The sequence below is a fragment of the Netta rufina genome (assembly GCF_964035555.1).
Source record: "Netta rufina genome assembly, chromosome: 13".
Lineage (NCBI taxonomy): Eukaryota > Metazoa > Chordata > Aves > Anseriformes > Anatidae > Netta > Netta rufina.
In genome coordinates, this window is record NC_140136.1 from 3,133,117 (window position 1) to 3,205,205 (window position 72,089).

A 72,089-nucleotide genomic window follows, 5' to 3' on the forward strand; every position below is an offset into this window, starting at 1 on the left:
ATCCCTGCCAGTTCCTAGGCTTAGGCTATGTCAGCACCTGGGGAGATATCTGAAGGAAACAGCTGATGCAAGGAACCTCCTGCACTTGTTTTCCACCCCTGCTCATGTCCATCTTCAGCTGCAGAAATGATTTCTCCATGGGGTAGCAGCTCGCTGATGGCTTGCCATGGGTCTGCATGTTGCAGACACCTTCAGTCAGTAGATACTGGCACCCCTATATGGTGACCCCCAGGATGCCATTCACACATATATATATTGCAGCTTTATGGAACGTGGAAGAGCAAAGTGAGCTACCAAACTAGTTGCTAGCAGCTCCAAGGACAGGGCTGCTGAGCTGAGTTCCAGGAGAATTTCAGGCAGCATTGCAAGGACTCAGCCAGTCTGACTGAATCTGTTGGCCATCACCAGCATGTTGCTGTTTTCTTACACATAATTTTTTTTATTAGTTCTCAAACAATGCTTCCTAAAGCACTTCAGAATCTATCATCTAAAGGCTTCCATCTAGTTGAAAAGTTTATTGTGAATATTATTTTTAGACCATTAATAAAGGAATCATCATGTCTTTGGGGAAAGCAAGGTGCCATAAAACAAGAAACTCAGTCAATGTCACCAAGAGACCCATTGTCAACACTGAGATTAAGCTTCCGAAGTTGAAGACAGCTTCCTTTTCCACAAGGTGAAGTAAGAAGATAGTAACAGACTTGAGCTGGAATTTGGTTGGTAAGCAGCAGCTGTACCTTTTCTTAGACATGTCCTTGGATCATCACAACTTTAGCAAAAGACCTCTGGAGAGCTAAACTTCAACAGCAGCAGTAGAAGGTTTGAGTGATCTGTGCATAATCAACCCAGACTCCAGCAGTAATACAGTTTACAGGATTACTCCCTGATTTTTTCAACCTTAGACAAAGTATGCTTCTGTCTCAGTCAAAGTCTCAGGCTAATTGATTAACATTATCAATTTAAACTTGAAAGGACTATTTTTTTCCCAGAAATTAGTGTGAAATTTGTTGCTTAAGACCCACAGAAGACCCACAGGCCTGCCTGATGTCTTTTTTAGCTACATCAACCAATTTAATATAAACAGATTTCTTCGTGCTAAAACTTTGCATGTTTTTTGTCTTTATCCCATCACAACGACAACAAAATGTCAAAATTTGGTGTATCACAAAATAAACTCCTAAACCAGCTCCTCCAGAGTTCTTTGTTTGACTAGATGGTTGAGCAGACACAAAAGCGACTGTTGATGTTCAGGTGTAGTGTATCCAATACATCCAGGTGTGTGGCCACAGAAAAAAATAACTGCAGAAATTGCCATTTTGTATGAACTTTCATAAGCAGAGAGGCTTTGCCAGTCTTTTATTTTTTTTTTCTTTTTTTTTTTTTTTTTCCCCACTTCCTTGGCCTGTAACTCACCCACAGCAAGGCAGGACATTCATCTTTGCCCACGAATGGCTTTGGAAACACTGCATGCACCTTTGCCATTGTGATACCTTTGTTTGGACACATTAAATTAATTCATTTGGATGAAAGCAGGGAAAGTCTTCCTGTGGCTAGGTCCAAAGACCCATTTGGGTTTTCTCAGTACCAAAGGCTTCACTGAACTCCCACAGAGTTGAGTACACTGTAGTGAAGGAATTTTTAGCAATGCTACATATAAAATTGGAGCAGGTGCTCTCAATAAAGAAAATTCTTAACCCTGCTCATATTTACTTCAGTTCCTCTCTGTCTGGGCATAAAGCCACCATTTCAGTTTCAAGCTTTCCTGGCTCACTGGAAAGGGTGAAGGATAACCTTTTTTTCATTTCTGTCCTGTCTTGTCCTCCCCCTTTCCTCCCCCCACCCCAAGGATATGTGGAAACAGATTTTAACATCAACCCTAGAAGTTTAGGTGATTTGCCAGTAATACTTCTGAAATGAACTGCTAGGCCACTTAATTAAATTCTTCCAATGTTTTATAAATGCACCTCTCACAGAGTGCACAGAAGATTGATTTGTCACTTTGTAGAGTGGCATGAGGAAGGGAAAGAGTGTGATCCTGCCTGTCTCCCAGATATGGTTTTATTTAAGAGATGAATAACACCTGCAGACATTACCCCTGGATCCAGACGCTCCATCTTTGAGCATATCCAAAAGTAGAGTTTGATCTGCTACTGACAGAGAGAGATCTTGCATTTAGGTTCTACTAGGAAATGCGTACATTCACTATTTAAATTTGGCCAATTATTTTTCCTGTTTATGCATGTGCAGCAGCCGGTGTTGTGTCCAGGAATACAAACATTTTCCTGTCCTCTAACTTTTCACAAAGATATTTTGCAGTAAAAATAGAACCCAACAAAGCACCAGCACTCAGAGTACAAGGCAGCCAAGCCATATTCACATTTCCATAATTCATGTGAGCTGCCATATCTGCTAAACTGCTCTGGGCCACTGGAGAAGTGTGGGGTGAAAAAGGAAGGAAAAAAAAAAAAAGGCTGCCAGAGGAGAGGGAGACAAACAGGCCATTCATAACGACATCACTGCAGTGCTTTATGGCATTTCACGCTTGCAGAGAGGAGTCACTGGGAACGCTGGAAGAAGGCTCCACAGTTAACCACGGAGCAGGTCTTGAACTCTCCTGCTCTTTAAAAATAGATGTCTGCCCCCAGCCTACAGATGGGCTCTTAAGGTGGACCCCTGAGAGATGTGCTGGGTGGACATCGAATGAGAAAGTTTTGCTTTTCCCACTTTGCTGAAGTCTCCAGGGCATGTTTGCAGTCAAATCATTTAGAAATAATTAAAAATAATAAAAAATGATTTGAGAAGAAAGAATTTTAGAGGCAAAACTAAAATGATGTCTATTGATCTGAGGCAGTGTATATGTACACTGAACTTTCCTAGTTTAGCTTTTCTTACAGTTTCAGCAGTCACCACACTGGGTGACTTAAAGGAAAATATTTCTTGCTTGAAATTATTATATTTGAAAGATTCCACAGAAACCTCTCCCCCCACGAATGGATGGGAAATTTACCAAAGCAGTACTATCAGCTGGGAAAGAGATGAATATCATTTTAGTCAAATCATTTAGTGAAGACACATTGTAAAATCTGCCAAAAGCATTGTCTGATGAATATATTCAACAGACTTCAATCACTGTTGGACCTGATGGCAATTAAAATACTGAAATGCCTTTCTCTGCCAATGAAGCAACTAATTTTTTTTAAAACAATAGTTTATATGCTACTGAAAATCAGAAACCGTGTATCTCTATATATCATACCCATCATCTGTAGTAGAATTAACTTATTGCTTTAAAAAATATCCAGGTTAATATTGCTTAAGAAATTAAATAGAAGGAAGGCTTAGTTGCTTGCTCCTGAACAAAAAGTGACAACCTGGCACAACTAGATTCAAGCTTGAAGCAGAATTAAAAGGATAGTCCACATCTCTGAAACATTTTGCATTCATCTCTGGGCATTATTCAGGTTTACAGATAAGCAGTTTTGTTTGTTTTTGTAACATCACTGAGATATAACTGAACATAGATCACTCCTTTATTTGTTTTCTTCGATCAGAAACCAATGAACTGTATCTATTTTATTTCTCCCTTTCATTTCCATTTCCTCCCCTTCCCTCCCCCCCCAAGTTCAGCCCCAGTAAGAATGAACATTGTCAAAGTGATAATTAATTTATTTCTTTCACATGAAGTACAGTTCAAAGATCTACCAATAGCCTCTGTCATAAGAGCTACACTTTCAAGGTATCAAATATTTTGCTATCACTTTCTGTATAGAAAAAGAATCAAACACTCAAAGCCATAATTGTGCAAATATCTGAATTGCAGTAGCTTTTTTTATTAAAAAAAAAAAAAAAAAAAAAAAAAAGGGAAGATTAATTCCCTAAATCTAACTACCAGCTTCTTAGTAATGGCACACCTCAATGGACTTCTTCATCACCCTTACTAGATGAATTCTACAGAATTCTGTCCTTTTGGATAGCATCTACATTTCTGCTCTTGAGAAAAATAAAGCCTGAAATTATTACCTATAATACCGAAAATTCGACATACCCTTTGAATTTCATGGTCTAGTTTTTAATAACAACCAAAACCCACCATTCCTGTTAAGTGCCATAGAACTTGTCTAATTTCAGGGTGGGGGCAGCCTGGTCATCTATTTATAGCATTGAGATGAACATTTGCTGGCATACACATGGAAACAATTGTGAATGCAAAGTGACTCATGCTGGGTCACAGGCTGACACACATTTGTTAATCCCCAGTTTTACCTTCACCTGAAATTGGAAAGAAATGGCGATCACACTTTAAGCTAAATATCTCCAGCAAGCATTTCAATTAGAGCTGATAAGACACTTGACGTGTTTCAGTTAAATAGTGAAGGCACTGTAAAAAAAAACTAATTAAGTTTAATTGTTGTGCAATGGCTTAATCAATGTGGTTGGTAATTAAGTGCAAATTATGCACATAATATACTACAGATGTGGAGCTCTACTCTTGAAAAATAGAGGCTATTATGGGATGTAGGAGAGGGGAAGACATTTGTTGTTAAAGTTGCAATAGAGATTTTTGTTGCCCAAGAGTAATGTTATATATCTCTATATTATGTATCTATAAATATTACAACAATTTTAATATTAGAGCTTATTTTACCAAAACTTTGTTGTTGTTTTTGTTAGGCTTTAAACCAGCAGAAAGTTGAATACTCATGCCCTAAAACATGGGATGCTGGTGAGATTTGTGATGGTTATTAGTTTCTTCAGAAACTGAGTAATATCGTAAATACGATAAACTCAAGCTGAAAGAGTAATTCCTTTCTAACCCATTGTTTTTATACCTTCCCATGTAATTTTCTCAAAAAAATCTATTCTGCTTACAACTTTTTGTGTTTAGTTTGAACTTAGAGGTGACTTTTATTTCCTTCAAAGCTGAAATAAAATTAGATTGTCTACCAGAAGGTGTAAGATATGAGGAAGAAGATGTGTGGAGTGGAATGTCTTGCTATTTATACGCTGCTGGTGTCGTAAGCAAATAAATGTTTTTGTTTTTTTAGAAAGAAAAAAAAAAAAGCAAAAAAAAAAAAAAAAGCTTATCTTTTCACTTTGAATTCAGCTTAGAACGCATCAAAAACTTTTTAGCAATGGGACAGCCTATAGGGAGGAGAAGTTTTTTAGATGCTCTGAAGAAATTTAATTGTTCTTAACTGGTTTTAGAAAATTGTTTTTGACTGTGCATTGAGCGATGTAGAAGAGAAGCATAGGACTGTGTAAACATGCACAGAGCTCACTCTCTTTGAATCAGTTACCTCTGATTTATTTTCAGCATTTATGACTGAAAATAGCATCATTCTTCACATTTCTATGTCAACAACTCTGAGAAGCACCAGGGTAATAAGATAAAAAGATAATTATTTTACCAAAGAGGACTGATTTTCACTGTATTTGAAGAAAAATGCACTCATTCCTTTTACAACCCATAACCTGAATTGTATAACTGACTATATGTTCACAACTCTTTGAGAAAGGAAAATATGATAAATCTGCTATTGTAGGTGGGGAAACTGAGGCACAGATAAAAATAATGTGTTGACTATGATTTCTCAATAAGATTATGATGCTGACAGTCTGACTCAGCAAACTTCTGCTAGCTGTTTACCCTCAACACCTTTTTTCTTCCTCTGTTTTTTCTCTCCCTTTTTACCTGAGCAAAGTCAATCAAGTAGTTTATGCATAATTTTAATTCCACCATTGGGCAGTCTCATGATTTTAAGCCTTCTGTCAAGCTCCATCACATTTTTTAGTTGGAATATGAGGTGTGAATAAAAAGAACTGTTAAAACAATTGGGGTCAGAACCTGCCCACTGGATACAAGAACTCCTGTGGACTTTAATGGGATTATTTGCGTCAATAAAAAGAGCAGGGATACCCTATGGCTTCCTCATTTATTTTCAGCAAATGGAAACCTGGTGTTATAAGACGAAAAGAAAATGAAAAAGAGGTGGTCAGAGTGTGGTAGTTTGGCAATAATTTTGTAAGCAACTGGAAAACCCTGAATTTCCACAGAAGTCATCTTGTTTACTGACAAAAAACCCAAACCTAACACTTTTCAAATTTTTTAACAACAGTTATTCAGTTACTTCTGGTTTCTGAAAAGTAAAACATCTTCAGCTGTATTCATATTTTCTCTCTTTTGGTCTTTAACCACTCTTTTCTTGCAGCATCCAATAACTAAATCATCTTAGCAGAAATATAAATTTTAGCCAAAAAATTCAGTTAGAAAAAAAAAAAAAAAAAAGGCCTTATTTTGTTCCAAAGAAATACTGGAAGGCAGTTCAACTTGTGATAATAATTGTAATATCAGACAAAGGTTCAAGACAAAATGTCACTGCAGCCCAGCCCAGGTAGAGTTGTGCAGATGCCATCACTAATGTGGATAAGTAACGTACCATGGGCTGTGTAGGGAAAAGTTCAGGGGGAAAGGTATTGCTGTGCCCTCTTGGCTCTATAGGACAATGAGGTACATATGTTGTGTGTGCTCCCAAGACCGTTGCAACTGGAAGAAGGTCAGCAATGCAGAATTACGGGGAGGAAAGTGAAAAAGCAAGAATAGGTTTACAAAGGCCAAAAAGCAAAGCTTTCATTTTATATTCAATTTATCTTTTCGCCTCTGAAAAGGGCACAGGGGTTGGAAATTATGATTGAGTTTTTTAATTTTATTAATGGCAGGCTTTGCGGTTGCTAGGGGAACTTGACCCAACCGGGGAAAAAATGGCCCAACGCAGTATTATCAGGATTAATCTGCTGCCTTGAAATAGTTGGATTTCTCTCCACTGGCCTCCCGAGTCCTTCCTGCTCTGCCGGTATCTCCACGACCACCTTGTTGACATGAGCCTACCACTTAATCCTTCGGTGGAAACCTAACCCTTGGCCTCAGAGAGATGTCCCCGAGAGAGGGTAACCAGAGTGCAGCCGTGCAGGAGGTGAACCCCACCGGAGATGGCCTCGGGGCGGCCAGTCCCGTCGGACAATAAAGCAGCGAGCACGAGCGAGACGCTAATTTAACAGGAGGCTTGATTACACTGTGATAGGGCCCTGCTGGTTGTTTCCAACAGACCCCTTTATAGTATTAGTATTTATTACACCCCATATTATAAGACGTGGGGATTTGCTTCTGTAGGGCAGTTTGGCTGAGCAATGAAACATAATGTTTCTTTTATTGCTCAATAAACACTGTTCTCTCTTTCACTGCCACTCCAACCTGGCTTTTTCAAGCCTGTTAAGCCTCTAACACAATAATCTTACAGCACAGAATGGAACAATCTCAGCTTCTAAGCTATTTGGGTTACTTCTGAGACCTTATAGAGTTGAGATTCATAGACAATTTCATATTTGGGACTTTTGTGATTGGTATCTGCTGATTTTTTAGAAGGAGTTTGGTGTTCTGGAGACAGAGGTTCAGTGGATTCTCCTCATCCCCCAGAAAAAGAGAAGAAACCTGCAGTAAAGCAGCGTTTGTCTGAAGGACACAGCTGTAGAGCATCTGGCATTTTGTTTGCCTGCTCATGTAAATCCACGTGTGGGTTTGCATCCCATGATTTAACGTGCCTGGTCTGCGCCAGGCTAAGTGCTGACAAGCAACCTACAGGCATCTTCCACACCTCTCTGCCAACAAACCTAAATCTTTTCCTGTAACATGCCCACCTCCGAGCTGCTCCCAACCTGGCCTTCTCCTCTGAGGAGACCAGTGTCTGTAGCAAATTAATTGATAGTGTTATGAAGTGTTCGGCTGTCCCACCACAGTCAAGAACAAGACTTTCCAATGTCGACTTCCCTTCTGCATTAGTTAATGTTTGGAAATTCATTACATTAACATGTTGGACTCCTACGCTAACCTCTCATCACCTTGTATGGCTCCTAATGTGCCCAGACCATTATCCCTCATTCTGGAAACAGCCTTCCTAAATACACCTTCTTGCAGTAATATTGCAGACTTCTAGCATTTATAGCAGTGAAATAGAACTGTTTTAGACTTTGGTTGCATAGGATAAATGATTAGGGACTTAAAAAAAAAAACATTAATCAGGCTTTGAGGGAATGGCCCAGCATTGCAGACAAGGATGACAGTGATTATTAGAAACATTTACAGATTGCTCAACTTAGAATTATAATTTTATCAAAATTTCATTATATTTTTCCCATGGAATTACAGATTTTTGGGTTAGATTGAGGCAAAATCTTGTGGAGGACTGGTGTTTAACCTGATTTATTATGAATGATGATGGCAGCGTGTACCAGTAGAAAGCCTGCTGCAAGCAAGTAGCTCTCACTCTGAAGTTCTCTGAAACATAACCTTTGTTTTTTCCCTCACACTGGACTCTTTTTCACCTATTTGTAGATCACTTTAATGTTCCTATAGGTCAATACCAAATACAACTCCAGTTAGCGGATTTTGTCTTTTCTCATGGGTTAGTGCATTTCACCCCATGTAGCTACCTCGGCAGGAATCTTATCCATATGACTGTGTTTTATGGTGCTGTCCTCCTTTTCTGTGAAATGATAGTGGTTTTCTTTTGTTGTTATTTTAATTAAATACCAAAACTATAAGACAGAATTACTGTGCCATCCTCAATGAACTTCATGGCAATTTTCATACCTGCAATGGAGATGGCAGTACTTTATTTCCCCAGAATCATAAGGATAATTGATTTCTCTTTAAATGCATGCACACCCACATTTATATAAAACTCTACTGCCGTATTTAGCTGTTCCCAGTGATTTCTATAGTTGTACATATCTTTTAAAAACTGTGCTGTGGAGAGGGGTGAGGGGTAGAGTATCAGTGTTAGTATAATTCAAGAAGAAGAGAGTAGACCTATATTTTCTGTTACTTGTTTTCTGCCAAAAGTAATGTGTTTTTAATTCTAAAAAATGTATAAATGAAATAAGAAGTGTCATGTACTTGCTATACCAGCATCTTCTCTGCTCCTTTCTAAGATGATTTTGTATTACGTAGACAATTTTGTCTTCGGATTTTGCAGGTAGCCCTGTCCCTTTGACTGCTAAATATTCAAATGTCTCTCTAAGGGATGTTTGCAGTCATTTGTTCCTCTCTGGAAGTAGAGGTAGTGGTGCAGCTGGTAGATATGCATTGACTTCCTAGGTTTTGAGGAAGCCTAGGTTACTCTGGAGTTCTTTTAGCTTACAGGCAGGTGATAGACCTTTGGTCAAAGCCCCCAACCACTTTTGTACACAAATGTGACCTCCGGGACTACAGAGCATCATCATAAATGGTCCTGCTCAGAGCTCTTCCCCTTGAAGAAGAAAACATCTCTACCGAATGCTGTGTCTGGCCATCAGAGGGTTAAAAAATTCACTTTTTCAGAATAATCCCTTTGAATCATGACATGAGAGGGAGACAGCTCAAATATTTTCTCAATGGAGAGTTAGTGGAATTTTCGATAGATCTGGGGTGAAAGAAAAGTCTTCAGAAAGTCTCAGAAGAAAGATCCTTTGAAATGGCCCGACTTGTGTTATGATAAGCAGTTCGATAAGCCCACCCATGGTAAAGTTATTAGGAATTCATATCATATGGATCCCATTAACCTAAACGTTTGCTTTTAAAGTAAACTTCTTGGTACACGACTACCACTAAGTCCAAGCACTTCAGGTTTGAGGATTGTGTTTTTACAAATGAATCTAGGGTTATCCAATCAATTAGCTGAATTCCCTCTGTAATTGTGCTTTAAATGAATCACCTGGTACTAATGAGACTGCTTGCCCATTAAAAAAAAAATAAAAAAAAAAATCACTACCTTTAAGGGAAACATTCTAAAATTTGTTTTAAAAGTATCACACAGTCTATAGTTAATCTTTGGCACTCACTGTCTTGGGATATAACCAAAGCAGGTAGATTTGAAAGATTAGGCAGAAGGATTTAGGTTATATGGAAGTCAAAATATCACTCAAGCTATTTTTAATTAATTATTACAAGACTATCTGAAATCTTTATTGAGATCAAGGCGGCAGTATTTAGGTGGTAATAAATATGTATGCTAAGAATAAGGTTGCAGCTTATTCTTTATATGCAGGAAGCACACCAGTGCCATCGAGATGACAGATAGAAGAGGAGGAAGGAACTGAGGCTCACTGAGACTGAATGACTGGTCCCGGTTACGCAAAAATTCAGCTTTAAAGCTTGGAAGAGAACCCAGTTATTTTAATCACCTTGCCTGCTACACTCTGTTGCACTTTGGAAGGGTTTAATGCATAAGCTTTTGCCATGAAATAATTTATCTCCATGCTATATTATTGCACAATTTAGACATATTATAAGCCTTATAGGAGCATAAAATATTCCAGACTAACTGGGCTATATGTCGGTCCCAGTCAGGCAATGCATAGCTATCAGTGGTTTAGTGAAGGATTTTATCGTTAACTTATATTGTGTTTCTAAATGAATTCAGTTGAGCAAAAAGAAAGAGAGAGAAAAAAAAAAAAAAAGCAATTAGGGCCATGCTATAAACAGTGGAGTCCGCAGGCAGGAGGCTGCAGTGAATTATACGGAGCATACTTCTCCCAACCGCAACTTGATTGAAACAATTTACTGGATGTGAGCATTGAACGACAGCGGCTGTGAATGACTGATGGAAGAGAAACGTCAGCCCTCTTTCCTCCAACCCAGCAAACACTTGATTCTCCCATTGGGAAAAGGTCGCCACTTTGTCCTGCTCCACTTTGTCTCACTGGCCCAAGTGAAGTGATGCAATGCATCAGATCCAAAGGGGAAAACCAGCCTCCAGATCAGATATTCAGCATATTGTTGAAATTATTGCATGGGCTACTTTTGGTTCATTCAGAGGTCAGTGCCCTTCCATGAACAGGGAGCTATTAGATATTCCCCTGGACAAACAAAGAGATAATTACACGGCAAAATAAAAGAAAACACTTGGAAGTTTGCAAACCAGAGAATATTTTTGTTCTAGTTTTGAAAAACCTCTGATACATATAGCTGGGATTTCTGGCATATAAAAAGAGCCTGATTGAATGTCTACCCAACTGTTTCCAGTGAAGTGGAAAAAAATGAGAAACATGCAAGAAGTACCTACTTTTGATCACCAAGGTGTTTTGATCTCATAAATTATGTCTGAAATTAGGCATGGACTGGAAAATGTGAGTGTGTTTTCTCTCGGTCTGAGAGCTTCTGGTTTTGAGAGAAGGAGCACTGTTCCTCTACCTTCATCAAATACCTTTATTTTTCCACCTCTGCTTTCTAACAACTAAGCTTCTCTTGCCATTTATCAGAGGTGTCATGAGTATAGGATGGAGAAGCACCACATACCTCCCTTTCTTTCTCCTCTGGGACTTCCCAAGTCTAAAACTCAAGCTTAGATGCAAAGAGACCTGAAAATGTTCCAGTCTAAAGTGCAGGTTGACCTGCAACCTAATCTCATCCCAACTGTCATAACACTCTGTTAGCCATGCACAGCTAATAAATCATAGTAATGCTCGCTTAATGGACCAAGCTTTGACAGTGCCAGGATTAGAAGGGCATACAATAAACAAAGAGTTTCTGAGTAAGGAGGTAGAGCAGTGCGGTGAAAACCACTAAATGATGCAACAAATCTTCTGCTGGTATTTCCATGGGCCTCCCCACATGTAGTGCTGTGGGGAGCTCAACTCCCTCCAGCTGTCCCTCTCCTTGTCTCCTTCTGCCAGGCCCTAAGACAAGGCAAGTGAAGAAGAGCTGTGGCGTAGGAGCTCAGCATGGGGTAACGTGCAAATGAAGAGGCAGGATGGGCTGCGTGGAATGGTGTGAGAAAAGGCTGGAGAGTTATCTTGTCTCAAGCAGCCATTCATTCTGCTCACAGGAGGATTGTTCATCAGCAACACTGAGAATTTGTAGTTCTGAAAGGGGCAGCACAATCCTTCAAGACAAGATAAAACACTGCCCTAAGCACACAGCTAGGTCTAGTTTAAATAAGGTAGAGATAACAAATAAGGAAGGAAAATCCCATCAGAATAAGATGTCCACTTGCTAAAGATTTCATTATGCGTTACTGGATAGATGTGTGCCCAAAGAGTTTCCCCTATAACATTTACAGATTCTGAAACAAATACAAGCATAGAGAGAAAAGCTGCAGAGAAAGATCCTATCTTATTTATTAGACTGTTTTGTGTGCATCTCTTGGATCCTGAAATATATTTTAATGTTGTTTTCTTAACCTTGTCATGGGAAAGAGGGTGGATTTTTCAACCTTTGCTAATGATGGACAAGCCTGAAGACTTTTGATAATTTACTTTACAATGGGTAAATAGCCAAAGTAACCTTATCTGAACTAGCCAGAATCATTTGTTCTGAATAAAGAAGCTGAAAGTCTCATGAGAACGGGATTTCTTACAAGATTTCCATTATTTCCTCCTTCCAGTAAGAAAAGTGACACAAAGAGGATATCCTATCTTGCTGTATTTCAGCACCTCTCCTTCTCCTTGGAGCTGGAACCAAGAAGTTGCAAAGTCATGTGAAACTGGAGATTGGGAATCGTTTAGCTGACCTTTTGGAAAAGTTTAAATGTGGCTGTAGGTTTATCTGCACAACCACAGTGGCAGAGAAGAAAATATTACTTTGATTTTTTTTTTCTGTTAATTTCAGTGGTGTCGTGTCTTCATTTACTTATTTTGTTAAGAGATGAATCAGATTCTCCTCTCTATTCTTTAAGCAAGGTTTTTGCTAGGAGAAAGGTTTTAGCAGAGGAGAAATCTTAATTCATCTTGGAGTCACCAGAGAGGTGAAAGAAGGATCTTAGGTTACAAGTTGAAAGAGTAAATTTTCAACTCAGAGGAACTAATCTTAAACCCTAGTGAGCAAAGTATGGTTTAGCTTTCAAACACGAACTTTTAGGATTGCTAGAAACATGTCTTTGCTGCAAATCCTTGGATTTCTAAGAGAAAAGTTAAAACAATCCAAGAGTTAAGTTCTGTCTGACCTGACTACTAATACTGAAACACACTATTTGTAAGAGGTCTGAACTGAAAGAATAGAGAACCTGACATTAGTAAAAGTGTGCACCTCTGGATAATAATGGGACCTTATGTTTTAGATTATGTGAATTCAATTAAAATTAAAAAAAAAAAAAAAAAAAGAGAAAAAGAAAAAAAAAGAGAGAGAGAACAAAAAAGGAAAAACACAGAAGAAAAAATAATAATTAAAGAAGGGCCATGATCCATGCTGATGCCTGCATTTCTGTTATTAGTAGTGGCCCTGTCCCAGCCAGGAATGTATCACGTGCAAATCAAAACTAACCATTGAGTAATACATGGGGTTATTTCATTTCGCTCCAAGATGAGCAGAATGGTGTGATCTGCATCCACCCACACTTCAGTAGCTCCAGTAAAGTCTGTTCACTGGGATTTTGCTTATGGTACTTGCTAATTTGACCCAAAGTTCTTTGAAATTAATGTCTTTCAGTGACTTCCTTGGTTGTCTTTGGATCTAGTAGCTGAGAATACATTTGACCTGAAATAATGTGGACTTCTCAATCAGTACATGCAAGGAATCACCATCAATGCAATGGCCGCAAAGATTTACATGTATAAACATCTCTAGTTAAGGGGAATTGGTAATTGCATTTCCTTAGCTAATACTTCATTTACTTTTTTTTTTTTTTTTTTTTTTTTTTTCATTGGGGGAATTGCTGGAGGTTGAACCCTTGGATTGTCTTAGGATGGTGGTGCTTCTGTAACATCTACCCCTTCCTAGGTCAAAACAGGCATACAAATCAACTCTTAGACATCAGAAGGTGCTCTGTTTTCTTGCATATTAACTTTAGTGTGGGTAAATTTATGTGTTAGCTCCATGCAGAGCCAGAGGGAATCCAGCTGTGGTTATTAGCCCAATACAAGTCTGCTTCTACTCGGAGACAGTGGCACGGGTAAACCCTGAAGGGTTGAGCCCCTGCAGATGGGTATTTGCACATTTCCCAGCAGTGCCCTCTGTCATCCATCCAATACCTGAGAACCTGGTGAGTTCATTGCCCATTTTATGAGCTACGGGGTGGATTGGACACATGAACTAACTGTAATTAAGTTTTTACTGCTAGAATAATACCTCTTTTCTATTCCAGTACACAGTTTACTGGTTTCTCAATTTTTTATCTTTTTCTTTTTTATGTGTGTGTGTCTGTGTATTTGCTATGATTGTGGGTCTGATAACTATGAAATAGCAGAGGGCACTATGAACTAGGAAGTGTAAAAGTGAAGAAACATAAATCAGTGATGTTCTGTCCTTACATAAATAAACATTTATATCTCCACCAATAGTTTATACTGCTTCAGCCTTGTTGATGTACTGTCTCAAGTGGACGCTGTCTTGATTTTAAGCAATCTGACTGTTTTTCTCAGATGCTTGGTCCTGATTCTTGTTGCCTGGAATGGGAGTTAATGAAACTCAGCTCCTCTTTGGTGCTTGACACTTTGGCACTTGAAATCCATGTCCATGTGCTTTCCAGGCAGTGGGGAAGCTCCTTTATGCAGATCCATTTACTTAATATCTTCTGAACTTCTGCGGCCCTAGTCTTTGACATTGCTGTCATGGAAAATTTATCTGGGCTATTAAATGAATCTCTGCAATGTCATTCAGAGCCTCAACACACATCTTTATTTAAGAAATCCCATCCCTTCAGGCTCTCCCTCACCTTTCCCTACGATGTTTCAGACCAAAGCGAAAGGAAGACTATCCTCCTGTTGACATTCTGATTTGGGTTGTGAAGAAGGATGTTTTTCTGTGAGAGCTGGCGTTTCCGCAGGCAGCTAGCTGAGCTTGTTTATTCCCCCAGCATTTCAAAGCCTGCACTGTCCCACAGCTCCACGTCATTAGGGCAGCTTTAGTGCCTGACAAAAGTGCAGAGGAAAACCCCCTTGAGCACTGGATGTTACAACCTTCTTCAGAGGAGTGGCCAACCACCTCTGCCTCCCAACACTCGCCTGCCAGACCACGCAGCACTAAGATGCTCAAATATGTTCTTTCCTGGCAGGGCTTGAGAACTGCCAATTTAGTGGGGGAAGGAAGCTGGCAGACCTCTGTCTGTAGAAGACTTTGAAATATTATGATTTTTATCAGAAATGATAACAACAAAAAGAGCATGAGCCAAGTGTGCTCTAAAAAGCTACGTTTTTCTGCCACTTCTCTCCACTCTAACCAACGTCATGGAGAGAATTTCCTTAGGTTTTCTCCAGGAGACAAGCGAGACTTTGTGTAGATGAGCTCTACTCGGTTAGTGCAAATGTCTTGGGTCCTTATGTTTCTAAGGGACAATACATGTTTTCAGTAAATTATCAACAAAGCAAAAGTGTGACTCTTCTGAGGTCGTTTAAGTGCATGAGGCTACATTCTTTCTTGCAGAGCTGGTGAAAGTAAACAACATTATTATAGATTTTGGTCATGCCCTGGCATCAGTAAGTATAGTTTCTGTGTTTGCCATATGCTCGCATTGAACTGGAACAGCAATGCGTACACAGGGAAATTGTTTAAAGAGCCAGTTCGACCTCAGTACTCGCTGTCAAAATTATGATGTACACGATTCATTCTGCTAACCACAAAAGACTTTTTGTTTGTCAAGTGAAATAATGTGTAATTTGGTATATCATTTAGGAAAGCTTTTTTTTTTTTTTTTTTTTTTTCTTTTCTTTCTTTTTTTTTTTTTTTCTCAATATCCGACCACAGGCCTGGAGACTGCAGCATCAGATTAGTGGATAGTATCCTGCAGCTCCCCAGGATGACAGCGACTCGACGTGAGATAGGAGACAGAAGACGCGTAAGCCAAGGCTTTAAACTGTGATTGCAGAAGGCGGCTTGCTGAGCCAAATAAAGGGAAGAGGGAAAATTGACACCCCACAAGACATGGACAATTGTTGCCACCGGCTGGGAGGCCTTAAATTACAAACCCATTTTGTATATCCAAAAGCTTACACTTTCTATTTATATTTCCCACTTCTTCTGTGCACCAAAAGTTGGATTTGGCAAATGCAGCAATTCCCTGCAGGCATATGGGTGAGGTTTTCTGCAGAGAAAATAAACTTGATTGTTGAAAACCTGTGTTTGCAATTACTCCAAGTTTCAATATTCTGAGGTCAAAATAGATCCTTTAAAAATCATAATGCTTTGAAACAGATTCTTTTTTCTTTCTGAAATGGTTATTGGATTAAAATGAAGTATTGGAACATTTTGGGTAAGCAAGTCATAACAACAGCTTTCAATAGAAATTATGAAAATATGGAAAGAAAATACACAAATCAAGAGTTTGGGATAAAGTTTTTTGGGATAAAGAAGAACATGTCTGTTAAAAATCATTAGTTCTAAAAATGAAAACCAGCTATGTTAATCAGTTCGTCTATATTGAACAGCTTATAGCAGGTTTCCAGTATGACTTCTGGGAGAACATTCTGAGAGTTCTTTGCTTTGCAAGGGAGCAGGTTTAGAGAATAAGAAATGTTTTCTTCAGTGACTTTGGTACTCTGGATGAGAATCTTAGTTCCTAAATATTGTCACAGAAAAGTCTGTGACTGTCTTTAGACACCCCTCGACATACCAGCACCCACCCGCCCAAAAGAAAAAAAAAGGAGTGTCTAATGTGCCTTAATTTCATTAGGATTGGGGAATACAGCCTGGCATTTAAAATTAAATGAGAGGTCCCAGCCAGGAGTGAGTCAGGGAGGTCTCAGAAGCTGGGAATAATTCTTCAAATCTGAAGGAATCATTCAAAGGGACAAACTAATTTTAATCACCTGTTTAGACTTCAATGACATCTCCAGAGCATATCACCACAGCTTCCACCTTGGACTACCAGCCCAGTGTGACTTTTCATCTTTCCAGCAATAAAGGATAAGAAATCAAAAACTGAGCAGCAGGAATAGTAAAAGTAATAGTAAAAATAAAAGTAACTGTAGTATGCAGGAAAAGCAAGCAAACAAACAAACAAACAAATCAACAAACAAAAACCTGTAAGTAATTATTTAGGTCCTTTAGGCACACCAGTGCAGTGCAAAAGAGCTTCAATAGCACTGCGAGCCTGAGCCTTTCTCCTCCACCTCGGACTAGAGCTACATCTGGCATTTCACCCCTGTAAGAAAACAGTGAGGGGCTTGTTCCAAGGAAGGTGCAAGGAGGGCAGCGAGAGCCCGCTCTGCATGCTCTTTCCCTTGAAATATTCCTTCACTGCATGCCCACTTGAAGGCCCCTTTATGCTAAGGAAACGTAGTGTAAATAAGAATCAGGCTCAAAGAGCCTGAAAGGCAATAGCACGAGAGTTCAAACCTTTTCACTTCAAACCCTTTCAGATCAGAGCAGCCCTAAACCTCCACCCAGATTCCACCCCATGGTAGAAAATTGCCGTATGCTCATTAGGGCTGGCTGATGAGAGCGCTGCTGATTACCTTCTGTTTGGGGCTGCTGTGTTATGGATGGCAAGAACACCATGGGCATGTTTTTGGAGGAAAGGAAGGGGGTGTCTTTGTTCTCTTCCATTTCTTTAAAAAGAAGAAAAAGGCTTTTTTTTTTTTTTTTTCTTACCTTAAAGTGTTACTTGTAAATGGAGGCCAGAATTTAATTTCATATAGTGTTACTCCACCTTGTGCAAGTGATTTCTCTTGACACTGCACTGACTACTCCTGCACAAAAAGCCCTTTATGACTTACACGCCAAAGAGCCTGAAGTATTTTTTGCCTCTCTGAAAATGACATTTCATTCCCCCCTTTTTTTTTATCACCTGAACACTGGTCTTAAAACCACAGCACGCAAAGGCCCCATGTGAAGTAGGGAAAGGCATTCAGCATCTGCTTATATCCCCAAACTGAAGCACCAGTGTGCCTAAAAAAGCTTGTATTTAAAGGCATTGCAGCTGCATCAGCTCATATTTCATCCAGCCACCAATTTCCTTTTCCCCCTGACAAACAGGCCTCAGAAAGAACGCAGGCCAGAAATTCTCCACGTTAGCGAAACATTTCCTCTTTCCCGTTCTCCCTTCCATTAACATTATTACGCCGCTCCTGGGAAAAGATGACTTTTCCAATCCAGGCAACATATTTCTCTCTTTCTTTTCTTTCTTTCTCTCTGTTTTCTTATGGGATAGAAGTAAGGAAGAACTGGGGATCAAGGTAGCAGGGGGAGAAGGAATATGGGGGTGAAAGGAAATATAACGTTTCTGCAGGACAAAGACCTTAAAATCTGCTTCTCTTTTGCTTGCAAACACAGAGGGACACCAACTCTCAGCTCTTCCCTCCAGTGGGGGATACAAAGAGGGAGAAAAGCACAGTGTTGGTGACAGCATCCATAGAGGTGCTTGCTCTGGGAACAACAGTGGTTTGAAGCCCTTCTAACTGCGCCAGGGGTTAAACTCATCACAGCCCCAACTGCAGCCAAATCTACCCACAGCTAGTTAATAACTCAATATTTGAAGCCCTTGGGATATTATGCCTTTATTTAGACATCCAGCAGCCCACAGAGAAAGCTTCATGACTTGTGCAATACCAGTTGTTTATGTCCCACCTAGACTGAAGGTCTCCATCCTCCCACCATGCAGGAGCTGCTACGGCAGCTTTAACTCTTGCATCTTTACTGCCTGACATGTATCACAACTGTAGCAAATGTGTTTGACCTATGCAAGACCAAAACCAGATCAGGTTAAAAAAAAAAAAAAAAGGTTGATTATACCGGGCATCAGGAAATTTGCATTCATATCAACTTTGATTTTGGCACATACCTATTTACTTCAGCCTGTTTCTACTTTGCTTCCTCTTGACAAACTAGAAAGTAAAGTCTCAGAAGATGAAAAGCCTCTCACTGAAATTAATGGCAAAGCATCTGTTCACTTAAAACAGCCTCTAGCACTATTTTAAAGTCCCTTTACCTTATTCTACCATAACTAGCTAAGAAAATCATTTCTTGAGATGGCTCAGTTCTTATGGAGGATTGCTTCTCCTTTATCATTTTGCAAAAAAGCCCTAAAGTATCTTGGGGTTCTTGCATTTGGTTTCTCAAGAAGTCAACCCAGATATCATGTACCTTTACTGAAAAAGTGAATTCAGTTGAAATCGAGGGACCAGTTCTTCACTGAAGCATAGGCTTGACAGAAAATTTCATGCAGATGCTAGTTGCTTAATCATGTAATAGTGACTGAATCAGGAGTTTTGGATCAATTAGCTTGTACACTGTGTTTTAGGGCAGCTCAGTCCTTGGCAATCGAGGATTGAAGGCAATGAAAACCTGGCTGCAGAAATGGGTGAAAAATCAAAGCTTAACAATTCCCAAAGGGTTCATTTTAAAAGCTCACATTGAGCAAATTTGAACTGTGTTATTTTGTTCCATTTTGACTTTGTAATTTTGTCTAAAATCATCATTTTTAAAGATATTTACAGTAAGAAAGGTAAGAATCATGTTGAGGGAACCTCACAGATGTTTTGGTCAAGGATTATTGGAAAGGGGCAGTTTCTCTGATTGCTCCCCCCCCCTTTTTTTTTTTTTTTTTTTTGTTTTGTTTTGTTTTGTTTTCCAGCTTGCTTTTCTGTTTTTGCTTTTTACTCTGACTTGGGAGCTTTGTTCAGACAGACCTTCCCTTGTGAAAGGTTTCAGTTTCAACAAATTGCCATTCTGTGACACCCGCCAAATGAGTACCTTGGAAAATTCCCAACCACCTCGAATATGTACGCTGGAGCATATTTCACTTCCAAATCCTCAGTTTGCTGTGGACCAAGCCATCCGGGGGTGTAGCTCCCTTGACACCAGGGCATCCCCTCTGCAAGGGAGTTTGACCTGGTATTATGGGGAGGTAAACTGTGTGGGAGAAGGGTGCAGTCAATTTGGAGGTGAGACACAGACTTGGTTTAAAGCTGGGGAGGGTGCTATTCAGCAGTTTTGACAAGAGCAGAGTAATAATATTGTGTCTGGTTTTGATTTAGAGCTAGTTGCAATGCCACATATTACGAATTAAAATAGTTCCTATTTTGCAAGGTTTGAAAAAGATGAATTTGCTATTTTTCAAGGTTAAATGGAGGTAATCCTCTTGGCTTTATGGGTTTATCATTTTCAAATAAAAATTCTGTTCTGTTTAACAGCATTTGCAGCAAATATGAAGTTACTTATTTATTTATTTTTTAAACAAAAATAAAAATGTTGGTAGTGTCACCTTCTTGTATAAAATGTCATTTTCCAGGAAGGAGTGTTCTTCAGTTATAAAATACTTGCAATAACAACAACAACAAAAATGAATTGATATCTCTTTTTCATTAAATGCAGAAAATAATTTATAATTAAAATGTAGAACAGAAGTAATAATAAAACAAACAAACAAAAAAAAAAAACAACAACAACAACAAAAAAAAGCATTAGATGCAGATAGACTGCTAGGTAACCCAGGTTAGTTGTTCAGTTGCGTGTTATTAACCTCCTGATGACTGATTCAACTCAAATCCCCTAAGCATGATCCTTGACTTAATTTTTTCTGTTTAAAATTACACTAGAGAAACTCAGAAAAAATCTGAACTCTGTTTTCCAAATATTTTTTTTTTTTTTGGGGGGGGGGAAGGTCTCTTACCTGGTTTCTATGTTCTTCAAATGAAATAAAAATAATAAAAATTAAAACGATGTTAAAACTATGCCTGGAAAAGTTTTGCTTCAGCGGTCCACCAGTGTCAAAATACCATTTTTAGCAGTCCTCATTCCCTGTCACATGGTTAAAGATTTTTGCTTCATGCCTTTCTGGTTAGAGATGTCTTGTTCGAGAATTTTATTTCATGCATGTCATAGAACAAGTATGTTTTTTATGACATTTATGAATGTGACCAGTCTGGGAACATGCTGTCTGTCTGGTCAGGATTAAGCCAAATTTTAAGTCACTGTAACTGGAATTTCCAATTTTGGTGATAGCTGATACATCAGCTAGGGTCAATAAACTGGCAAAATTCATCTTTTATATTATGAAAAGGTAACTTGTCTTCTGTCTTCTAAGAACTGTCAGGGCAAGGTTTTAATTAGGTGAGATATTAATCAGGAAGACTACTTCTACCTTCCCTGCCTTTCCTTTCCATGAAGACTTAATCTAGTCCTATAAAAATAACTAGTATAAAAAAAAAAGGCTTCTAGATTCTGAAAGCTTGTCATAGAAATCAGTTTTGTCCTGAAGTGTGAGAATCAAGCCTGGAGCATCAGAACATCAAAGAATTAGAGTTTTATATTGTATTAAACTTGCCTGTCTTATTTCAGCTATTCTAACACTCTGAAGTGCATGATTGAAAGCTGTTAACTCCCAAAGATACGCTCCTGGCAAGCAGATTTGAGGTTTTTTTAATATTTTATTTTAATTATTTTTAGTTTATAGCTCAGCAACTCAGCTGACCCAGGGGAACACTTAAACTAAATTTGATAGATGTCAAGTTAGAAAAAATAAAGACAGCAGTGTTCTTTCTCCCTGCAGTTACAAATGTTTGCTGGAGACTTTTCTGACAGTATTAAGCATAGCAGAGACCTGGGGAAAGCGGAGAGGGATGTCGGACCCATTCGCTGAGGTCACTTTGGCTGATGTACTCCAGAACCTGGAAGGGGAAGAGGACCAGGACACCTACCAGTAGCAGTTGATCCTAACTCCATATGCAGTGGGTATGCATTTTTTTTTCCCTTATGCCCGATTCTTGATGTGTGTTGCATCAAGCTAAAAAGAGAGTGCTTGTTTTTTCAGCTGACATTTGGAGTGGAGACCTGTGAGATGCCCCATAGATGGGCTGAAAAACCCCCAACAACAACAAAAAATGGAGCTTAACGAGCTGCAAAGAAGCAAGGAAGTGCTCCAGGAAACTATGTGAAAGGCTCCTTTTGACAGTCTACCTGAAAAATAAATATCAGGAATATCTGGAGGGGAAAAAAAAAAAAAAGAAAAAAAAAGGTAGATCTACAATTTTCTATATTTTTTTCCTTGTAAATCAAAAGATACACAGATACTGTAAAATATACTGATGCAATCAGTGAGAAAGAGGGAAAAGCTAATCTTCACAAAGTTCTATAGGAATTATTCAGAGGGGAAAAATGTTAAATATCTCCAGTATAATATGCTGGCTAGTTGCATCAGGGAAAAGGAATGGGCTTTCCAGTCATTTATCGTTAGATCACTGGCTCAAATCTTTTCTAGGGATTTCATCCAAAACTCAGGAAAATCTGTGGGAGTATCATTGCTTTAAATCAGCACCCAGGTACCCAACAAGAAAGAACTAACAAAAATTATTAGGAAAAAATAATGATTTTTCATGTTATTTTGAAAGTGTTCAGAGCTTTCTTTTAATTGGAATAGGAGGAGAAACTGTAAACCACGCCTCTTTTTCGTACTTTTTCTTTTTTATTCTTTTTTTTGCCTTTCTTTTTGCACTGAAACAATCAGTATTGTATTAATGGGACTGGACTGTTTTTCCCACTAAAGAAAAGTTTGAATAAGAAATGCTGCATAAATTAATATATGAAGCTGCTTCATGGTTCATATAAATTCATCTGATGCTGGCCCAATATGGTGAATTTTCTTAGCAAGATAGTACTGCCAGAGAATTGTCCACAGTATAAAACTCAGCATCAAAATTGCTCTGAATCTTACATCTTTGTTAAGCATAAAACCTGAACTACATTTTCCTGCTGGAAATGTCCTTTCCATAGAGGTAACCAAGGGTGGTAGTACACTTGCTCATGATTTAGCATTTTCACCATCTATTTTCTAGACATATTAATTAATTGTAAGAAAAGACCCTTACTGAATAGACAGATATTTTTCTAACACACTGAATAACATATTTTCAAAATGAAATACAATCTGATTTATTTCAATAACTATAGAGGGTGAGAGTATTCCCTCCATATTTTTCTTCCTAGCTTTCAGACAAATAAATCAACACATATGTATATTTACAATGGTTGGTAATGAAAAGAAGTTGAGGTCATCTGAATTATTTCATAATCAGGCAGGTAAAGTGGCTTAACAGATTATGAAACCATGCTGCAGCCAAATTGTTCCATGATGATAATTATTTGCTTCTGTTCTTTAATTCTGGGTGGGCAACACTGCTTTTCCTCTGTCCATTGGAAAAAAAAGCAGGATGGCTCTCCCTATGGTTTTTGGCTTAACTGCACACATCTGGGTTTCGTATCAAAAGAAATAAATATCAGACCTAATTAATCCTCCGAGGCTGCTGGGTACTGACTCCTGAGCAACATGAACTTTAATTACAGCTTCAACCAGGCATAGTGATGGGGGCAGTTGTAGAAGGCTGACTGTTGATTTAATGCAGTATATCATGTCTAAAAGTATCTGGAACAACACTGATTTACATCAGCTGAATATTTGGCTCATTTGAGATTCTCTAGGGAGAGAAGGTATACTTATAAACATAAATACACCCTAATTCGTTCAGATGCAAAGTATAGCAAACTGCATAACAAAATGCTTTGGAAATCTGGGGAACTTTTTATAAACACAGTTCTTAGACAATTTGCTGAGGCGAAAATGTTGAAACTGCATAATTGGGAAAAATAATGTGATTATACATTCTGTCAAGAAATGAAAGCTACTTGATTCACTAGTCCATTATAAAAGATTATTTTTAACTGATAACATATGTAATGATTCTACCAGAAGATAAAGTTCCTATATTTCAGACAAAGGGCTATCTAGACAGCAGTATTCTGATTAGTTTTACATCTTTTCTAATTCAGCTAATTTAAGGATAGACTTGAGGGATTTAGTTGAACAGCAATAAAACTTGTCGGGAATGGGGTCTGTTATATGTTTTATAATTCTAAACCTGTCTCTCTGTCTGACTTTTTTTCTCTCTTTTTTTTTTTCTTTTTTTTTCTTTTTATTTTTTCTCTCTGAAGACTTTAAAACCATTTTGATTGCAAATATATGAGTGAATTCAGAGCAAATGGAAGTAAAGAGACTGTTAAGACTGGCCTCGGTACAGACAGGCTTTGTACAAACTTCCCCTGCCTGCCAATGCACCTCAAGTCTAGCTTGCAGTAACCCTTGTTATTCTAGTCCTGGATTTATCTAGCAGAGGGTTGCCAATGGTACCAAATCATGTGGTTGATTTTTGTAATGAGGACTAATGAGACCACCATACTTATTTTCTCTCCCAACAAGAGCTTGAACTGGTACCAGCATCCCCAGAGGTGCAAACCTGGGGTATTAATCCCCTGTGAAAGCCCTCCTGCCTCCTCATCATGCCATCTGAAGTCATACCCATGAATCCAGTCTGGTTTTGTTGTGCTAGGCAGCGCTGTGTTTACATGACTATCCATCTATTACAGGATATTATTTTTCCAGTGGAGAATATTTCAAATATTTCCAATGAAGATTTTTTCCCTACTTTTTTATTGGTATTATTAAAAATAAAAAAGGGAAAGGAATAAAATCATACCACAAAAATCTACAGTAATGTAAGAAAAGCAGGAAAAATTGAAAATTTAAAGATCAAATTGACACCCTCCTTGTTCCGATACATGATGGTCCTGGTTGATGCACACAATGTAATCAGAAGTTATTAATTACATGCAACATATTCTCAAATTCTTTGCATATGCCTTAGTTTCACACTCTTTTACATATTTATGTCATTTGAATACAGAGCAAGAGAATTTTCCGAGTAAAAAAAAATAAAAAATAATAATGTTAATTAGCTTTGGTATAGAGTCTTGCTTTTTGAGAGTATTTGATAAACACTAAAGACCAGATTCTTTGGTGCAATGACAGGAAAGTACTTAGCCAATGACATAAAGAACTAATTTAATTGCAGAGAATTTCCAGATTCACTGCTTTCTTGTGCCCAGTCCATATCCTTTATAGCCAATCGAAGATCTGCCATTAGCCTGATTTAAATTTTACGTATCATTCTATAAAGGGAAGAAGTAAAATCCAAGCTCTCTAGTGGGTAGTCCCAGCTGTTCTTGGGCTGTCAAGAGCACTGTGAAATCCAAGGTATAAAGGGATGTCTCACAGCTCTGTGTGACTCTGACTGCCTTGGAGTCTTTGGCTGAATATTTCATAGCATCTTCTTCTCATGAAAGAAAAACAGTGGCTGCAGAAAGGTCATTACTGGAAAGCACATAAACTGCCGTTATTTCTCCTCTATCACTCCTTCTCAGCTGATAAGGCTCTCATTAGACCCTTAAGTCAAGTTCCTCTTAACCTACTATCTTCAAGTGTGCACTTTTATGCTCCTGTTTTATTAAATGTTCATTCCACCTTTATCAATGATATGTAAGTATTTAGTTTGGGTGCATGAAGGTGAGAATATGGAATTATCTCCTGTCTATGCATCCTCATGAATGACACCATAACTGTGCTTTCACTCTATTCACACCAAAAACTGATAGACACAAATGCATGTTTTGGGCACTAGGGCAAAATGTACTCAGAACTGCAGCATTTCATTTGAGATTATTCAGGTTATAACAACTTATTTCTTCTTACTTATTTCTTCAGCTACTTGTGGAATCAAACAACTCAGTATAAAGATTTTAAAAAAATGGGGCCTGAAGTAGATGATTCCATCTACCCTGTCCTTCTGCTAAGCTAAATGAAAACTCATTATATTATTAACTGTATTTAGATTCATTCTAGCTCCCCATGACAACAAAAGCTTAATACCTCATTTCTTCTAGTCATGTACTTGCTCAGCAAGAGAAATGAAATGATGTTATTTTGAAGGTAGAGAGCTGTGACTGTTGATACTAGAAACTAACAAAAAGATAAATCACTTTAAAATATTTATTTAGAGGGAATTAGCATTAGTGCATGTACTATTGCTTGTGGAACCACAGCCTAAGTACCTTGTTTGGTCACCAAAAATAAAATAAAATAATAATTTCAGATTCAGAAAGCATGTTTTCCTCAGCACGATCTTGTAGCCTCAGCTGCCTCCTCCTTCTGATCCAATACATCATTTTTTAAGAACCACATGGATCAGAAGTTAGTACATAAGGAGCAATAAGTGGTATGAACGAAGGCTTAGAAACTTGTTCATGAAGCCACCTATTTTTGAAATGTGTTTTGAGAAGCTGTAATCATTTTCTTTTTAACTTTAAAAACAACACTGAAAAGCAAAAGCAAAGTTCTGATCACTTTCATGCAACAAAGGAACAATGCAGGTTTGGCTTACATTGGGAAAAGTTATGTTTAGTGCAGGGAAATATTCACCAGAGACCTTGTATTTCTCAGAGCTTCTTAAACAGCTCAGAAAACCCATCTGATTAGGCACTCTGAAAAAGAAAAAACAAACCAGTTTGTTAAAATAGGCTTTAAATGTCAAAGTAAAGATTTATGACTCAGAATTGAACACAAATAAATAGCTGGCTGCATATTTGGAACAACTTCTTTTTATTGTGCAATTAATATTGCTGAGATTGCTATTTAAAATTTGAATGAATTTGTCTTTCTGGTTTGCACATTATTGGTAGTGAAGCTGAGGGCAGCACTGAAAACATATGCTGGGATGTAATTTTGGCAGAGAGCAAACCCTGGGATGCGAGAGGCTGGTTGAATACCCTGCACCTTTCTTTGGAACCAGTCTTACAGCACTGAAAGTGTTTGAATTTGCCAGCAGACATGACCATCAGTCCAATTTCATCCTGTTTATTCAGCTAGCAAATATGTAGTTAAGGTGGGACTAACTGTGATCTAATTCTTCTGAGAGAGACTTAAAAAATTATTGCCAAGAGAAGCAACTAGAGGCATTGTTATCATTAATAGCTGGTAAGCAAAGTCCTCTCTTGATTGTGCAAAGATCATCTTGAGTGAATATAAGCAGCAGGTAGATGCTTCCACCAAGGTGCCATTTTCACAACACCCAGACACCTTTCTGAAGCTCAAGGTCACAAGGGTAAAAGACACGTTTAAATATTTGCTTGCAGTTAAACATGCTTAAAAGATTTTCCACATGGAGACAGCTTGATGAATCGGAGGTTAAAAAAGGCAGGCTGCTCTCCCAGTGTGTTTCTGGAGAGACTAATTGATAAGTATTTTGGAAACTACAGTCAAGGATTTCAGCTGATATAAATCAACATTGTTCCATTGGTTTTGAGAATGGAGAATCTGACTTTGTCTTTCCACCTGTTTATCCACCAGGGATAATCAAAAAGAAAATGGCAAAGCTGTTTGGTCTCTCATGAATGGACACACTTTCTTCAGATTATGCCATGTTACTGTAGGGACTTCTATATTTCAGAATGCAACTGCATAAAAAGGTATAGAACAAATATAGTCTTTCATATTTTCATTGTATTATCCATATAGAAATTCATCTCAATCAGATGTAATTTGGAGAGTGAAGGAGGGTTTGATTGTTATTGATGATAACATTCAAATCCACTTGAGAAACTCTGTGAACATCATGGCTTGGTGCAGATTTGGAAAATTTCATATCCCTTTGGTGGAAGAAGCTGACTAGACATATTCAGTGATCAGATATTCAGAGGTGTTGAACCTCTGCAAGTTCTTCACATTTCTATAGCAATGTTCCAGGGTTTGACATGACTGGGAATCTGTTGATTATCATTTATATTATCATTTATATGTTTTGTTTTTTTTTTTTATGACTACCTTGGGAAAAAGAAAAAAAAAAAAAAAGAATCCTTCTCCCAGAGAAGACAATATTGCCAGCTCTGCCAGCTCTGCTTGTTCCCTTTAGAAGGACACACAACTTCAATCCATGCTCGTGCCAGCCTACATGCCAGCCTATGCATACTGGCAGCTGCAAACCACTGACTGTCTTCACAGCCTGCACCAGTCTGAAATTTGCAGGTCATTCCACTTGGTTTTCTTGTTTACTTAGCTGTATTTCAAGCATGGAGTTTTATGAGAAAAATTAAAGATTTGTGTTGTGAGATAAATTTTTTGTGTTGCAGTTTCTCGTATGATTTATCCAGCATGGACTTCCACTACAGCTTTCTCTTTAGGGAGCACATTCACCAAGTCTCTACCTCTCACTATTTAATGAAACTTGTAGGAAGTTAATATTTTGGGAGACTGACTCATTGATCAGATCTGACAGATGGATACATAGATACAACACAGACACAATGATTGCATAAGCCTTAAATCCCTAGGGAGACCAGCTAAAAATCACTTTGTGAGGAACAGACTCACTTATTTACAAGCAGTCACAGAACTGCAGGTGGGATTTCAGATGGACTGTGTAGCTTTGGCTTCAGGAGTGTTTTGTCTATATAAATGAAAACCAAAATAGAAATTAAAAATGTGTGAAATGGGAGAATCAGAACTTTCAATAACTTATACTTGGGCCAGAAAAGATGATTGCATGCTCAGTACGTTACGTGCTCATATTTGTCTGGGACACAGAAGAAAAACACTATCATGTTTACAAATGTCCACTGATAACTTTGTGCTTTTCTGTTTCAATTTCTTTTTCTTTTTCACCATAATCAGTTATTTTTTTCCTTTTTGACTTGATTGTAAATATGGCATTTTGGCGATAGGCGACAGAACCACTCTGGGCCAGATGTGCTGGCTGCCTATGAAGGCATTGGCCATAGGATGTTAGTGGTTTAAAGTAACAGGAAACCTGAGGAATATCATAAATCAGACTTTTCTGACTAGGTTTTTTGTACAGAGTATAACAAAATGTATTGAATAACTTAAGTATGTGTGAGCCTCTTGCCTACCAAATTGCTGGGGTCTGCCAGTGGAAAGCACACTAATTTGATGTTGGCCTCAAACAGAAAATTGTTAAACAAAAATTAGGTTCCAGCATTTAAACAAAAAAATTGACTTGGAGCTCAGTGTTAACAGGAGCCTAAGGATTTAACTAACCGTAATGAAAATAAAGAGAGACAAAATTCTTGACTTTCTAAGCCCCAGTCCTGAGAACAGATTTTTTACTTCTGGATCATGAAGGACAAAGCATGACCCAAAGGGTAGGTTTTCTTCCTTCTCTCTCTATGGTCATGGATTTCATGAGGTCACAGAATGATGTTTTGTACTTTTGTACTTTTCCTCATTTGCATTGTCTTGTGGGAGGTGTCCCTGTCCGTTGCAGGGGGTTGGAATTTGATGATCTTTAAGGTCACTTCCAACCTAACCCATTCTATGATTCTATGACTGACATTTATTTATGAGAAACAGAAGGTACTAGGCCAAACTCATTGAATCTATAACAGCTTTTTAAAATGCTAACCTCTGACAAGTGAGGACATCAGAAGGGGCAGAGCTCAGAGATCTCCCACATGGTGTCCTGGCCCTGCCCTGGCCAGTGGAGGGCACTTAAGGAGAGGTGTGGGAACCACAACCAAGCTATTCCCCATCGGGAGCTACTTGCTGTCCTGACGTAAGCAATCACATTTCAGTGATACCCCCAGAGATAAACCTGCCTACGGCAGTGCAGATCCTGGCCTAACCAGCTAAAATTAGTTATTGCTTGCTGGTTCATCCAAGGCCTTAATTAAAGATGTACTATTCTTATAATCCATTTAAACATCTTAAAAGGTTGCCTGTTTCTCTCCCAGCTGTTTTCTACTCTGGTTAAATAAAGCAAGTACAAGTAGCAGAATGACTTTTTTTTTTCTATCTCAAAACCATCCTTTTGGGTAGAAGAAGTATCTCTAGACTTTCTTCAGTCTCCTCCTTTTGATTGTTTTGTGAAGATAGTCTTGACATGCTGATGTATTCTGAGGGAAATGTACCCCTCTGCTGTATGCATCCCACACCAATGCCTTACCGCCCACACCTTCTCAGATTCTCATCTCTTCCCTTTCAGGAACCATTGCGAGGTCTCTTTAAAATCCACAAAGTCAACACTTTTACAATGATAAGAAACCTCTGTGGCCAAGGTAAAAAATGGTACTTTTTTTTCTCCGTACTGTTGATGCTTTTCAGTCAACCTGAGGTGCTCTCTTTCCTGCTTTTTCCATTGTGTTGCTACACGATATACATGCACATGGGCCTTCTGTGCCAACTTCTGATGGCTGTGAGGGCAGTTAATACATTAAACGTTATAGAGAGCTCCTACTTGAAATGCACCCGCAAGCCTTAGTCTTGGGCCATATTTCTTATACTTTTTTTTTTTTTTTTTAATATATATTTTGGTTTCTGGCAGAGCTACAGGGAATGAGTGTGGCGTGCAGCATGCAGCATTTCCCAGACTGTGTAGCTTGGCACCAGAAAATAATTTCTCCAGAGTTCAAAACCTGTCAGGATGCTCTATCGAAACCGCTCCACATTTAAGATGTGTAACACTAAAATGTCACTTTTGGAGCCCAAAACGGAGTGCCTTCGGCATTCTGATTGGCAGAAAACTGACGGTTAAGCTCCAGGGAATTTCTACTACAGCTGTAAACTTTCAAAAATACTTTGCTGCTGCAAAAACCATAGAGTGTGGTTTAAATGAACAATATGCCCTCTTCATACCTCATCACCAGAAAGAACACGCTTTTGACTTAAGCATGAACAATTCATAGTTTCATTTCTTTTTTTTTTTTTTTTTTTCTTCACCCACATGAAACAGGTTAAGCAGCTTTTAGCTTGGTTTCTACCTGCCATACAAATAGGACTATATTCCAGACATCTCTGGGAGAAGGAAGAGATGATACAGATGCTTGTGCAGATGTTTGGATCCCGTTCTCTTAATGTTCTATGCAGGATGAATTTAACCTACTTATATGCCTTGCAGAAGACTAGATCATGGCCCTATTCCTTCCCTGGGATCTTGGAGAAAGCCAAGTCTCTAGCTAATATGTTTTTGTGACATTCTGAGCTTGGCTTTCCTCCGCCCTTGTGGGCCAAATCCTAATATGACCCAGTGCTCTCTCACATCAGCTGGAGTTTTGCCTGAATAAAGTATAAGTCAAAACTGAGCAATGCCTCCAGTTTCTAGTCCAGCACTTCCATTTCACAAAAACTCATTGTATTATAAAAAGATACATCAGCTTCAGACCACTGCAATTTTCCTCCTCTCCCTTCCCCCTCCCCCCTTTTTTTTATTTTTTGGCGATGATTTTGTAAAATCTGAAACAGGAGAATGCAGGTCTCCTCCTCCCATTCCTGGGGCTACACCCTTCCCTGAACAAACCTACTCCCAGTGGGACCTGAATCCTTCCCGAACCAGTAATGTCTCCCAGGCCAGAGTTTCTTGGCACCCTGCCCTATTGCAGTGCATAGAAAAGTGTCTTCTGAAGTTGCTGGGTCAGGCCCTATTTACTTATAAACAAAACCCAGCTTTCACCCCAGTTTTATTTTAACATTTATTCCTATACTCTCCCCCTGCACTTCATTCAAACCCAATGAATGATAAATGGTTTTATAGGAACGATCCTGACAGGCAATGTAGGAATATCTAAACAGCCTTGGAGAAGGAGATGACAACTCTCCAGCTGAAGTAAGGCTACTGGAAAATATGCAGGCTACAGGAAAAACATTGAGCACTGATTCTTGATGAGGGTTGCATGCCTCATCTTTATTTGTTGCCTTCATGGTTTTCATACTTTTAAAGTCACTTCTGGCCATGAATCATATGGGCACCATGTCTGGCGCTCTCTGGGGTCCCTTAGAGACAGCTGGGGCAGCTGTGAGGCATCTAGACAGACTGTCCTCTATGAGGTACTGCAATGAACTTTGCTGGAGGAGTCTTTGCCCCTGCAAGTCACAGTTTGCATGAACTATCAATTCTTGTCCAAGTTAGCAGGGTCCTCAAGCTTGAACCCACTGGCTGGATGAGATGCTTTGGGAAGCAAGGGATAAAAAGTGGAAAGAGCTTTGGGTGGACCATGGGTCTGTAGGTTAGGAAACACAGTGTGACTGGGGATGTCCTTGACATGTTGTGTGCAGTGCCTCTACACAGCCTGTCTGTGGTAAGATGCGTCACACCACAGGGGGGTTGGCTTCCCCCAAGGTTGGATGAGGAGCAGCTTTGCTGTTTTCTGAGCTCTCACACCACCAATATTTAAAATAATGATGAGCACAATGAAGACGAGAAACCAGCCAAATTCGTCTTTGATGTCAATCTATTAAATGTGTATTTTAGAGTTGCCTTTGAGTCTTTAATCACAATGCTTCAGTGCTTTAATTGTGCCTTCTGCTTTTGAAACATATTACAGCCAAATGACTGAGCAATCATCACAACAATCCCATGAATGAGCTGGATAAGTAAGATTACGCATGGAGAAACTGAGAGAAAAAGACCACACAGCAAGTAGTGTGAGCCATGGGATTAGAAACTGCGATTTCTTTTTCTCCATGCACAGTCCATAGGCCATGCTACCCTGTATGATCTCATGAAAGAAGTATATTTTCCATCTGCAATGAACTCCTAACAGTATCAGCTAAGTGCAAATTAGCATGATCATTAGCTTTTCTTTGAATGAGACAGCTGCCAGGAAGCCTGTGTGTATGTTTGAGGAAGAATTCATAATGTCTGTGTGTCTGGAGGAGTATAAATTCTTCTATTCTACTCCAGTAGCCTAATTAGATTTTACTCTGTTTATTAGAAGAGTTTGGTTGCTAGCTTAACATGAAATAAAATCCGCATGATTAAGAAGTCATGAGCAGTAAAGCTTACAGTATGCTGTTAGAAATTTTCCTTTCATATCAGCAACGATGAAATCCTCCAGTGTTAAAGTGAAAGCAGGAGTGTGTTTAGATCCAGCATTCAGGATCAAAACAGAGTGTCAGGAATAGAGGGAGGGTGGGAAGGGGGCGATCATGCCGTTGAAATTGTGCCTGAAAAGAGAAAATTACTTGAAAAGTTGTGTTTTTAAGCACATGGTGGACTGGAACAACTTTCCTTATGGATCTTCCCTATGAAATAAAGATAAAATAGATGCTCTTCTGTTACAAAGATACTCTTCAGGCCGCCTCACCTTCTTCTGTAAACACAAAAGTCCCTGTGTCCAAGGGTCATAAGAAGATGGGCAAATATCTAGATCTAAGCCTATGTGAATATTTGGATAGATGTCCAGATCTAAGCCTTGCAGGACGTGATGGTTTTGAATTTGCCTCCCAGTTTCCAGGTCTGTGGTGGCACTGAAATCCAGGCATGTACCCCTCAAGAACTCCTTGTAATGTTTTAGGTACTGAAGGCTGGAGAACCGGAAAAGATGTTAGATATTCTCTTTCACTTGACTTTGCTGGGAATAGCTGGCACAGTGTCACACGGGAAGTCATTATCAACTGCAATAAGGACTCTTCCAAATGGGCTTTGAGCTGATGATCACAAAAATCTACTCAAAAATTTCCTCTGTATTCACTTACCTGTGGAAAGAAAAATGCAGTGTTGTTCCTTTCCCTCAACAATCTGAGGAAGGATCCTTCAGCTGCAATGTAGGTTGTTCTTCTAGGAGACCTCTCTTACAAGAAGCAGCTGTTTCAAGTGCAGGTATGCACAGATGCTGAGGTGCATGCATAACCTCAGAGTCCAGACTATCCTGCTGGTAGTTGTAACCTGATATATAGCCACAGACATGATGAAGTCCTACTTCTCATGGGTCATTTAGAAGGACATTAGGGATTAGAGTCAGGGTGCAAATCTGAGGACAAGATAGGAAGGTTGGTGCTGTAATAAGTTCTGGAGCCTAAGAAAGAAAACAGAAAGCTCAAAGCAGAAGACTGGGAGTCAAGAGAAGAAAGACTGGAAACCTAAGCTTTCCCAAAAAAGCAAAAGGATTTGTGTAACCCGTGGGACTAAAAGCACATTTTGGCCCATGGTCTGGTTTTCCTCAGCACGTGCCCAGCCACAAGAGTCCGTGTGGTTCTTCTGTTTTCCCAAGTCTTTTGAAATATAGATACAAGACTCTCAAATCCCTGCACATCCCTGCATTCCTCAAGCAATTGGCCCACCAAGTAGTTGTAATTCAGGATACCACCATACACCCACGTGTAAGATTCCTTAACAACTATGCACATTTTTAGGCTCAAAAATTTCAGAATTGTTTTCACTGTGCCTGAGCTGTAATTGGCTCAGCTTCCCAAGTGTTGGATCATCTAACTAGAGTGATTTTTGACTCAGAGCCCAGGCACCATATCAAAACATTTATCAATTAATCATAAAAAGTAACTAACATTGTTGTCCACCCAAGAAAAACTGTCACTTACAGACTCATGTATGTTATTGCTTATGAAAGAGCTGCTATATAGAAGTTGATTTCCTGCACAGACCAGGTGGAAAATCTGCTAAAGGCAGAGGTCAAATCTAGTTTAATTTTATACCCTTTGTTAAGAATGTTCTCTCTCTCTCTTTCTCTCTCTCTCTCTCAAAAAAAAAAAAAAAAAAAAAAAAAATACACCCTTGTATTCCTTTCCAAGTTTTCTAAAGTTAATTCATGTGGAAGAAAAAAAGATTAGGATAAAATTTCAAATATTAAATTCAAATGCAGGATTAATGAGTTTTATTTCAAAACCCAAGAGGTTGTCTGGAATTTAGGACATTTTTTTAGTAGCAGACACGAGACATAGCCAGATGCAGTCGTGTTTTGGACCAGCTCAGCACAAATTTAGCACCTTGAAGGAGAAATTTTATGTCTGTTTTGTAAAGCAAACATTTCAACTTTTCCAAAACCTGTTGTCTAGAAGGTATTACTGTTTCATTGGATGAAAGAACGGATTTAAAATAATGCTGACTGGTCATTCTTGCTCATAGTAGCTGCCACTTCCATCACCATCAGTGGAGGTGGTGTAGGTCCTCTGTCTCATGCAATACATAAATAAATCTCTCTTTCTTTCTCTCTCTTAACAGTGTAAAGCAACCCAGCTAAAAAATAATAGTAATAATAATAAAAAAAAACATTTCCTGAAGCTGAATTCAAGGCAAGCCTTGCAACACTCTGCAGGAAAGAGATTTTTTGCAACTTGGTTTCTTGAACACCAGCAGCGAACAGCTTGGCAGATGTACAAATACAATTCTTCTCACGCCCTTACAGATAGCATGGCAAACCCATGGATGATGAGCTACTTCACTTCACGCCCGCTCCCTAAGGCAAAGGAGTTGTAGGCCAAACCCATTCCTCCACTAAAAGATTATTTTATCGTCACAAAAATTAATACATTCAATTTCCTTCCCGAGCAGGCTTGCATCAAAAAAAAAAAAAAGTAGTATTTCGGTTGACCATTACTGGTTTGCTCAATTGAAGGAAAAAATATTTGTTTTCAGTCAAGGCTACACTTTAGTTATGACTCACGAAAAGCCAGAAATACCTGCAAAACATAGCCTGAAGATCCAGAGCAGGTTATCTGGACCACAGTGTCTTTTGGACAGCCTTTTTGGCCTGACTGTGCTCTGTCTGAAATCAAAGAACAAAATCTCAGTAGAGTTCAATAGAAGGAGAAGAAGTCCAGTATTGAGTTTAATGCTTTATGCATCAGCAGTGAAAGCTTGGTGGGAAAGGACCAAAACCTTGCAGTGAACACCTTCAAACATTGGAATCATGTCTTGAAAGATTCCAATTATAGCAAGAAGAAAACACTGGTGTTTCAGTTTCATATTCTGGCTTTTCTTCAAATTGACATACCACAGTCTGTAAATAGAACCAAAACTGAAAAATCATTCTGTTTAAATTCCTTCATGGCAATAGAAGTCTGCCTCACCTATGGAGAATCAATGTAATTAGCTGTAACATGAACGGGTAATTAGGACCTGGTGACAGGCAAGCTTCAGATGAACTATTCCATTTAGAAAAGCACTCACAAATGTTTTTTCTGATTTCTCTTTGAGCTGGAAATCCTACAAGAACAGGTTTCTTTTCTTTTACTTGTTCTATTTTTTTCCCTGTAATGCAGAACAAAAATAGTCCATGGAAATAGTCTTGTCTCACAGTACTTCTGTTTATGGTCCCCTTCAAAATCAGTGAATGTGATGCAAAAAAAAAAAAAAAAAAAAGTACTGCACAAAGTAACAACAGAAAACTCTGGAGAAGTCAAGTTGCAGCTGAAGTTCCTTGTCAACCATGACTTTATTTTACTCAAATGCTCAGAATCACATCCTGTCTCTCTAACCTTTGACAGTGATGGAGGTTTGGATTTGGAGCTTCATTTTCTAATCAATTTGTTTCATCCATTTGATTTTGGACAGAGAGGGAGAAGATGTGTGTAGGTGTTGGGAACAGTATATTTTCACTGCCTTGAGCTATGCTAAATACAATAATGAACCATTGCCTGAGGAATGGAAAAGTTGTCCAAGGCAACAGCAGCTACACTAACATCAACAGAATTTCACTTAATATGAGGCAAATGTCTCTTTTGGGTCATTCTCCTCTCTGAACTCATCCCTGATATTTTGTCAGCATTTTAACATAGAAAATATCCTTAAAGCCCAAAGTAAAATTTGGTGAAGACTTGGTATTTAATCTAGTATAACAGATTTGGTATTAATTGCACACGTCTATGTTTCATTTTGTGTGTGTTAAGGGAAATTTTATTCCTAGACGCTGCTTTGCACATCTACAGTCCATGTCAGTACTGTGCAGTTTGACACAAACCACTCATGTCCAAAAGTTGCCCCCAGCTCTGTTGTGTCCCTGTGACTCATTGTCCAGGCACAGCTTCACGGAACAGTCAGCCAAGGGAAATGCTATCCAAAGGAAAGCAGCAATAGCTGAAATGTATCCGATGCACCAACAGGATGTGAACCCTACACAATGTCTTCCTTTTTTGAGAATGCATACTCTTAACACAATAAAAGTACTGGGCTATGCTCCCACCTGGACTGTGTGAGTACCTCATAAGGCTGCTTAGTTGAATAGGTTTGATCGTTTTCCATTCTTGGCCTGCACCTCATTGTGAAATATTCCCACAGTCAGATGTTCATTTACGTAACGAACAAGCAGCGAAGCATCCCAGTGGCCAGAAAACAGACACACACGAGCCAAACCCTGGACTAGGTGGAAGCCTGCACAGTGACCAGTTGCTCCACACCTGGCTCAGGGGCTTGGGGATTTCGTACTTGGTGCTGTGAGGTTTTATGGGCACTACATCTATCATTGCATCAAGAAAAAAAAAAAAAAAGAAAAAAACAGCAAAAATGAATAAAGTCAGGATCTTTATGGGCCTAGGAGGAGCTAACCTGGAAATATTGCTGGCACAAATAGAGCTGTTCAGCAGACAATAGCACTCTGATATTGCTATAAGTTTGTTTATCCAAACGTGGCCATCCTCTTTGTTAATTCCCCACCCTCCTCATCCCCAGTGTTGTGAGCGTCCCCACCTCCCTCCCGCTGGTGGAACGCAAGCATGGCTGTGATTGTCATGCTGACAGGTTTATTGACTGCCTGACCTTGCTATTTTTAACGAAACAGGTTATCTCAGTGATGTAAACAGGTCTTCCTCATGCAGTTATGTCATCCCCATAGCAGGGAGCTGTAACCTTCACTCTTCACTTGTACTGTCAAGTCAGCTGTTTCAGCTGCCTCACAGTTTATGGCGTACTGAAAAACTGCATAGAATTATATAGTTTTTCGTGTTTTTTTTTTTTTTTTTTTTTTTTTCTTCCCCAAGTCATCAGAAAATACAGCTTTAGCTCTCTTCTTCAAACCTGTTTTACCCAAGTTGCTAAGAAGCATTAAACTAGTCAGAGCCTCAGAGCCTCAGAACTTAAAAGAACATAAGTGCATCCTCGTTGGAGGATGAGGAGAGCTGGTTACAGGAGATGCTGGGTTGAGCAGGGATCAGATAAATATGGACTCGAATTGGAAGTGAGAATGTACAAGCTTAAGCTTTAGTGCATGAATGAGTCTCCAGAAGGAGAAATGCAATAAGAAAATGAATGCCAAAAATGACATTTTAAAAAATGTTATTGCCTTCTTGATATGAAGGTGCTCACTTCAAAAGCAAAATGGATAGAATGTCCAGGCCCTCGGCTAAGGAAGATAATTTATTTCAAATAGCTAAGTGATACAGATTTATTAAAGACAGTGTCTAGATTACTTTTCTGAGGACGAGATAGACATGGTTCCAGAAAAGGTTAGAAGTTTGGGTTAACTTAGAAAAGCACTTAATGATTTAGTGACCATTTATCCAAGGGTCACTGTATGTAAGCTAATACCCAGAAGGATATGAGTAAAATGGAAAATGTCACAATCTTTCTCCAATTCTAAAATTCCTCCCTACAGTCCTAATTCCAAAACCGAAGAAACACCCACAGCAAAGGTTAGACCAGCTATGTCAGGAGGACTTTCTCTAATTCCCATGAAATGTGTACATCTTTTTCAATATAAGCTGGCATGAGGAAATGAAAGAAAAAAAATAAAATCAAATTCTTCTTGGATTAATGCAGGCCAAACATGGCCAAAAGTTTCTAAGCTGCTCAAGATCATTTTACCAGACTCTATTCCTGTTGACCCCAGTGTCAAACAGGTTGTGAGATACTATCATAAAACTGCCTGGAAGGTTTTGTTGGGATCTCTGAGCCTTCAGGCAAACCTTCAGGGACATGCATTAAAAAAAGTAGTGTCCTCTCCTACTCAGCTACTACTGCTTAGCCTCTGGGAATGGGAAGAGGTGCTTATGGGTCAGTAAACACATTCCCTCTAGAGGTGATGGAGATAGGTGCATTAGAAGGTATCCAGTGAGTAGCCAGTAAATGTAAGCTATGCAGTGATGCTGTTCCCATACCATCATAGCAAGAAGTAGGTTGGAATGAAAACGTAATTCAGTTTCCCACCACTCACCCTCCTATTTCAAAGGAATTCATTACTGCAGATAAGCAAATTCAAAATGATGTCATGAATCCCACAGGACACTGCAATACATTGCCATTTGTCCAGCCAGAGTACAACTCTTATTAGTATGACATAACACAGTAGCTAGGACTCAATAGAAAAAACAAAGCTGGAATTTAATAAAAAAATACTTATAGCTTTTAACTTATTGCCCTTAACATGCAGAGCTACTGTAAGTGAGTGCCTTAACATGAAAACTCTGAAGACCAAAGAATTAAAGTAAATGCAATCAGCAGATTACTAAATACCAATGGGAAATTTAGAGCTATAGAGTAAAATCCCAGAGCATTAAAGGATTTAGCACTTGGCATTGATGAGAAGCAAATCTTTGGATTTCCATTTCTATCCTTAATTAGTAACTGAGGTTTATTTTAGTCTAAACTAAGTCACAAAAGATAACACACCCTAAAAGAAAATAGAAAGCATAGCAATAATCTTTATAAAATATCTTATTAAAAAATAATAATAAGGAAAAAGAATAGTTTCTAATGGAAAATTAATTTCCAGCACTTCCATTTCCTTTTGTTTTCTTGTCTTCCCACCCATACTCGACTCTTTTCTAATAACATTCATCTCTTTGCTAGAAAGGTTACTGAGGGTGGTAACAAAGATAGCATTTTCAATCCAAAAGGGAGGCTCCCTTTTAAAAGGGACATTTTAGGAGTGTTCTTGTTCCTTCACAGCTTGGTTTTTGAAAGTTTGCTGTCTCCCTGCCCAGTTCCCAGGGTTCTGCACTGGAAGTAGGACCTAAAATGGTTGATCTGTGCTTCTAGATGGTTTCAGCTCTGAAAAAACAGCTGTGTCAAATGGGGTATTTTTTATATAAGCACTTTGGGACAGAGGAAAGATGAAGCCCTTCTGGTTAATCGGGAGATCCATAGCCCGGTTCGCCTATGTCCCCACCGGCAGTCTGGCCAGGCTGGAGCATGCCCAGCTGCCGAGATACACCAGGGATTTGGTGTCTGATTTCCTGGACTGCGATACAGATTCCCAGTACGAATGCTTCAGCGTTATGAGCACTGTTTTTGATGTGGCTTCAAGGAAAGCTGCAAAACATAGACAGCTTGGTTTAGAGCAGGGATAGAAAAGAACACCCTGTGATGACTAAGTAATGCGCTAAGAGAGAAACAAGATGTTAAATGTGTAGAAATGGACTCGCGGATTTGCAGATTCAAGAACCCATAAATAAAAGTTGAGGAAATACCTAATGAAGATCGCAGTCCCAAATAACCACATTCTTCAGCATCAAAGAAGATGAAGTAAAAACTCCCTGCTTGTTAATCACATTCTGCTTTTCTCCCTTCCCCAGTGAACCCAGAAATACTTTTGGTCCCTATAGGAGTGCACCCCAATATTGAGCTGGGTGTTGTTGCTAGGCTGAGGGTGAAAAATTATGCCCAAACATGATGGAGCAATGAGAGGGTGGCATGCTGGTGGGGCTAAAACAGGGAAAGTAAACCTATTTAAGGAGAAAGATTTATAAAGCCTCCCTGTCAGTGTAGGTATCTGCTCAGCGTATGCCTGGGCTATCAAGACAAAGAACAACACAATAGGACATGAAGACGTGTCCACACGTCTTGTTTCTTTGTCTTCCACAGTCAGAGGAAAGCAGGACATGGGAACACAAGGGACTTCTTGAACCATCAGAAATATTTCCTCCTATGGCAGGTACTAGGTCAAATAACTCCCATCATAATGTCACTAAATTTACTTATTAAAAAAAAAAAATAAAAAAAAATCAATTATTTTCCCTGACTCTACCTACTGCAGTGACTCCAAAGCCTCATTTCAACATCTGCTGATTTCTACCCACCTGTGGAGACTGTGTTAAGAAAGATGATAGGGACATGTGGGAATCTTAGATAAAAGGATTAAGTACATGCAGCGCAAAAGCCAAGGTCAGCAAGCTTTGTCCAAGAGTTAAAATACTCATAACAGGCTCATATGTGCAACAACATAACCTCTTGATTTAGCTTTAACCTCTTGGTTTACCTTGGGATGCACCACATAGAATGCCATTCGGGTCGCTTCTGTGCTAAGCCTGATAGATAAAAGATCATCCCTTGCATGAACCCAGACTATTTAGCTCCGTTCAACTGCAGTTGCTGACTTATTACCATGGTCCTAAGTTTTCCGGAGCTCCAAAAGGACCACAGTGTAACTGCAGTCATAGTTTTAAGTCCCTTTGTCTGCATTTGGAGGCTGAAATGAGACTACATGTGCTCTCCTGCCCATGTCCTCCTTTCTGTCTCCTGTTCTTCTTCTCTACAATCCCTAATAATGTGAAAGGAAGCAAAGAAGGAGCAAAGATGGCTCCACTTGAGAAGTCACCTTCCTGACCCAGGGCTGAGTTTAACCATTAATTCAATAGGTCTTGCCTAAATTTCAACTCTAACTTGTAAGCAGACCCAAAATTTCCCTCTGCTTCCCTGATTCACCCATAGAGCAGTGTGGCTGGGCTGAGCTCACCCAAACCAATGAAAAGACTTTCAGTAGTCTGTAGGGCAAAACTGGGCTGACATCTTGCACTTGTTAGTCACCAAGGAGTGAGCAGCCATGTGCAGTGTTCTTTACCATCAAACAGCTCTTGGGGTTGGCAGAGTATGAGGTTGAGATCTTCCGAGCTGTCCCTCCAGCAGCAGAGGTACACATTGCTTCACAGTCAGGGCTCAGAGTCTAACCCAGCCCCAGCATCAAACAGGTCCTCTAAGCTCATAAATCATCTTATGAGTAAAACTGCATTAAGTACAGAAACCCCAGAAGTTTCAAATTCTCTATCTAGGCCTCAAAAATTATTGTATGGCTTAAAAAAGATAAGTTAAGAAACAACCTATTTTGAATTAATTTTATTTGTCTTGTAGCTTCCAGTCCCTTGAGTTGAAAACTGGATACTCAGTGTACATTTTCAAAGTTTCCATTACAACATAAAAGAATTAGAAATATGCATCTAAAAATGAACACTGGGTATGATCATATCATTGTAGGAGCTGAGTCCTTAAGATAAATCATCAAATACCATGCAAACTAAAATGGCAAGCTCCCTTTTGACCAGTTCTTTGACAAAAACAAACCAAGCAATAAACCCAAATCACAATCTGTTTGATGCACTACTTAAAAAGCAGTGAGATTTCAATTATGATTGCCCATTGAATCCTTGGTGAATCTTGGTGTGTTCAGTCTGGGGCTTTGATGGGTATCTGCCCAGCTGAGTCAGGCAGCCCTCTTTATCTCTGTGCTCTAGCGCTCATGGTCTTGAATGTCTTTTGTTCTTGTGACACTTCTGCTGTTGCCAGGAGGAAAATGGCCACAGGGGAATGTGATGGAGGATCGTTGCAGAGCCATGAGCTGGGACTCCATCTTATAGGGTGCCCTGTGCTAGCTCAGAGAAGAGAAAAAGCAACTCCCTCACTTGTTTTTTTTAATTTGTTAAAATAACAGCTCCATATTCCCAGAGGCAAATGTCAGGAATAATTGCATGCAAATTGTGCTGGTTTCATGCTAACGCACCCACTGCCACCCAAGGGCTTCTGAAGGGTTAATATCGAGGGCTCACCAGAGTTCAGTTAATTTACAACTGGAGACCTTTATCATCTCACACTGACATTGAGGGCTCACATTTCGCACTTAATTACTTGTTCAGCAATCACGCCTGGAAGAGATAGATGTGTTTCTGTGTTTAGCCCATGCAGCTGTGAATTGTTTATTTACTTATCGTCAGGCCGGGAATGGCTGTAATTTAAAGGTTCAGATCTCTGCTACCCTGAGCGGTGCAGGTCTTCCTTTAAACACTTCCATATTGCCGTGGTGGAATTTTGCTGGAAATGCCCGTCTTCTCCTCCTGTTCCGGGTAATGGGCCGGCAGGTGTTATTGGTTATCGGCGACTGTGATTATTTACGCCAAACAATCGCTGCCAAGTTCACAATCATAACGAAGATCCGCAGAGATAACTTTAGAAAGGTAAAAAGCAGGCCAAGGAGATGAAGTGAGATGAATTCCAGTAACTCAGCTTCTGGGTAATGACTCGATTCCTATCTCAGCGCTGGAGGAGCTGAATCACAGCAGCTTCAAACAGTGGCTCACAGCAATTCATAGGCCAAATGGTGCAATTACAATTTAAGCTGTCAAATGGTGACCAGATGGTTTTATCTTTCACACCAGAGGCCTAAGAAGTTGGTAGGTGTGACCTTTCCACATACCCATCCACCTGCATGGCGCATGAGGTCTGCAGAAGCCCACAATCCCATTGCACCCAGCTATGTGCACTGATGCCTATCCTTGGTTTTCTTAATTTTTGAGTGAAGCTGTGAAAAATGGTGTAAATGTAAAAATGATATAAATAGCACCAATGTTCATAAGACTCTCAGGCTGCACCATCCTCCGATGCCAAGCCAGCAGCCGCTGGCGATGTTGGTGGACATACCAGCTCAGGGAATTAAAACTTCATTGCCTTGCTTCACAGTGGGAACCAAGACACTTTGAGGAAAGTATTTCCTCTAAAGATTTGGCATTTTCAGAGCTGGGCAGTTGCAGCACAGACACAGACATCCATCCAGAGCTGGGTGTAGCTGCTGTGTGAATGGGGGCAGTGCACAGCTGTGCTGGGCAGGGCAGTTTCACATCTGTCTTAATGCACGTTGATACAGAAAGTTTCTGGAGTGCAAAGACGGGGTGATGCCCCCTGTTATTCCCTTGGGAAATACAGACCTCCTGTCTACCTATGAAAGAAAGAATTGTCCAAGACGAGAGAATCTTAATTCAACATCTGGCTGACAAAATATTTCTCAGAATAAAAATCAGTGAAACTCCCTTCCAAAAGGGGTATCCAAATCCTCATGTCCCCCTGGGCACTGCCAGCTCACAGTAAGCAGAGCTGCAAGGTGAGAATGCCATGTTGTAGGTGTCTGTGTTATGTGTGTGATGGAGGAAGAGTCATTGGAGGAAGCAGGCTGGACACATCATGCAGAAAAAAGCCTGAACGAGGGTGTCTGGTTCCTGCAGAGTCATCTTGGACTAACCCCGATCAGATTTCCCAGCAGAGACCAGCTCCTGAAGCTGGGTGCTTTCTGGGGAGAACACCCTCATGACCTGTCCTAGTGCCAAAACTGCCTGGAAAACCCAGTCTGCTACCACACCCATTGTCTCCCTGGAAAAGGAGGTGGCTCTGCAGCAGGTCACAGATTACAGCAATGTTAAATACAAGGAATTTGGGTTTGATGTTAACCCCAGTGAGTTCTGCCCACGGGCAGGTGGAAGGGCTGATATATACTTTCAGCAACAGAGTTTTTGCCTGAAAACTCCTGCAAGAAGCCAACTGCTTCTCATTTAAAGAAAAGGCTTTTCTGTCCCACATTCCTATGCGAAACACGCATTTCTCCCAGTCCCAAGGTTTTTTCTGTCTCACAGATGGGGAGAAGTGGATGCAGACTGACAGTAAACATAGAAAGGAAAGCTAATGAAAAGAGGTGTTGTTTCCTAATATTTATTTCTATTATCATCACCACTACTGTAACAGATTTCTGACCTTGGAAGAGAGACCATCTTAAAACAGTTTAATAATGACATGTAACAAATAACAGATCAGAACTTTCTGTGTTTGAAGAAGTGTAAGACATATTATTGGGCACACATGAAAAGAATGCAAATAACTCCAAGGTGATTTGAATCTTCTCAGCAACATAAATGCAATCTTATGTGTCACTTCAGTAAAGCCAAAGAAATAAGAAAAGAATTTAGACAGGTATAATTGAATTACACGAAATCCTGGAATTTGATGAGAGATAAAGTTACCACTAATTCTCTTTAAAAAAATAATAAAAAAGAAAAAAAAAAAAAAGGAAAGAAAAAGAAGAAAAAAAAAAAAAAAGAAGATGATGAAATTAAAATGTCAAAAGAGCAGTGATCTGCTTAACTGAACATTGAGTTTTTGGGTGCGTCCATGGTTTTGTTGTCAGTGCATCTGTGCATGCACTGAAGGAAAAACACTGCAAAACGGCAAACCTCAAAACTTAACTTTCACAAAGGACTGAAATTAGCAGCTCAGAAATGCTGCAGGATTTACAAAACACCATTGTAAAGCATAAATAATTCCAAGTAAATACTGAGCCAGCAACAGGCTGAAGCTTAATAGAAGATTCAAGGCGAAGAAAAAGTGATTTACAGTCTGAATGATTTCCGTACCTGGGTGAGTCAAAGGGAGCTGCTTCCTCAGAGTTTCTTTTAGAGCCCCGTATGTTTGAGCACGCTGATGCTGGGGCTGAGCAGAGCTGTGTGGGCTGGATTACTGCAGGTGGCATGAGCAAACTGGACCCAGTCTGGTCCTGGGCAGCCACCTGCCCCTGACACAAGGAACAGAGAGAAAGGCTTGCTTCTTTCAGTATTTTCCCCTTTTTCCCCTCTCTTTTTGATTTTTGGTTCTCTTGACTCCAGTCCCATCATTAGTGGCAGCACGGACATTTGGGGTTGCAGTCCCAGCTGAGGTAAATGGGGAATTACCTAAGGAGCTATTATGAATACAAGCACAGTGGGGATGCAGCGAGCACCCCTTCTGCTGCTGCTTCTGTTTTTGCTTTGTTTTTCCCACATTTCAAGGCAGCAAAATGCTTGTTGAGAGCTTGACGCAAGCTGAGGAGGTGAGTTGGGCTGCGATGGATGTACCACAGTCCTGTAACAGGATTCTACGTGCACAAAGTACAGGGGGAGAGCGAAGACATTGTCATCACACTTGTATTATTTTTATTGTCCCTCCCCAGCATTCATTATTGCAATTGACTGGCTTGGTAATATCATTCTCAAATGCATTTTGCTGCTCTCTTGTAGAAGAGCATGAGAGAAGATGCAGAGACTTCTGCAGGCAATACCCCTTCAGCTCTGGGGCCAGAGGACAGGGGGCTACAGCCCTTGAGAGTTGCTCATCACTGCCCTGTGTTTCAAAGAGATTTTATCTGCCTGGCACAGAAGATTTCCCAAAATGTTTTTATTAAGAGCAGCTTTTGATGCCAGCAATGAATATTACTATATTACTGAAAGGAATCAAAAGCTAAAGTGCCTGCGTGTACAGTTAATCTATCCAAACAGAAAATGTTTCTTAAAAAATTACTGCACTATTTTTATAACAAACCTCAGCCAAACTCAAAACTGAATAAATAGAATATGTTCTTTTAAAACTAATTTATTTTTTTAATCATGGGCAAAAATACTTTCTTTGCTTTCATTCATCAGCTAATACTTCCCCCCCATATTGGTGCCGGCTGCACAGGGAGCCCGGAGATTTGCCGCTGATGGTATTTCTGCTTCGGGGGCATTCACATTGAAACACATCTCACGGCTGGTGGGAAGGCGGATTTGAGCACATTAATGTAGCATTATGTCCAGTCTGGTTTGTGTCTCTTTTTGATAGAACCATGAATACAGCAAAAATATGCCTCAGAGGGACCAGCAGGGATGGGAACGGCAGCCACCCTAGCGCCCTGATTTGGCAGGAGCCTAGATTGAGGAAAAGATGTATGTGTTTCTATAGGATTGTGCAAGGGCATCTAGTTCTACTCATATGCTCTGAATGCAAGAATACAGATCTGCCATAGTCATGTTATTAAAACCTGGCGTGTGTTGGTTGTTATTACTATGGTGTAATTTCCATTAGGGTAGTTCATAGCAGAGTTTTGCCCTTCCATGTTCTTTTATTTGTTTGTTTTTGTTTTGCTTTCAATTATTTTTACTATTTTATTTTAACTCGAAGGACTGTGTAGAATTTTACTTCTGGTGTTTTTAAACAGTTATTTAGGTTTGCATTGTTGCCCAAGACCGCAATTTGAACCTCTCAAGCCTCATCCCACGATCTTTTTCCTCCCCTGAACACTGCACACACTCGATTCTCTCATTAAGAGGAATCTAACCAGTTTACAGTGTGCAAGTCCCCTAAAATGAGGTTAAAAATTACTTGAGGAGACAACATATGAATAGGCAAGAGAGGTAACCTGACCCCTGAGAGCTTGCACGTCCTCTTTCTGTTTGTTTGTTTGTTCTGCTGAACTTTCCAGGAGTTTCAGCTGCAATCAAAACTGGGGCCATATTGTGCTAGACAAAGCTGCAAAAAATGCTTTAATGCATATCAGCACGTTAACTATTTCTGTAGGTATTTTCTATAAGCGGATGGTTCTACCGGCAAAATGTCATAGGAAAATGCATTTAAAATTCTGCCATAGGTTTTTGCTGTATGAAAGAGAAATTGTGTTTGGGTGCCATGCTATTCCCCCAGCATTTACACACTGCTTATTCTGCTGCCCTGCTAAAGGTCAGAAGCAGGTAATGTAAGTTGAAATTTCCACCTAGCAGGGGCAAGCGCTAAGGCTGTTGACTTTGATATCAATTTTCTTCCACCCGGGGGAAAAAAAATCACTCCAGCTCCTCATTGATTTTTCATGGAAATTCACCAATTTCTCCTAGCTTAAGATCTGCTCTCTGATTTCTCCCTGATTATCATATCCCTCTGCTCCCAAAATGAAGTCCTGCTTTGTCTCAGTTCAGGATGCTGATAGCATTATTCCCACACTGAGTGCAGGGCAAAAACTCCAGTTTGCTAGAACAGTGTCTTTGTGATGAGTGACAGAGTCTACTTATAAAAAAAAAAAAAAAAAAAAAAAAAAAAAAAAAAAAAGAGGGGGAGGGGGAATAAATAAATATGTTAAAAAAAAAAATCAAGAAAATGCACTTTTAGAAAAAGGGGGGGAAAAAAGGAAAGAAATAGTTTAGCAAAACTTGAAAAGTAACTCTATCAGCCGCCATGTAATGTGACTGTGCCTTTGTGCAGACCATGCTAATAAGCTCAGTGTTAGAGAATCAACCGCTGTTATGGCTTTAAATTCTCCTTTTGGAAATCACACTTCGCTTCAGTTTTGTTTGTTTTGTTTTAGCCGACTGTCGCTCTCTTCCTTGGCTGCAGCCCTCCTGGGGTTAGCTGAAGATTGATACAGGGGAAAAAAATGGTTTGCATTTCTGCAACTGTAGATAACACAACATGAATTGCTGGAATGAGCCATGTAACATTATGGTCTCCCCTGGAATCTGCAAGGGGCAAAAAAGACCTTTAAACAAACAAAATCTTGGTCATCAACATGCTTAATCGGCACAGAACTAGATTATCATGATCCCACTGGGCTCTGGAGAACCAGAGCCACTTTTCTTCAGCTACACCAATATAGTTGTTGGTACCAATTCACCCCCTTGGGCTCTTGAAAAAGTTTAGAGGGAGAGAATTCAAAACGCACATTTAAAAATATATCTGAGATATGAACGCTCAATTTGTTGTTGCTGGATTCGAGAAACCCAAGGTATTTGAATGAAAACTTTTGTTCATTTTCATTGACTCACATATTCAAAAAAGTGGTTTTTTAATTAAAAAGAAAAAAAAAGGAAAAAAAAAAAAAAAAGAAAACGTTGGTTATCAAAATACCAAAATACCAGGACTGTATCCTCACATGAGGAGCACAAGCAGACAGCATGGGTAATTAAAGAAGTCCAACAAAACAGATGTTTAAAATTTGCTCAGATAATTAATTTGGTGCATGTATGGCAAAGTAAAGAAAACTAAAGTGATAAACTACTTATTTGCAATATGAGAAAACTTCGTATGCTAAATAAAAACAATTTTTCTAGATAAAAGAAATCCAAATGCTTTCAGATCTATTTAGCCGTAAGCATGAGTAGATATTTCATCATCTATATAGCAAGCTAATGTTTCTGATACAGCTTAGTGGTCAAAACTTGGACAAAATATACCTTTCAGTCTTTCTTTGTGAATTGGGATGCTTTAAAGCCATTTAGGGAAACTCCATAAAACAGAGCAGTTTGATATTTAAAGGCATATTTAGCTCTTTAAAATATTTTTCTCAAATATGAATAAATGGGAAGTCTGCCCTTTAAATTAAATGACAGCAAGAAGTCAGGGGGAAAACAAAACAAAACAAAACAAAAAAAAAAAAACACAAACCAAACAATAGCAAACAGTTTGAGATTGATCCTGCTCTTGCTAACCTCATTGTAAATAAGGGACTGGCTCTAATTTAGATAATGAAATTTCACCAGTGTAAATTAAATTAAGCTAATTATTTTATGATTAAATCTGTTTCTGTCTTTTCAAATAAAAAAATATTTTTTTTAATGTTTTAAAGATTTTTTCCAAATTAAAAAAAAAAATGCTGGCTTGCATTGTAAAAGCAAAATTCCCACAGACAGAATGTTACTGTGAGCAGAAAAAATATTTTTCATAATTGGTTTACATTTAATTCATTTTTTGTTTTATAATTATTTTTGCTATTTAAAATTACATCTTCTGTCTCTCAGATCAAAAACAATTTCAAAACCCATTTTTTTTTTCTTTTATTGTCCTCGTGTCTTTGAGCAACATACCCACAATTTGTAACTGCCTGAGTTTATTTGCCAATGTGCTCAGCTACCTCTCAAGATAAGGGCTAAATTATCAGGTGTTTGAACCTTTGCAAAACAGGAAAGGATAGTGTGTAATCTGTTGCATATTATGCTTGATTGTTAAGTTTTTAAAGTGCTCTAGAGTAGCTAGTTATTATTTTAATACTTTTAATAACATAAAAACTAGATGCAATGTGCACTGTTTAGGGCAAGTGGGTACTAATTTTCTTTCTTGTTACAGAAACCTACCCAATAAAATTATTGTACTGTGTTGATAAAGCAAATTGTGCTATAAGTATATAACAAGTGCTGAAAAGATAAATATGATTTCAGTTGCAATGCAAATACATGCCCCGGCAGTAGAAGTTGACCAGTCCCCGAGTGCACGAAGCCACTTTCTCCCTCTTGCACTGCAAAAGTAGCAATGCCATCTAATGGAGAGACCCCGCACCTCTCAAAAGCCAAACAGGCATTTCCCTGATAGCAATCTTTGCTTAGATTTAACAGCTTTAAAAAAGATTTACAAAGCAATAGTTTCAATGGAAGAATAACAAAATCTTGTAGCAAAGGCTGGACAAATATTTTGATTTCCTTGCTAGATGTCAACACTCGAAATGAGTAGCGTTGTCTCAACCCATCCCTGTCTCACAGACAGATGCACGTGGCCCCTAAAGTATGAGCCATGGTTTTATACGGGGTGCGTGCCTGGTGTGCTAGCTTAGATTTATTATCTTCACAGAAATCCCCCATTCCTGGTAGGCAGAAAACTTGGAGACATGACTCGCTTTGCAGAGCGATGCAAAAATACGCTGAGCTGCACTGACCCCTGCTCCCTGACGTGTGGCCGTGACTTGCTCGCGTGTCCCTGGGCGTGCACAGGCACACGCGTGCCCCCGCACTCACCCTCCCGTGTGGCCATCCGCAGGGAGCTGCCCATGGAGAGACCCAGGCTGGAGCACAGAGATGGGGTAAATATGCCCTTCACGCATTTTATCTACTTTTTGTAGCATTACAAAAGTCTCTGCTTGTCTGCTCCTTCCCAGGAATACCTTTATGGGCATGACTGTAGTCAGGTAAGGCATCAGTGCGGGCAGCCGTGTGCGTGGATGCTTACACACACATCTGTAGGTACAGGGGGCATGTTAGGCACAGATCAGATCCCACTCAACTGCCTAAATCCTGAGGAAAGTCTTCCCAAATTGACCAAATTATGCTGCATTTTCACCAGTGCATTGAAAAAGAGTTTGACCAACTTTTAGAGCTGATTCCCCATCCAGGCCCTAATCTGAAACTGATTAAGATTTCCACCCTAGTTAAACACCATTGTATGCAGTACTATCAGAAAGTAGTTTGGATTTTGCTCCCCCCTTTCCTCCTTGCAGCTGAACAAAGCACCATTCTCTCTGGCTCGTATATATTTTCCTTCACACTGTACCCAGGATTTTCCTCTAATTTATTTCTGTAGGGCCTGATCCAAAGCTCCCGCTGATTTCAGGAGGTTTGGGATAGGGCCCTGAGCGTCTTCAGCTCCTGACCTGCTGCAGACATTTCTGAAGTCAGTGCTGATCTGAATGATAAACATCAGGCCGCAGAAAACAGTTTAGAAAGGGGAGAAAAAAAGACAGTCATTTACTATAAAGTGTTCTGCGCTTATTCCAAGATTGGTACCCCCACACCTATTTCAAGCATATTCTGTAAGGTAAGGTTTGGAGTAAAAATCAACTATTAAAAATATGCTTTTAAAAGCAACGGGATTACAGGCAACAGTAAAAGCTAGTAGAGCTGGGAAAAGTGGTGCAAAGAGTAGCTTTGCTACACTCTCTAAAAAATAATAAAAAAATAAAATAAAAAATGAATCAATAATAAAATAAACTCAGACAAACCCAACAACAGAAAACCCGAAGCAAATAGAAGAAAGCTGAACAGATTTCTGTGTTTACTTTTTTTTTTTTTTTTTCTGTAGCTGGATCCCTTGCAGTAGCCGCAAGAACTGAAAGGATAGGACGCGAAATGGGAAATAAAAGACGGGGAAAAAAAAAAAAAAAAAAAAAAAAAGCCAACACGTTTTTGAAAAGCGCTCGGAAGCGAAGGGAGCTGGCGGAGCAGGCTGAGCAGCAGCGGAGCGCAGCAGTACCGCTGCCCCTGCCCGGGGCTCCCCGGTCCAGGAGCTCTGCAAGCGGGGAAGGGGCTGGTGCAAGCCCCGGTCTCGGAGGGGAGGAAGAGGAAGAGGAGGAGGGTTTCGGGACGGGGAGAGGGAAGAGAAAAGTCCGGTACATACAGCTCGATGCGTCCACCAGCCCCCAGCCTCCGCTTCTCTCTCTCTCCCTCTTAAGTCAAAAAGGAAATGCGGTTCTTTTTTTTTTTGCAGAATCAGAAAATGAACCATCAGGAAGTTGGCAAAATCTCTAACTAAACAATCAATCGAGGAAATGCAACAAACTCGAGCGGGCCGGCAGCTTGCGCAGGGAGGGGAGCGAGGGCAGGCAGGAGGCGCGCAGCCCCGCGCAGCCCCGCGCAGCGCAACGCGCCCCGGCTCCCTTCTCACCCTGCTCACCCTGCTCACTGCCGCTTTTTGCTTTCTTGTTTTGCATTTTTTTTTCTTTTAACCCCACGGAAACTCATCCCCGGGGGAAGCCCCTGCAGCCCCGCGGGGCAGGGGCAGCATCTCCATCTCCCGCACTTTGCACAAGGTTGAGTGTAGCAAGGTGAAAAGTTTTTATTATTATTATTAATTGTTTTTGCACAGCTATCGCCCCTGCTTTTCCTGAGTTTTCGGTAATTCTCCCTGTCCTCCCCCCTTTCTTCCCGCTTCGAAGAAGGTCTCTGCGTGCTGATAAGGACCGAAAGGCTCCCCCCTCTCCTTGCGTAAAGCAAACAAATAAAGGCACAAATAAAAGCTACGTGAGCCAGCAGCGGGAAGCTCCGCCGGGCTGCGGGCTGGCGGCTTTAGGCTCCCGTCTGGCCAAAGGTACCGCAGCGAGTCCCTGCGAGGGACCTTCTCCGGAGGGGGGGCTCCTCCAGATGCTGCTGAAGGCGGCTGCGCCTCCCCCCCTGCCCAAAATCCTGCCGCCTCCCGGCGGGTGCGGGGCCGGGGCTGGGGGAGCCCCGGGCTAGGGGAGCTGCCCTCCCCCAGAAATGCGGGACACGCTCCGGGGTCACTGCTAAAAGCAACACAACTCCGTATTTTTTAATAAAGAGCGTTCTCTTGCGAGCTGGCTGCCTTCCACCCACCCCACGGATGAGCTGGCTCTGTAAACACTGAATAGAAGATTAACACTGCTGTTATAACCTCATAGAGAGATCTGTGCCTTATGAAAGCTTTTTGCTGCTGCTGATCTATGGGCTTCATAATAGCCCTTTTGTTTTAAGGGTGACAACAGCCCCGAGCCCGGCCATCCTCAGCGCAGCCCCGGCCCCCGGCCCCGGCCCCGGCCCCGGCCCCGGCCCCTCGCTATCACCGTCCCTCCCCTGCCCGGGAGTCCACCAGCTCCGGGTGTTCCCCGCAGAAAAAGGATCTGCTACAAAAATCCGGAGGAGTTGGTTTGTTTGGGTATTTATTATTTATTAATTTATCCATCCATCCACCCATCCATCCATCCATCCATCCATCCATCCATCCATCCATCCATCCATCCATCCATGAATTTATCTATTATCTATCTATCTATCTATCTATCTATCTATCTATCTATCTATCCATCCATCCATCCATCCATCCATCCATCCATTGATCTATTTTATGGGTGATATCTTTCATTTGACAGCCCAGAAGAGCTGGCACCAGCCACCCGAGCCAGCCCGCCAGGTTTGCAGCAGTCCCCGGCCGGCTGCCCCTGAGCGGAGGTGGCTCGAGGGGGCCGAAAAAGCAGCGAGTGGGGGTGCGGGGTGGTTCCTGATGGAAGGGCAGCTCCACGGCACTGCTTTGCAGCTCTGCTAGCCCAGCTCTGCTCCGGCAATGCGTTTGTGAAAAAGCAGGGGAACGCCAGCAATGGCAAGTTCATTAGCCCAGGAATTACACAAACACACACCCCCCACAGTCCCGGGAGGGGCTGCCTGTTTTTCTCTTTTGCCAAAATAGCACCAGGCTGGGAGGGAATGAATTACAAATCTTGGGGGAAAAAGCCGAGGCAGAGCGGAGAGCTCGGGGCCGGGTGAGAGCTGCGCGCAGCCGGGACCCACCGCAGCCTCCCCCCCATCCCTCACTGTCACCCTCCTGCGCACCGGGCTCAGCCCCCAGAAACTGCACGCAGTTAGCCAAAAGTAAGTTGAAATACGAGGAACCAGAAAAGAGAAAGGAAAAAGGAAAAAAAAAAAAGAAAAAAAAAAAAAGAAAAGAAAAAAAAAAAAGAGGAATAAAAAGGAGAGGGAGGATAGTAGTTCTGCTTTTCTCCCCACGCCCTCGCACCCACCCCCTTGCAAACAAGACTTTTACATGGCAAAATATTTCCTTTGGGAAGGACTTTCCCCCATATCGTTTTGCTATCTCGAACCCCTTTGGTAAATCCTTGCTTTAACGCACGATAGGGTGTTTTTTTTTTTTTTTTTTTTTTTTTTTCCTTTTGCCCTTTCTGAGGAATACTGGAGTGAGCTTGCTTGAGGATGATGATGATTCGGTTTGGCTACAGCCCCTATGGCAGAGGGACTGGGGCACTGAAGAGAGATATAAAATCGGAATAAAACAGCAGACCGGGGTTGGAGAACCCGGAAAACCGTCAGACAAAACACACCGTAGTCAGAATGGGTTTTACCTTTATAAGACACTACAAATTGCTGCTATGGACACTTTGGAGACCTTTGAAATCCCTTCATTAGCTATTTGATGCATTTGACATTCGAGCTCATTGTACCCCCGAGACACCCAAAACCCTGAAAAATCAAGTTTTATTAAGCCGATAAAAAGCACGCGCACAAAATTCAGGGGAAAAATCAAAAATCAAGAAAGGAAAAAGAAGAAAAAAAACTCTGACGAGTTTCTGGCGATTTTTCAAGGTTGGTTTAATGTGGGGAGGCGAACTATTTATTTGTCCGAATAGGATTTTTTTTTCACTTAAAAGATTAGTTTTATAGCGAAATTGTTTTTTAAAAGCAATCGAGCATTCATTTACATTTATAAATGACAAGCTGTCTTCGTTTCCATCTTTATGATATTTTCCCTCTTCCTTGATTCCTGCATTATGCAATAACTCAGTCATTTTTATGAACAAAGGGGAAATATAATGAGAAACATTACAGCAGCGGTGTGCATTTGCAGCCCACTAGCAGAGAGCTTTGCATGTAATAGGGTTTGATCCCAGCCAAAACTAACGATCCTAACGTCTTACATGATGGGAAAGGACATATTTACAGTGTGGCCATTGTGACCCGGGATGTTGGGACATTTCTGTGTCAGAAGCATCACCTGGGCGGGGGTCCTGGTGCCGTAGCCCCCTTTTGGGGGCAGCATCCCTCCTCCGGCAGCACTGGGGAGAAGGGGTCGGGACGGTTCCCCTCAGCTACCCTTTTCCCTCCGCCTTCCTACTCCGCACAGAGAATCGTTCGCGCAAGGAAAAAAAAAATAATGAAAAAACAAGAGTAAGAAAATAATAATAATAAAGCCCCTTTGTGATCGCTTTGACCCGAGAAGTTTAAACAAGCTCCAAGCTCTCCCAAATGCGGCTGAAGCTGGGCTCGCCTCTGCCCCCCTCCGCCTCCCCCGCACGGTGTTTTTAATGCCCAGCGCACACGTTGCTCGCGTACGGCAGCTTTTGGCGTCAGACAAACATTTTTTTCCTTTTTTTTTTTTTTTTTTTCCTTTTTCTTCTTTCTGTCAGCTCCCTCTGAAGTGCTTTTTTCCACCAAAAAGTGCCGTTTTAGGGTGGCGGGACACGGCGTGCTCCCCGCCACAGATAACTGGGGCAGTTCTCACCGTAACTGAGGCACGAGTGCCATAAAACCCAGTAGCCATTAGCAACTGGTAAATAAGTGTGCGGGCTGTAAAGCCAAGTGTAGTATCCTTTAGATAAGGGCTTATCTGTATAGGCATTAAACTCACACTTGCCTCCTTAGCATATGGAGAGGCTGGGGGTGTCGACCCCTATGGAAGCTATTTATCCAGTCCCTTTGGGACAGGAGGGTTTAAGCCACCCCCACCTGACTCGCCAGGAAAAAAATATTTCTTGTTTATGTTTGGTGGGTTGTAACGCTGTGGATTAAAATCCTTTAAAGGTTTTGGGGTTACTGTTCGCCCACAAAACAAACAGAAGATTATTTGGTGGACTGACGTGGGTCTTAATGTACGATGTCTTTTCTGAGGTTCCTTCTCGAGAAAATTCATTGTTTGACCATAGATACAGGTTGCTGATAGAGCAAATTTTATCTATATTTCATGGTTAATAAATAAATAAAAAATAGGACCCAATCCTGCCAGCTGTCACTGTGGCTGGAGCACAGGATCAGGGCCATGTGGTCCAGCTGAGCATGCTGTAAAGCCAACAGCGAAGCTGCTGAACATCACCTGGATCAGGCCCAGCAAGGAAGCAGTCTGGGAGAAGCCTGCAAGCTGCCACCATTGCACACAGCTTCTTCACATCTACTGTTTGTTCCATTCAGAACATAGTGTGGTGCCAGCTGCGTGGATTAAGGCGAATTAACAAGATTTGGGTCCTAACCCTGTATCACGAATCTTTCTCGTTAGCAGTTTTACCTACTTAGGGATGCTCTTGTGCAGTATGGACCACAGGGTACTAAAAAGCTCCAACAACAGGCTTTTCTTAATGCAACAACAGCCGCTAAAGCCAATCTGTGAGATCACTAGAAAGATGTTATGTTATTTTTCCCTAGCTATTACATAAAACCTGTACATTTCAAAGTTTTGTACAAAGATTGGTAACATTTATATTTCTAGACGAAGAAAATGAGGCACTAGGAAGAGAGGTTATTCTTTGTTGGTGGTGCTGGTATTTATTTATTTATTTATTTTGTCCCAAGGTGCAATTGCTGCACAAGATTAAAGCACAGGTTATTTGCATCCCAGCCTGGTATGTTTATCCCAAAGCCACATTGTCTTTCAGATAAGATCCTGTCTGGTTCTTACTGAAGTCCGTGGAAAATTTTTCACTGCTTTCAAAGAAAAGTCTGAGAAGACTGGAAAATGATCTCTTGCTATCAATCCTTTCTGAATAACTCTTTTTTTTTTTTTTTTTTTTTTTTTTTTTTTTTTTTAACATCAGCAGTTCTCCCAGCTCCATCAGGGGCCTGGCATTCAGAGTGGGGGCAGGAAAAAAATGGAAGGATTGGTATGACATGGTCCAGAAGAAAATAAAACAACCACTCCTCCAAGCAGCATTTGCAGAGGACAGCTGCAATCTGAACACTTTCTCTCAATTTGAACTGCACATTTTCAGAAGGGCACCCTTTCTGATCCATCTATAAAACCCTAAAATATGACATTTTATCTGGCAGCAGAATGCATAAGAACAGCAGACTGAATTATTCATGTGAAAGCCAAGTCATAACTTTCCGTGATACTGCACACACAAAATTCAGGGCTTGGACATGAATAGAAATCTTACATGCCTTAACTTAATCCCAGTATAATGGAGCCAGATTACAAGAAAGCAGGCTTTTCTCAGTAGCTGTCAGCTTTGAGGATAAGGTGATGGATATCATCTCACTACCTTCCTAACCCTGTGAAGAAGCTAAAATCCAAAGACCCAGAAAGCGGGGAGAATTTTGCCACTGAGTTAAGTGAGAAGAGATGAAACCTGTCATTAAAATAACAATATTCCATTACAGTTGTTTTTGCTGTGTTTGCAATCTGCCTTGCCTCAGCAATGGTCCCTTGGGTGCAGATATTAAATTCATCAGCAAAGTAAGCCAGAATTGCAGCATCAGGACACAGGACACCTACTCTGCCCTGTGTAAGGCATTGCCCCCATCCCACTGATGACAGTGAGATTTGAGGGCACTGAGTTCTTTTCTCAGAAGTGTTTTTTTTAGGCCAAACCTACAAAGGTGTCCCCTGAGAGCTATGGGAAAAGAGATGTGGGGTTGTTCCCCCTGTGCCCACATTAAAGTGCATTTAGCTGCAGCTCCCATGGGGTCCCATCTGCTATCTCATCATGTTTACCTAGCACTCTCCTTGCCGTAAGCTGAATGACTGACTGCTAAGATTGAACTACAACAGGTTTTCTTGCCCAAAATGTTATTCCTGACGGCTTCTGGCAGCTCCTGTCTCTGATCCCACAAAAGCTTCCCCCACCCCTTTCTGCTCTTCTCCTGCATTTGGTCTTGGCAAAGGTGCTAGAAAAGAAATGCATGGGCCAGTTAAGTAGTTTATTGCCGTCACTCATTTGAGATCCACAATGACCCTGAGTACCCCTGCCTTGTAATCACATTAAATTGTGTCAGCCCTCAGCCTGCCACAGAAAGGTCTATTTCATACGTTTCTGTGCTTTCAAAATAATTTGAAAAAATGCTGAGGTAAGACATAAATTTTCTTGCCGCTCAATATTTCAGGCTATAATTGCTGACTTGTTGAGTGCAATGCAAGCCAACAGTAATTCCAAAGGCTCCAGATGATTTTGTGCATTTTTCATTTTTTCCCCCTGGTTTGTAAGAAAAGTGCTCAAAACTAAAACAAAGCCAGGTCTTCAAGGCTACATTTTTAAAGGGCTGGGGAGCTTTCTAACCAGCCAAAGGAATTAGTGAGGAGAAAAAATGGGAACAATCAGAGCGAGCAGAAGTTACGATTCCTGTACGCAACTTTCTTCCGGGAGTATCCAATTATTATAAAGCAAAGAGCAATTGGCTGTTTTGTAATTACCCATTTTTCAGTTGGATAAATGTCCAGACCAGGCTCTGCCTTCCCCTAGTTGCAGGTGGTGTCTGAGGGGGGCTCGACATCTCCCAGCCAGCTCCACCTGCCAAGCTGATCGCATCCAGCCCGCCCGTATCCGCTGTGCGCCTGGCTGCACGCTCCTGAGCTATACCCTCTAGTGGACTCAGAGCGCATTTCCTTTTAGAAAAAGGTGGGAGAAGAGTTTTATATGCATCTTCCACCCTCATGAAGCCTCCTGCTGAAAGCTCTACAACACCTTCTCTGCTGTGTTGGAGAGAGAACCTTTCAAAATGTTACCCACTGTACAGGCACAAGCCCACTATTTTTCAAAAGGGATCAAAACCAAAAACCAACAACAAAAAGCAAGCCAAACCAAGCCAAAACCAAAAACACATAGGATGGAAGATCCTCTCTGAAGCAAACACCTTTTTCCCTTTTGGGAAGAAAGCTCAACATTTTTATTTTTATTTTTTTCCAGGCATAAGAATTCCAGTCTAAAGCAAATAACTAAAGAAGAGTTAATACGGTTTGATTATATCTTGTAACTGTTTGGCTCTTATTAAAAGTAATCTTCCACAAATAATTCCCAGCTGAGCACTTATGTTGTACAATGATAAAAGAGCCTTGTGAGCAGAACCTGTTCCATTAATCCTGGGTTTGAAATTTAAACACCAAAAAAAAAGAGGAGACATTTCTAGTTTCTCTTTATAGTATTCAAGATGAATTTTAAAGTGGTCACAATTACCAAAAAAAAATAAAAAATAAATAATAAATAATATATATGTATATATAAAGTTATGAAAATTCTGCACAGACTTAAAACAATTCTAGTGACAGCACTTGGTTATAAAAAGAAAATCCAGCGCTGAGCAACATGTTTATATTATGTGTTAAAATTTCAAACAACTGCTGTTTTATCCAAAATTGCCTTGGATTTTACTTTAATTTAAAAGCTGCAAGTCATACATATGTCAAATCCAGGGAAGAACAGTTCAGAGCTGAGCGCTTAATAATGTACAGCAGGAACATTAAAGAGGAAAAACAGTAATTTTTATACTGCATATATATATACTATATGAAAACATAAATTTATATCCAGATTAAAAAAACAAAAACAAAAACAAACAAACAAACAAACAAAAACACTGCAGTTGTATCCCCTCTCCATCAGTCCCCAACCAGACAAAAGCTCTAAATTCCTCATCTCTTGGCTATTTCCAGGTAGCTCAGCTCCACAGCGAGCCAAAAGTGGTGACAGCTCAAGCAAATGTCACTGCTGCTCTGGGTCAGAAGGACATGGGTTTGACCCTAGAAGATTTAGACTATATTTGGATACAGATAAAATTTTCTCAGAACTTTACAAGTACCAAGATCAGCTTGTGCTCATGTGTTTTTTATTGTTGTTATTATTATTTTTTCTTTTAATTATTGATAGGATTAGCACTTGGCCCATGCACACCTCTGTCCATGGTACCATCCCGCAGTTGGTGTGGTTCCTAGCATCAACCCCACCCAAGCACAGGGCCACAATTCCACCCCCTCGCCCACACAAGGACCAAGTTTCCATTTTATGGCAGCTGTGTTGGAAGTGTCATGCCAAGAGCCAGCAGGGGCCAGTCCATGCGGAACAACAACCAACAGTTGATAACCTGACTTCTCCTCACTACCTTTATGAGCTCCAGAAGGAAGGAGGTAAGGCATGTGCAGCTCGCTTTCCTTCCCAGCTATTTGCTGCAGCCCATCTCCTAAATCCTAAGAGACCTTTTCAAAATAGTTGATGCTCCGAACTTGGATGCTACAGGACAGGAGTGGCAGACACCATCACATGACAGCATTACTTTCTGTTTGTAAAGGTCTTCAGTCCGAAGAAGCTCTCCACCTGTTGGCTTTTTGCATTAAACATTAACATTAGTTTTATGCTTTGTTTATTTAATTGTAGGGAGAGAAAACCAACACGCTTCCCCATTGTCAGAGGAGAAGAAGCAGTAGCAGGAAGTTAGGTGAATAAAATTGTTCTGCTGTGCAGAGAAGGGGTTTTGTTCCTTAACAAACTTCCACTGGAGAAAACAAGTATCCCATGCAGCAGGACTGCTTCCTTTGTTCCATTTCAGGCCTCCTTCCCAGCTTTTTGCCATGGATCCAATTACCCTTCCCTGGGAACAAGATGTGGCTCTAAATTAAATCAAACCATTTATTCATCTGGGGCAGCTTGGCTAAGATACATCATGTGGTTTTTCAGAGAAGTTGCTGCCATCTGAAAGTACGTCTTTGCAGTTGTCAGTCCTCATCAGGAACGGGAGAGACATGGGTGCTTGTGTCAGATTGGCATTTCTGCCCATGGGCCTTTTTTTTTTTTTTTTTTCCCTTTAGGGAAATGTTCCCACTCAGAATGGGTCTTCTTTCTTTACTGATGCTATTTTCTGGTCTTCATTTATTGCCTGCTTTTTGAAACCACATTTTTCTATGCTACAGCATGCAAATCTCCAGATACCCCAAAATCCCTTCTCCCCAAAGTTTGATTTCTTCCAGACCTCTCTCAACAGACTCCATGCAGGTAAAGACCTTAGAAGTGTGTTCTGGGGAAGAATCCCATGAATTCACCTGTTTTTGTTCCAGGATGCAAGGAAGAAGGGAGATTTCTATCCTCTGAGACTGAAATTTGCCAGGGCTCTGCATTTTTGCATTTGTCTCCTGGCTGCTTTGCTCAGCTCCCTGCACAGCCACTTCAGCAAGGCTGCTTTATCTCACAGCACCACAGGAAGAAAAATTTCAGTTTCTTTGTTATCTCACCTGAACTTACAGATGAGAGGAGTATGGAGGGTTGTCACTAAGCCTTTTACCAACTCAGCCTGGTTGTTCAGCCCCTCGGTACCTGTACACTTATCCTGCAAAACACCCTCACCATGCAGATGCCCCAAAGCCACACCAGAAGGCTGGTATGTTAAAACTTCCAACTTTTTTTTTTTTTTATATGTTCCCTATTTAATGTGAACTCATCCATGAGTGTGTATGGGACTCAAACAACAGGGTTGTTTCTCTGTTTACAGTTTATGACATCTTTTTCTTGTTGTTTGCTTTTAATACACAAGCCCCCTGAGGTACCAAGCAGCTGGAATGGCCATGGTAGCCTTTGGTCCTGGGAGCACAGAAAACACATTAGACCTTCCTAAGGAGACTGACTGCAGGAATTCAGGAATGGCAGATAAGGGAAGTATTTGTAGAAGGAAAAGAATTCACTAAGGACTGAGATGCAAGGACGTAATGCCGGTTTCTGGGGATGTGTTACTGGACATATGGCACTGCTTATATCACCAAACAAGCAGTCTTACATAAAGACCTTCAAAAGAATTTCCATCATTGTGCACTTCAGTGTTTCCCATGATTTGGTGAAAAAAGCAAGTGCCTCCAGGACAGATGAAGAGAGAAGGTCCAGAGAGCAACTTTCCATTAAGCCAGAACCATCCTGAAGGCAAACTGCTAAATCTAAACAAGATGGGGAACTACAGCTGAAAGAGTTGGCACTTTAGGAGGCAATGGCCCTCTAGGGCAATGGGGCAGATGGTGGCAGGGCATAACATCCAGACCTACATTCACACTGCTGATTTTCCCCAGACTCTTGCAGACTTGCAGAAACGGTCCCCCAATGGGACCCCCACTGCAGCGGGGCCTTGCCACAGCCCCCGCTTACACACGATCCATTGTACCGCTGTAAACACTGAGCGATGGTGAATTAGAGACACATTTTGGAAACGGGCTCCTGCTTCTGTGTTAGGTTAATTAGTGGTTTGCTAGTATGTTAACTGCTCTGCACATTGACCTCAGGCTGGTTCGTCTCTAATGAACAAAAGCAGCTCTCCAGCAACAGGTAACCACTGATTTCTCAGGGACTATAACTTAACTAACAAGCATTCAGTTACCGAGTCTCCCATCTGGCCAAGAAGTGAGAAAATCCTTCTTAGGAAATTCACCCTCTCCATCCCCTAAGGAAAGAGGTTATTAAAATGATCTTGTGCCTAATTTAAAACCCAAAGCCTGGGATTGTTTGAAACCTTCCTCATTTCTTTTCAACAAACCTCCAAAGCTGAAGGGACTTCTTGGACCAAGGTCTGATGACTGCTAATTTTGTTTCCATGGTAAAGTTTTCCAAGAAATAATTCACCTTTTGTAGGAAACTTCATTTCGATCAGGAAATGTATTTTTGTCAATGTTAAGTACAGCTAGATGGGCTCTTGTCAGGAAGTACGATAGGCCAGGCTGAAAATATGAGACTTTTTCTCTTTCCTGTGAGGATGTCCCTGCAGTGACAGGTTATAAAGCTGAATCATGTTCAAAATAAATAAATAAATAAATAAATAAATAAATAAATAAATAAATAAATAAAAGAGGGAGGGGGAGAACAACCCCAATGCACAGAGATGGCTCTTGGGTGACCCAGTGGCCTGGCTCCTATTTTTTCCATGGGATGTAGGAAAAATTGCAAAGGCTGCAAACCTCTGCAAAAGAAATCCTGCAAGTTGCAAGCAATGCTGACCATGTTTGCTGTTAGGAGTTTTGAGAGGATCCCTGGAAACACATTTGGTTTTAATCAGGCCCCTGCACTGTGGAACATCCTGTTTGTCTACACTTATTATTACTGACAAATTATCCTCCTCCAAATCTCAGGGAGCATTCACTTTATCCTCACATTAAACCTGATTGGAAACAGTAGGTTTAATTGGACTCAGCATGAGGCCCAGTCGTAAACTGCACCAGTTCCCTTTTTTATTGTGGCATTCACTAGATGTGTGAAAATACTATATTTCATATACAGATCCCAATTTGCTACTGCGAGGGCTGTTAAAGACAATGCGCAGATGCCCTGTGCTACAAAAGCAACCTCTGCCCACTCATGGTGCATCTATGGCTGGGAAAAGTCTGCTGTTGCCAGCAGCGTGCCTATGCAATATGTCCTTCCAGAGGGGAAGATCCTGCCCTCAAAACCTGACAGTTTGCTCCCATCACCAACAGAGCCGTGCCATTTGCAGAATGGACTGCGAGAGCCTGCTGTGCTTCACCTGAGCTCTGGGGTTTAATGGAGAAGGGGAGGGTGGTGCTGGGTACGGAGGATGGTCTTGTTCATTTTGCTGAGAAACATGTGCATCCTCTTACTTTCATCAGATGGAGGCTTTTTGCCCAGGAAATTCTATTGCAATAAGCAAACCTGAGGTATATCTGGCCATTGTTCCAAGACCTTTCCAACCTCTCCAATTTTCTCTTGCCGGAGCTGCCCCCCAGCAGCTGTTCCTCTGTGGTGGGCATTGCAGGAGGAGTTGGGTGTTCTCAAGCCCAACAAGCAAGCTCTCATCCCAAGTCACTGAGAGCTGCTGACAGGAGCTGTGCTATTAAGTAATCTCTTTCAAATGTCCTGGGTGTGGAAAGCCATGAGACAGCACGATCCGTCTGGGTTTTACAGAGGAAAAACAACCAAGAATACAAACAGAGAATCCAACCCCTTTGTAATTTGTGTTTATACAGTTTGGGCTTATTCATTAGCATATGAAGTCGGAAAGGAGCATGAGCTGCAGAAATTAAGCTTCTCATGACAATATACTCTCTCCTAACTGGGTAATATAATACCATTCAAGGGATTATTCTGGGTTAGGTATTATTTTAAATTGGATTTAAATTACATTTGTATGTGCCATGCCTGTATACACTTTGCTCTGAAAGCAAACATAGAGTGAATTTTTTGTGTTCTCAGTTTGCAACTTGTTGGTCCCAGTATTTTGCCAATAACTTTTGAAAATGATAAAAACACTTAATGGGTTGTTTATAAATGCTCCCTAAGGAAGAAAAAAAAAAAAAAAGCAAAAAACATGGTTTTGTTAAAGTAATGAATATACATGAGATGGAGCCTTGCCCCAAACCATGCCAGAGCACAACTTTCAACTCTTTCTCCAAAATGGCTTTTGACAAAATCTGTACCTCTGGCTGTCTGGCAAATAGCATCCCTGAAATTCTTTAGCCAGTGACAAAAAATCTTCAGCACCAGTCCTGAATATTAGCTTTTCTAATCTATCACCTTCTGTGAGCTTTTTGGAGTTTTATTTGTACTTAATAAAGGTAATTTCTGAAGCGGTCACAGCATGAGGTCTATAGGTGGCCGTTACACTGGGCATGTTCAGCCCATTTGAAAATAATGCTCATCTGCTTGGTTGAAAGCTCTGCTATTAAATATCAGGTCTGTAGATGTATAAGCAGATTGTTTTCTGGAGTAGTAAGTCCTCAGCGTTTTTCTAAATCCCTTGCAGACAGGGCTACATGGCTGGTTTCCCCTCTCCCTTGGTTCTTCCTTTGGTGCCGACAGGAGTCCCGAGCACACATGCCCTCCCCAAGCCCTTTGTGCTGCCGGGTGCTGCAGGCTTGGCTCTGGCAATGGCTGGCAGGTGACATATGAGGGTCTGCTCCATCCCAGCACCCACCTGGCCCTTCAGCCAGGGATAACCCATGCACATCCCACCAGAGCAGGGTCATCAAACCAAAGACATAGCCTCCTCCTGCTCTGCTTCTCATAACCTGGAGTACTGATTTCTGCAACATCATGTTTGGGTGCTGTCTTTGTGCACCATATTTTCTTTGGCTTAATTTCTGAGGCATGCACCCAGCATGTGTTACTTTGGGGTACTTTTTAAGCAGTGCCATAGACAAATCTGCAAGTGAGTTATGGCTGAGATACAAAAGTGCGTCACACAGTCAGGGCACCCGACTCGCTGAAAATTGCTTATATGTTTCCTGATGCAATATGTTTCCTCTATGATATTTTGAAAGAAAACACAGTGCAGTGGTTAGAAGAGATGTGGAGCTTCTCACCAGATGGAGGTGGCCTGACAGCTTGTAAAAAACCCTTTGCAAACTGTTAGCAGGAACGACAACTGACCTCAATTACCGAAGCCTTTCATTTCTCCATCTGGGGAGCGTACTCACAGTTGTGCTACACTGGGGTGATAAGCAGGCTGGAAGGAATATGGAAACTTAGTCTGTGTAAAACCATAGTCTGTTTGAAAACACATCCCACAAACAAATCCTTTCTCATGCTGTATTTTCCCCCAGTTCAGCTTTGGTACTGAACTTTCCATTTTCAACTGACCAACATAAATTAAAGCCAAACATTGGCATAGAGAGGAAAGATGGAGAAAGTTGACCATTTCCCTCAGGAGGTCAGCCACAAATTCCTGCTGTTGTCTGAGAAATGATGAGCTACTCTTTGGAGACATGACTTAGATCATTTAGTGTCACAGGGAAGGTTTTCAGGCGTTTCAACAGGGCTTGAAATATGTCATCTTTTCTTTTTTTCTTTTTCTTCTCTTTTTTATAAATATAGTTTTAGATTTTGTGATTTTTTTTTTCTGTCCTTTTTTTTTTTTTTTTTTTTTCTTCTTTTAATATAGTCTTCTATACAAAAGCCAGTTGTGCATGGTGCTATTTCCTTTGGGCGATCTTACAAGAAATGTTCCCAGCTCACTTCATGCCACTACAAATACCTCTTTACCTCAGAGGAAAGGGCACATCACTCACTTTGCAGGCCTAAACAAATTTGACTGCTTACAGCTCCAACAGCTCTGGGTGACAAAGTATGTCAAGGAAAATATGTCATTCCCCCTTCATCATTATTCTCACTTTCATTATTCATAAATATAGGATATAAATCTTTTGCCTCTAAAAGGGCCATCTGTCATGGGAGACAAGCTAGCTGGCTATTGCCTCCCAAGCCAAGCCCACCCTGCTGAGTTTCAAGACAAATTTCCAATTGAATAGAAACGCGAAGTGCTAAGGACAGAGGATTTAGAAGATCTTGTATGTTATGCTTCCAGACAGAAGGAAAACAAGCTTTCAATTTCACCTAAAAATGATAAGTATGGAGAAATGGTTTTGAACCTTCTGTGGAGGTTGTTCTGGTTTTTGCATTTACAATGGCTCCTTGCTGACTGACTTAACAGACGTAACCCAAATTTAGCAGAAATGAGTAAAATGTTTCAAGACACCATAAATGTTCATCAAAAACTCACACGAAGGCTGAGATTAGCTTTCTGTCGAGGTTCTCAAAACCGACTCTTTTAATTCCTTTTCACCATGTAACAGTTCTGGCCCCACTTTCTTCTCTGGATTTGATCCAGGGAAAAAAGTCAAAGAAATTTCTTCTGCTGAGATATTTATTGCATTTGCTTTTCTAGGAAGTATTTGTAACTTGTTCAAAGTTCAAAAAATCACCTCGAATGTTGCAGACTGACCTGTGAACCTGCTGCAGATTCATTTCTAAGGGAATAAACTATAGGTTTGAAGCTTTTACTGTTATTTGGGAGGGAAGAAGGGTATGAATAAGTGCTCCTGCCACTAATTCTCATTTTTTATAGATGTCTAAAAACAAATAAATAACCCCCTCAGGCCAATGATCTTATACTGGTCTTTTGCTAAAGGAAATTAATTCTTCCTTCTCACTGTCTCCTGTAATTATGGCAGGCTTCCACTTCCCACAAGGGATCTGAATGCCAGTTGGGATCACACTATTTTTTATCTGCTGATGAATTGTGCTAAATCCCATTGGTAGTATACTGGTGGATTAGCCAATAACAGCAACAGTGTTTTTATGGCACATAGCCCTTGACTTAAATAATAATTTCCGAAGCAGGTGCTATGGAGTTTTCCTTTTTGCGTTTTCTCCGTTACAGATTTACACTTCACGCTTCAACTTTTTTAATTATCCTCACCCAGCATAATTTAATGCCATGTAAATCCACCAATACTTTCAGTGGCTGCAGATCATTTACTAGGAAGAAGCATCTGGGGACAACAGGAAAATCCCTCCAAGAACTCTATGGCTTCACTTCCCATAGCATCCATTCACCGAGACCCAACCGAGAGGTGCTGAAATAAGGAAGAAGGTGTCAGGAGAAGGTCTCCGAGCACCGCGCCAGCCAGCAGACCACCCTATGTGCATTCATTCAGAGGTCAGCAAATCAGCCTGAAAAACAAAAGCAGACCTGAACATGTTCCCAGGCACTGATCACCAACAAAAACTGTGTTTTGCCCACAGCCTGGTTAAGACCAACTCTGTAATACATAGCTCTGTAATACATTTTTTCTCCCTCCTTCTTGGGAGAAAAAAAAAAAAAAAGGTGTTGTATCTAAAACACGGACACAGTATTAACAACGATAACATCAACAGCAATGATAGTTGTGGTTACAAATGACATATGCACCCTAAGCATCCCCACACTGGGTTAATCACTTTACCTTAGAGATTAGATAAATCAACATATGTTTTCAAATTTCTTACCACATTCATCTTCCTCCACAGCATGAAAAGCACTTCCCATGGTTGTTGTAGCTTTGCTGCAGTGGTTCATAGCTCTCCTTAACCCTCTTTGGAGCAGAAGAGCAGTACCCACCTCTGCTAGTAGGTTTGGAACAAATACTGCCCATCATCAGTTCAAGGAGATGGCTCCTGCATTCCTTCACATGGGTATTTCTTGGAAAGATTCTTTTTCACTCATTAATATTTCCAATGCACGAGCAATTAGTGAACAAAGCTACGTTTTTTGAAAATACCATTTCTATGAAAGTTTTATGATGACTCACAGTTGAGTATCTAGCTGCAAAGGGGAAGGAAGTGAAGAATGGAGTTACTGAATACGCAAAGTAGGGGAAATGGATATTTTCTGAGTCATTTGCAAAATTTTTCTTCTTTTTTTTTGGTCAGGATGTATGCTAGCACTGCAGTTGTGAAAATTAACTGTAACAAAAAAGATTATCTTATTACTAAAAGACATTAATACATAGTCTATTAATGCATAACAGAGAGTGATCTGTGGTAAACTGCAAAATTGTAAGACATGGAGTTTATTTGTTTTGAGTTACCAGAACAGACACATACCCCGCCACCAGAAATCTCCTTTTCTTTCCAGCCTAACCCCTTAGCTGTGGAAATATGTGTTCAATTTCTTTTAAAGGTGCGTTAAGAAGCTGGAGATTGAAATTAGGAACTCACAGATTCAAAGAAAAGCCTTTTTTTTTTTTTCATCTCTCTTTTTTTTTTTCTAGAAACTTGTAATTTTGTCAAATTACACAGAAAATGAAATTGGAGGAGCAATAAAGTGCCTGAAATGAGGTAGTGAAAAGTTCCAAAATGAAACCCCCCTATGTGCTACACACGCTAAAACATGTTTCAGTCGCCTTTACTTAATTCTGCACGTTTCTCCATGAGCAATAATGACATAGTCTTGCTTTCACTCTTAAATACATGGCTCTTTGTTTAACTGTTTAAATATTAAAATAGGAGGATAACCAATCTCAGTTGCATTTTGCATTTTGCCTCATACTTAACTGTTCACATTAAAAAATAAAAACAAAACAAAACAAAACAAAAACATAATTTGATTCAGACAAGTAAACAATCTTTATTTTTACTAAAAATAAATACATAAATAAATAAATAAATAAATAAAATAAATATCAGCTGTCATGAATTAAAACCCATTTTTCCCTAACCCCAAATAAACATTAGTCAGCCTGTATTTGATTGTAATAACACACTTGTCATTTCAGATATAGCATGTTGGAAGGTTTTTTGTAAAGGCTTTATTGGAATTCCTTGGACTAAATATGCTGTGGGTTTCTGATGGCTTCATTAAAAATCAGAAACCAACTGAATGTGAAGGACTCTGAACAGTCTGCAGTACAAACATGAAATAAAAATAGCTTGGACAATTTTTTTGTTTTAAAATGGTGTCTGTTTCAGATATCCTTGAAATTTGTCATATAGTAGTAACTCAGGGTTATAATTTCAAGTACTTAGAAAATTTATTTTGAGTTTCCCAGCTATATTTGAGATGCATGTGCAGTATTCCTCCTCCCTTACTGTAAATCCAGACAAAATCTTCTCAACTGCTTAAGTTTTCACTGCTTTTACACTGATAAAGAGGTGAACGGGGGGAAGATCTGAACTGAAATCCCACTCACTGAATAACAAGGGCATATCTGTAGAAAGGAGTATTATTTCATGTTATTTTAGCTTGTATTTTAAACTGTCCTGATGCAAAGTTATAGTCGCTTTTATAAAGTGTGACTTTGAGGTTCTTCCTTATTTTAATCTCAGTGCAGAACAGAGCCAAACAGCCCTGAGGGAGAACCATGGTCACTAGGATCTGAAATTACAGTTTCTGGTGGCCTTTTTCTGGTAACTGTGGAGTAAGAGCAAATTTCATATTTTGGCATCACTCTGAATATAATGGAATCAGCAGTAGATGTCTGTTAATAAAAATAGGAATAAAATCAGGCTTTTTTCCATACTAGCAATGTTTTAGGTCTGAATGCCTAGAAATATCTACAGAGAATGGAGTGCTGCTTTCTGAATATTCATGGGGTGATGGGACACGAAGAAATAGGGCTGGGCAGCAAGGTAGGCTAAAATTAAAAATTAAAAATGACAGCTTTGAGGAGACACAAAAAGTTGCTTTTTCATTTTGCCACTTTTGGGTCACAACCTTTGACTCTGATCATTTTAGTTCAGTTTTACTTTTTCTTCCCATTTTGCAATGAAGTGGCAAAACTGTCTTAATATATCCATCAACCAATGAGTAATAATCCAAGTTGTAACTCATTGTAGGCATTTAGATGGCAAACGGTCCTGACGTTAAGCTTTTAAGGCATAAATAGTAAAGGGGAAGGGGAGAAGAAAGTGAGCAGAAGTTAAACAAGTAACCTTCTTCCCTAATTACCTCCCCAGACCGTGTGTCCGGTGTTCGCTAGTCCTCATTTACACTAGAATGGACCCATTTTACTTTCCCTTTCATATTTTACCCTGCTGGAAGGTAGCCCACTCTCTTATGTCAGACCTGGCAGGATGTGAATTATCTCCATCCAGGCTTGTCATAACTTTGCGCACAGTGATGTAATGCTCCAAAAAGTCTGGATTAAAAAAAAAAAAAAAAAAAAAAAAAGGTACTTATTAACAGGAACGGAAACAAGCCTCTGTTTGACAACCAGTGGCTGAATATCAAGGACAGCTTTCTTGGGGGAAAAAATTGTTTATGACTGTATGAATTACTATTATTTATTCAGAGGGAAGAAATGACTATTGAATTTTTAACTAGAATCAGCTGGCTAAGCAGTCTACCAGGTTCAGGTATTTGGGCATGGCTGGCAGGTAGGTTCAGAGAGGAAAGGCTCAAGCCTGCTCCCAGTGGGATCACTAAAACCACCAGAACTTGTGAGTGAGCTGGAGCTGATTCTTTGCAGCAGTTCCCTTTCACTCCTTTTTTTTTTTTTTTTTTTGCATCCCCTGTTGGTTACCATCTTTATGTGAAGTCCTGGCTCTGTCCCCTCTGCTAATAAGACATCCCTCCTGCTCCCTGCCATTGCAGCTGGGGCTGCATTCCAGTGGCGTGATCTGAAACCGTATCCCTCTAAGTTCATGAGGTATTCGGCATGTGTGTGCGTGGACTTGTGAACTTTTACCTTTTACCTATCAGCATTGCATCTCATTCACCCTTTTTTTCCCCTGGTGTGACTCACTTGAACTAGCTGAAAGGGAGCAGTAGAGACCTCATCCTCACCATGTCATGGAAAGGTCTTCAGTGTAGTTTCATGGCAAAATCACTCCCTACCTACATTTCTTTGCTGTATTGCTCACCCTGTACTGCCACCTGAAATACTGAAGAGTATCTCAGGACCTCGGATGGGTTTTCAGGTTAAAGCTCATTTTGCATGGTGTGGGTGAGCTAACAAAGTATTCCCCATAGTGATGGCAACAGCCATAAGAGGAGTCAGGAGGCATTCTCAAAGAGGAGTTTGAAACCTCAAGGGTCAACAGGATTGGTCAGGATTTGTGGCAGGCTAGGGTAGAAAGGTATATCCTGAAGCAGACTTGGGTCAGTATCCCACTTTCCTGAGCTGTCCTGCACTTTTCTAGGCACATTTTTATTTCTTTTTGATTTGTGTTGCATTACAAACCACGTTTGGTTAGCTGATGGCAGCATGCTGCTCCCACCATGTCCATAGGTCCTGCAGGAGAAACCCACCAGAGCTTCTCAGGGAGGCTTGGTGGGATTGAATACCTCAAGGGACTTTCAGCAAATTGCACAGGAGTACATGGGCCACAAAGAAGGCAAACAACAAATGCACTTTGCAAATGAGACAGAGACACATCTAAGATACACCTGAGTGCCACTGTGCATTGCTGCAACCCCTCTTGCACTAAGTAGAAGGCATTAACTATAAGAAAGTAATGCAGTGACCATGTCTTTAATGAATATGTCCCAGATCAGCTCAGTCTTTCAAGTCTTTCAGCTAATATTATAGTCCTTCAAGAAATGTATGGGAGAGGGCAAAGAACCATGGACAGATATCCTATTACTTCTCATCTACGTACATCACTTCTATTTTCATATACCATACCAATGCTCTTATACATGTGGCTTTTATGGAAGAGATGGCACACGAGTCTATAAATATACATGTATGATTACATGTTGGACTCTTTCTTAGCTGCAAACTTCAATGCCAGTTAACTTTTACTTTCCCCTTTTTAATTACAAGATGGATTTGGTTCCTGGGGAGGTCAGCCTGACTGCAATGGTTACAGCCAGACATATCGCAATGTCAAGCTTTCCCACGCATAGCTCTGCCAATGTCTCCCAGCCTTGACCTTGAAACACCCTCTGCCATTCCAAGCCCTCAGTGAAAACTGAAAAATGTGCTGACACCAAAATCCCTGCTGTGCACAGACATGCAATATTCGGGGACATTTCAGAGAAATCACATTTGTTTTGCAAACGTAGTGCTAGGCTCCAGGTGCTGGGAGAGCTGAGTGGCCACTGTGTAGTCACTTGCATACTAATGACTCTTAAATCCAATTGAGCCTTATATCTGTATTATAATCTAAAGAGGAATCTGAAATTCTGCTTCTTTTTAACTCCTGGAGAAGTAAAAGAACCACAAGCTTTCTCTGTGCGACTTTGGGTGACTGCAGTGATTTGGGAATCTGGGCTGTTATCTCTCGTCAGTTCTCCACAGGCACATTTGCAATCCCAGGGTCCAACTGGAAATATTTGTCAGTGCCCCTTACATAATACTGAGCTCTGGGTTTC